Source organism: Bicyclus anynana, chromosome Z, assembly GCF_947172395.1.
Source record: "Bicyclus anynana chromosome Z, ilBicAnyn1.1, whole genome shotgun sequence".
Taxonomy (NCBI): domain Eukaryota; kingdom Metazoa; phylum Arthropoda; class Insecta; order Lepidoptera; family Nymphalidae; genus Bicyclus; species Bicyclus anynana.
This window is the reverse complement of record NC_069110.1, coordinates 19792894-19864982: the sequence shown is the minus strand read 5'-3', so window position 1 is coordinate 19864982 and position 72089 is coordinate 19792894. Positions and strand designations below refer to the sequence as shown.

General features: G+C 37.3%; 3 protein-coding genes across 4 annotated transcripts in view; all 3 read right to left on the bottom strand.

Moving 5' to 3' along the window:
• The window catches only part of LOC112048660 (gamma-aminobutyric acid receptor subunit beta), a 211616-nt gene extending 207495 nt beyond the window's left edge, over nt 1-4121 (bottom strand). The window contains exon 1 of the mRNA XM_024086296.2: nt 3993-4121. Coding sequence (XP_023942064.1) covers nt 3993-4108 — 116 coding nt within the window. The 5' untranslated portion in view covers nt 4109-4121. The remainder of the gene's footprint in view (nt 1-3992) is intronic.
• A 17793-nt stretch (nt 4122-21914) lies between these two features.
• LOC112048664 (sodium-dependent noradrenaline transporter-like) lies at nt 21915-63095 on the bottom strand. The gene is made up of 12 exons (XM_024086301.2): nt 63036-63095; nt 61505-61625; nt 60818-60990; nt 58195-58376; nt 56599-56713; nt 55598-55723; nt 54478-54801; nt 51577-51696; nt 35410-35604; nt 24146-24280; nt 23940-24068; nt 21915-22089 (listed from the first exon to the last, which is right to left on the bottom strand). The coding sequence occupies exons 1-12, from the start codon at nt 63093-63095 to the stop codon at nt 21934-21936; spliced, it is 1836 nt and encodes a 611-aa protein (XP_023942069.2). The 3' UTR covers nt 21915-21933.
• A 5059-nt stretch (nt 63096-68154) lies between these two features.
• LOC112048656 (probable cytochrome P450 305a1) overlaps nt 68155-72089 on the bottom strand; it is a 19280-nt gene continuing 15345 nt past the window's right edge. For both annotated transcript variants that reach the window (XM_052890694.1, XM_024086289.2), the window contains exons 7-8: nt 69490-69749; nt 68155-68381 (exon numbers count right to left, since the gene is read on the bottom strand). In XM_052890694.1, the coding sequence (XP_052746654.1) occupies nt 68203-68381; nt 69490-69749 (439 nt within the window). In that variant the 3' untranslated portion in view covers nt 68155-68202. The remainder of the gene's footprint in view (nt 68382-69489; nt 69750-72089) is intronic.

Below are 72089 nucleotides of genomic sequence, written 5' to 3'. Positions count from 1 at the left end.
TTTTCCTTAGAAAATGGCAGAAAATTTTGTTCGTGAATTTGGGTACGATACTAGTCCTTATGTAGTCTGAGTTAAAGTTGTGATTGACGAATGTCTTCAATTTAGCTGGGGCTAGCAGGCGCCACGCGTTATTTTCCTGGGAAGACGCAAATTCAACAAACGCATTCCCAAGTATATGTTCACGCGTCAGCGTTTTTAAAACGCTTTTTTTTCGAGCAGTGTTTCACTTTCAATTTTGGGCGTTGGAAATAGAACTTAATTTAACTTACTTATATTTGAACGCTTTTTTAACATCAGTTAAAAAACTCTCATGCGAATGGGCACGTTTGGAGAGGGATAACAGTCACGTTTCGAATCGTCACGCCTCACTAGCGGACGTATGTAGGCAGGTAGCTACATGTGGATGAAACCGGATAGGGTCTGTTAGTTATATAAACTAGGTATGACAAGTAACATAATAAATTATTATCCTGAAAGAAAGGGTAGATACTACTCGTATCTATCCAACATCCCGTTGAGTAAAGGCAGAATGAGCTTAAATAATGGTCGTAATCTAGAATTAACATTAACCGACCAATCATTTCTAAATGGAAAATTAATATTTACCATTTTATATAGCGGTTGAATGCCCCTGCTGTTCATTCAATGTCAATTATAGATAATTTGTGAAGAATTGCGGGTAAATTTTACGTAAGCGCTTTCAATATACGGTCATTCATTTGGCTAATATAATGTATGAGAAATTTTTACCAATTATTATCAGAAAGATAAATAAATAAATCTCTTTCTAAATAACAAATATCTTTCTGTCTGTCTGTCTTTCTGTTTGTTTGGGCTCATCTCTGGAACTGAACCGATTTGACTTTAACTGAAAGATAGAAGAGGCTATGGAGCAACATATAGTCATATAGTACAAACCTACTAAAGTAAGATTATACTACTTATTATACCAAAAAAATACATGGTTCCCGCGAGATAAGTAAAAACAGATTTTGACGCGTACGAAGTCGCGGGCATCCGCTAGTGTGTATACATATAAATATGAAATGTGTATTCGTGTGCTTGTTTATTTTTGTGTAATTAATAGGCTTTAGATCGTGAGTTCGAGTCCAGCCGGAGTTAATGTGTTAAGATCATCCTTGTTAATGACCAATATTATAAACTAACTAGCTGACGCCGCGCGGTTTCAGCCGCGTGGTTCCTGTTCCCGTAAGAATACGGGGATAAAATATAGCATATAACCTTCCTCGATAAATGGGCTATCTAACAATGATTTTCTTTTTCAAATCGAACCAGTAGTTCCTGAGATTAACGCGTTGAAACATACAAAAAAACTCTTCAGCTTTATAATATTAGTATAAAAACAGGAGCCGATAAAAGTTGTTTTCTCCAAGTACCTATACTTGGAGAAAACAACTTTTATCGGCTCCTGTAGAAGTATGAGTACCTGTCCTGTATATTACAAATTTTACCTGTCGTCGGTACGTTCACACATAATGTACCACAATGCCATATCTTCGCAAAATTCTAACAAAGGGTACCCAAGTTTCCGCTCCAATTAATAATATATAATATAAGATTCATCTTTCATGGAAATGATATCGGCAAAAAATCTAAAGCTGCCGACATAGCTAAAAATGATAGCAAAGTATGGAGCATAATATTCCGGAGAATGGACTTGACGTTTTTTTTTTAATGGTCTTAAATTGTCCATTATCGTTCTACTAGATTATAAAAAATTATCAATTTTTGAGACGTGATTACATGAAAATTTTGGTGATGGTCTATATTTCGACTGTTTCATGACGTCACTTTAACTAATCCTTTACAAACGGAGCATTTGACAAAAATATTAGTTAACAATTATTTTGACGTTTAACACATCAAGTAACATTGTGACGTCATGGACAACGTTTGGCGTTTGGAAAATTTGAAAAAATACATGATTTTTAAATTAAGTTTTATACGAAATCCTTAACTTTTATTAATTAATAGCGATATATTTCAGACTCTTATTCCATGTAATACACGAAATTAATATTGTTTATATTAAATTTGATATAACTACTACTACTACCCTTCCCTATTTCGTATATGTCAACTAATATACGTCACCTTAATCCTTAATAGATACCCTACTTTATTTTAATCTAACAGATAACATGGAAAAAGTGTGCACTTCAAAAATCTGAAGATTTTCATTTTATTAAATGTATATTAAAAGTATCCTACTAGTAGAGCAATTTTGTAGAAGTAATGTATCTGCGATTATTACTTTCGGAGATAGAGAGAGAGAGACGTCTTTGCGGCGTTGTCGTGGATCGATCAAAACCGCCCCTTACACGCCCCATACTAAATAATGGTTTTAGCAACGTCACACCAAAGAAAAATCTTTAACATAGAATTTAACGATTTTTCGACGTTCCACGGCTCTACCGTGACCATTCTGTATTTCCATCTGATATATTTTCTTGTTTCTTTCTTTTTAGACCCCTTTTTACGTAGTCAGGCTAGAGTTTTTAACCTTTTTTATAATACTTTTTCGCTTCCCAATCACAATGATTTCAACAATAAGATATATAATATATATATCTATAATTAAACTGAGATAATTATCTCTGTTTAATTTTTTTCGAGGTTAGAATCTGAGGTATAAATTCCGTCATACAAAATTTTCAAAAAAAATATAAACTGCATGTTACCCGAGCTACTATAACAAATATTTTGGCACCTCATAGAGCAAAATCGGTTCACCAGTTTAGGCGCTACGATGAAACATACACGCATACATACAAACACTGCCAACATTCGGGTCGGGTAAAAAGGAAACATCATGTATTCATTTGAGTTATTTTAATATTCAGTCACAAACAGCGTGAAGTGTTTTAAGTATTACACTTTAAGTATTTTACGTGATATCACTTAATACAATTCGAGGAAAGGCATAAGCGAAAAAATTTCAATGTGCCATTTACATCAAGGCACGCTCTAGCTTCATTGATCTGTTCTTAAATTTAAGCACAGTCACAAACCTCAGAGCGTACAGAAATGGGATGAACAGGGATGGACATAAGTTTTTCAAAATAAAAAATATCTTCTTTTTATTATTTTATTTATTATTTTAATTTCTAAAATATTAACACACTTGGTATAAACGCTCGTTTTATTTTATAATTTAATTTTTATTTAATAATTGGGATGAACAGGGATGGACATTAGTTTTTCAAAATAAAAAATATCTTCTTTTTATTATTTTTATTTCTAAAATATTAACACACTTGGTATAAACACTCGTTTTATTTAATAATTTAATTTTATAATAATAATCAAATAAAATAATAATCGCTAAACCGTCGTAAATTTAATATACACAACAAAATATAAAATATCACCACACTTTCTTAAAATATTCAATTTCATTAGATACTAAATAAACTTTTATAGAAAACCATGTAAAAGTTTTTATTTTTTCACAAAAACACCGCAAATTTATCGAACGCACAATTTCGAAGTATTAAAAAAGTTCGAATCTTAAAAACAATTCACTGCAATTTTATTTATTAACGTAAAATAATAATCACCAACAATAATTCCCTAGTTATCCGTAATTTTGTTATAAAAAACCTTTAAAATTGACTAATAATGTATCAAAATACCAAAACTAAGTTTTAGCAAAACTTTCGAAAACACATCACTCTCAAAATAATATTTAATTTACGATAAACCATCGTAAATAAATTTATGAGAGTCAACGCGGATTGTACGAATTCAAAAAGCCCGCACATTTGTAGCGGGAATCTCACCAATAGTCGAGCGTCATGATACCATACCGACGAGGAACTTGTAAACAAAAAAAGTTTTAAAAGTACCGCAAAAGCGTATAAAATAAATATAGTAATTCATAATAATAATTTTCATGAATTATTAGTTCAGTTGTAACTTGTTTTTGCCGCATAAACAGGAGTTTTCGTAAAAAAAGTTGTTGTACTCACGCGGCGTGGTCCGGATGTGGCAACCAGGCAAGCGCGAGAACGATCGAAGTGCAAACGCTTACAACCGCGCGCGTTTGTAAGCTCTCCATGACAAAACCGAGCGGGTTCAAGTACATCCAACCCCCAGTGTGCCAGATGGCGCACTGTTTTGGAGTTTATCGGCAAGTATCAGCAGCAAACTCACACTTGCGCATTTGTACCTCTCGACCGCAAACCAGATATACTTTCGTAAACTATCGTTTTACGACCTGAAACTCAAAGATTATCAAGTTACAAACACTCACAAAAAATTCTTCATCTAATCAGCTATTTTTTGACGTTTTTAGTTTATTAAAATCGAAAGCAGCAACGTCACACGAAAGCTTGTAAGTTGGAGCGTGAGAAAAAACATTCGAATCCTGGCGCCGGCAGAGACCGGAAATCGTGTGAATCGGCAGTTCTCATACGACCAAGGTGGGGCTATGTCGCGTCCCGGTGCATCCGACGGCTGCAACGACGTAAAACTAATAATTTTACAACCCATAACATTAAATAATAACTAATATTTATATTTATTTGTACTCTTATGAATTCTTTACTATTTAATTGAACATTATAAAAACTTTCCTCAATTTTTCTGCGAGTTATTTGTATTGAAACAATAAAACTTTTTAATTTTATTTTCGTGGCACACAGCGTTTTGTAAAATTGAGGCATCGTTCCTACGACTTGTAGTTGTTTAGAGTCGTCTCATATGCGGGCGAAGCAATGCTTATATCCTAAGATCCCAAAATCCCAGAGGCGCAAATACGAAAACCTGAATCGTAATTTTGGTTTTAGTACCTTTTTGTAGCGAGACACTGGGGCTGTATGGAACGGGATTATTGTTCATGTGGAAGGAATTTCAAAAATAGTTATCCAGTCTACTGGTGACAAAAGGATTGGCAGCTACATTAGTCAACGAATTAGTTTGGCCATACAATTACGTTGTCAGTATCTTGGGCACTATGCCTCGCTGCGATAGAGTCGAGGAGGAGCTACAGCGTAATTTCCATTCCAGTGGGAAGACAGGGATACAGAATAGCTTGTATTACTCGTTGAAGACGTACCTTTCTAACAGTGAAAAAAGTTTTAAAATTGGTTATCAGGTATATTGCTTTTTCATTAAAAAGATAAACTATAGAAGTGATAACTTCTTATGGGAGGCTAAACCACTCCGTAGTGTAACGCGTTACGGTGCCACTCTTCTGTCTGGCTTTCCTTTCTCTCACGCATACGGCAACAGTTTTTAGTTATCACTTCTGTCAAGCGTCCCGAGACGCACATTCCCTTTTTTTGAAAGCATCTCACAAAATCTGTGATCAGACTATTATTAGGACCGAAAGGTAAAAAAGACAGACATACTAATTCATTTTAGGAAGGCTAAAAGTTTGGCAACATTTTAATTGAAATTACGTTCTAAAAATTGTCAGCCACTGTTCGTACCACAGGTAAGTAGGTACTAAGTACGATAGGCGATTATAGTTGGACTGTGGCTTTGTAATATCAGATTTTAAGAGTCTAGACCCGCAACCTGATATCTTCTAGAGAATTTAATATTTTCTACAGGGTTTGATATTATCTATCATGAGAAATCTTCGACAAACACCGTTAATTTTTTTAAATATAATGTCCCAAACGGTGAAGGAAAACATTGTGAGGAAACCTGCATATTAGAGAATTTTCTCAATTTTCTGCGTGTGTGAAGTCTGCCATCCGCATTGGGCCATCGTGGTGGACTACCCGTATTGGTCTAACCCCTCTCATTCTAAGAGGAGACTCGAGCTGAGTAGTGAGCCAAATATGGGTTGATAATAATGATGATAATATAGGTCGCTAGCGAAGAGTTGGCTAACAGTATAACGACTAGATACATGATTCCTCGTTATATACTATATAAAATATCAATTTCCTACAAGATTTCAGGAATCTTGGAAAATTATTTAGAGTAAGAACACGGGCTGCTAAACTATCAGCCTTCCTAAAATGAGGTATTTTTTTTAACGTATCAACGCAAAAACTACTGGACCGATTCAAGAAATTCATTCACCATTAGGAATCTACATTGTCAGGGAGTAACATAGGCCATATTTTATTCCCCTACTCCCACGAGTATACTGTACATACACGGGTATAACTTCGAGGTTCTGCTACATTCATACATACATTCGAGTCAAAAGTTGATACAAGGCGCAAAACGCGGGTCATTCTGTCAGATTTTCGACTTATTCGTAGTTATGCAAATTGCACGTGGATGAACCCTGTCACATAAATTATTCGGCTGTGATGGGAGTTCCTGGTACAAGTCCTGTAGCCGAGCGGCCCTACCCGTAATGCATAATGAATCTGCTCGTTATGCCCGATCTCCGTCGATCGATAAGTAATAAAGGAATCTATCTACCTACTCTAGAGCTAAGTAAAGAATTTCAAAGTAGCTATCTTTTTCTGTTCCTCATGAGTGAGGATCGTAATCACCACTCATTATAATTTATATATCAGTCTATTTGTAACGATCCTCTACAGGGCCAGGTCTGCCTTTAGGCACTTTTTTAGGCAGAAATTAGCGGACGCCCGCGACTTCGCTTAAAATTTATCGAAAATTATAAATCCACGACCCTTTCGGTTTGTGCTCGACATAATGCGGCAACGCTAAATCGCTTGGTGGTACGTCTTTGTCGGTAGAGTGACCTGGAACCTCCCAACAGCCAATTAAGAAACCTCAATCGACGCAGCCGGGGGTTGAAACCAAGACCTCCTTCAAGTAAATCCGCCGCTAATACCACTACGCCATCCACGGAGGCCGTTAAAATGCAAATTTGCTGAGCTGTACGAGTACATTTTTTTTTATTCTTTACAAGTTAGCCCTTAACTACAATCTCACCTGATGGTAAGTGATGATGCATTCTAAGCGCGCTAACTTGTTAGGATGAGGATGAAACTCCACACTCCTTTCGGTGTCTACACGGCTTTGTACTGGAACGCTAAATCGCTTGGCGGTACGTCTTTCCCGGTAGGGTGGTAACTAGCCACGGCCAAAGCCTCCCTTCGATGTGATGCTGTTATTAGAGTAAAGTACTGTAACTTTTAGATTTGGATAAATCTATTTTCATTCTTTCTTCTTTTACACAACTGGGCCGACGAGACAATTATCTACTATATAAAAATAAGTCGGGTTTTCCTTCCTGACGCTATAAATCCAGAACGCACGAACCGATTTCCACGGTTTTGTATTCGTTGGAAAGGTCTCGGAATCCGTGAGGTTTAAAGCAAAGAAAATTCAGGAAAAAATTCAACAGAAAAGCGAGACTATAACTCGAGATCAACCGGACCGATTTGGCTCAAAATTGTTGAAAAGGTAGCTGAAAACCAGGAAAAGGACTAGGATACTTAGGGTAGGGGTAAGGTTGAGTAGGGATATGATAGGGCAGGTGTAAGATGGGAATATAGTAGGGTAGGATAGGGTAGTGGTAGGGTAGGAGTAGGGAAGGGTAGGGTGAGAGTAGAATAGGATAGGGGTAGGTAATGATTCAAAGCGAAGCTTGACCGGGTCCGCTAGTCTTTTTATAGAACAGAAGATTATATCTAGATAGATTTAGTATGTTGCACCATTAGAATTTAGCGGCAGCTTCATTACACTAGCAGTTATCGAGCCACTCCAACGAATTCATAGTTTAATTTAACTTCAGCTTCCACATATTCACAGTCAAATACGAAATGAACATGTATTGGCTAAAGTGAGTGAAATATTGGTCAGCTTATGGCAATCAATGTCGATTGCTAAATTCAATTGTACAATTCTGCTCACCATTGAATTTGAAGCCGGTAATTATAATCTCACTGTTCGCCATAATTATAGTGCAAATCTCCAGAACGGCTAAACCGATTTCGTTTATTCTTTTTTTAGAATACTTCTTGAAGTACGAGGATGGTTTTTACGAAGAGTTTTTTAGGGTATGTTAGATTAGGGGTAGGACAGGAGTAGGTTTTTTTTTTCTTTACAAGTTAGCCCTTGATAACAATCTCACCTGATGGTAAGTGATGATGCAATCTAAGATGGAAGCGGACTAATTTGGTAGGAGAAGGATGAAAATCCACACCCCTTTCGGTTTCTACACGACATCGTACCGAACGCCAAATCGCTTGGCGGTACGTTTTTGTCGGTAGGGTGGTATCTAGCCACGGCCGAAGCCTTCCAATTAAGAGAACTTCAATCGGCCCAGCCGGAGATCGAACTCAGGACCTCCGTCTTGTAAGTCCACCACCACTGCGCCACAGAGGTCTTCAAACGATAGAGATAAAGGTAAGGAAGAAGTGCACAAAAGTCAAAGCGAAGCTTGACCGGCTCACGCCCAGACACTGACATCCATATTCATTGCTCATAACACAAATATTTTCCAGTTATGGGAACCTGGCCGTGGATGCAGAGAACAGGGTCACTACCCACTATACCATATGGATAAAAGATAGATCTTCTAAACGTTTACTTCTTCTACAGGCTGATAATGACGATGAATTAAAAAAGAGAGCCCTGGCTATTAAAAAAATATGATGATGACATAGGAAATTTTGACGGCCTCCGTGGCGCAGTGGTATGCGCGGTGGATTTACAAAACGGAGGTCCTGGGTTCGATCCCCGGCTGGGCAGATTGAGATTTTCTTAATTGGTTCAGGTCTGGCTGGTGGGAGGCTTCGGCCGTGGCTAGTTACCACCCTACCGGCAAAGACGTGTAGAAACCAAAGGAGTGTGGATTTTAATCCTCCTCCTAACAAGTTAGCCCGCTTCCATCTTAGACTGCATCATCACTTACCATCAGGTGAGATTGTAGTCAAGGGCTAACTTGCCAAGAATAAAAATAAAAAAAAATAGGAGAAGGAGAACACCCCCTATATGAGGTTAAAGTATTGTATAGCTAAACACCGGATATCTAGCGCCCTACAGTTGTATAGGTAGTTCCGGTACGCAGTGAATCATATCCTGTAAAATGTTTCGTTGCCAAAAATGCGCGAAATAACCGTTTGAACAAAAAAAGTCCGACATGCAACGGCATATTGGAACATTTATTGGCATTTATGAAACATCCGTAGATACTACGGCCAGTGGAGTTAATATATTTGTGCATGTTGCTCACTTGTAGGGTTTTATAATACTAACAAAACTGTACAAACTTTAATTAAATTTTGTCTAAATAATGGTTCTGTAGATTAATAAAATGTTTGAGGTTCAATTTCTATGACCTTTATATAAGTACACTACTCCAAAAGGTAAAGTTGTTAATAACAATAATAATAAAGCCGTTATTTCTAATAATATAAAAGTAATTTCAAAAACATTATTAATCATAAATCTAATATTATTCTCTTAAACAAACATGTCAATTCTAAATGAAATTTTTATATATGTTTTATGTCAGAAAAATTCTTCGTCATTGTTAGTAAGTATTTGTTTAGTCCAATTTAGTCAAAGAAAATTAGTTCTATAAGTTTACGTCACTGCTTGCTGTCAATTAATTATTATTGGAACGCCCATTTTTGGGCATAGGCCTCCTCCATCCTTCTCCATTTATCTCTGTCTCTCGCCAACCTTGTCCAGGTAGTCCCCGCTGCGTCTACGATGTCGTCGCGCCAGCGTCGTCGCGGCCGGCCTCTCGACCGGCGCTCGTCACGTGGGTACCAATGAAGTACCTTCTCTGTCCACCGCCCGTCTGTTGTTCTGGCTATGTGTCAAAGGTAAAGTTGTTATTGGGAGGTAAATACAAGCGTCAAGTTTCGACTAAAAGTGTCCTCGGGTGTATCGCAAGCAACAATTAAACTAGCAATTACTCGAAATCACAACGAAAACCATTGGCTGTAGCAATATTTATTAGAATGCTTAAAATCACCGTCTCACAGACAATTGCGTTGGCGGGTTAAAGAAAAATCCTAAAGAAATGTTATTTTCCTTAACACTAAGAGGATTACGTAAACCATAAAGAGCTTAGAAGTTTCTTGAGCTAAGAATTGCTGTAAGTAACCTTATTTTCTATAATATTACAAAGAGGAAAAAGTTTGAGGTATTGTAAGTCTGTTGTCTTTTTTTTTCTACCTGTTTTTAATATTACTTTTTACTTAAACACTAACCAATGCCCCGCGGTTTCATCCGCGTAGTTTCTATTCAGTTCAAAGCACGTGGTTAAAAGCCTATGACACTCACAAATAACGTGGCATTCTAGTGGCAAAATATTTTTTGGGTTCAATAGATCCAGAGATTACGCCATACAATACAAACATACCAATTAAATTGAGAACCTCCTCCTTCTTAAAATCGGCTAAAGACTGTGATGGACCTGACAATGCATAGCTTTAAGCAATGTGTTAAAAAACATTTACTTAGTCGAGGGTACTACAACATTGATGAGTTCCTTAATGATAAACATGCTTAGAGGCCGTTGGATCAGGTTCCACCTTCACACAGGAAGTAAAACTATAAGAAATGTAAACAGTAATTGTTACCAATTGTAAATTATAATACTGTATGACTTTTTCAAAAGAGTAACTGTTGAGTTTCTTGCCAGTATCTTCTCAGCAGAACCTGCCTTCCGAACCGGTGGTAGAATCTTTACAAATAGTCAACTGACGTGTTAAAAGTGCTTATAAACTGAGCCTACTTGAAATAAATGATTTTTGATTTTGATTTTGATTTCGGTTAAAATATAAGTAGTCATAATCACGCTAATATTAAAAAGGCATAAGTTTGTGTGTGTAAGTGTGTAAGTATGTTTGTTCCTCTTTTACGCTGCGACTACTGAAGCGATTTGGCTGAAATTTGGAATATAAATATATTGTACTTTGGACTAACACATAGGCTGCTTTTCATCCCGGAAAAATCTATGGTTCCCGCGAGATTTGTGAAAAACTGAATTCCACGCAGATGAAGTCGCAGGCGTCCGCTAGTATTTAAATAAATGAGAGTAATAAACAGCACGCAGCATAGCTGGTAGGAATGCATCTCGGGATCCGGTAAAAATCGAGTGATACGCCTATCACCACCTCAGTGACGCATTGCGGTAGACTGCTATCAACCAGATTAAATAATACTCGTAGTATAAATTATTATATTTGACTGAACTTAAGCTGCACGTATTCAGAGCTATTTTATTTATTACTCTACTGCAGTGTAAGGGCTCCCTCGTTATAGAAGAGGATTTTCTTTTTTTAATTCTTTCAAGTAAGCCCTTGAGTACAATCTCACCTGATGGTAAGTGATGACCGACATCGTACCGGAGCGCTAAATCGCTTGACGGTACGTCTTTGTCGGTAGGGTGGTAACTAACTACGGCCGAAGCTTCCCACCAGCCAAACTTGGACCAATTAAAAAAACCTCAATCTAGCTCGAAAGGGGATCGAACCCAGGACCTCCGTCTTGTAAATTCAACGCGTAAACCATTGCGCCATGGAGGCCGTCAAATAGGTGGATAGAGCTTAGACCCACTACGCTGCGCCAATGCGAGTATGAATTAAAAAAATATATATTTGGACCACCCTTATAATTTAGGGATATGAAAAATAAATTTTGGCCGATTCTCGGTCCAGCCGTTTCAAAGGAGTTCCATAACAAACACCGCGACACGAGAAAAATAGGTATTTATTGGATTTAGAAATAAATCAACATAAATCTTGAAGCGTATTTTACAGGGCATAATTTAAGAAAATTAAAGACCTATACCACCTTTTCATCCTCAGCGAGTCGCGAAGCTGAAGTAGCAATGGGCAGGCTACGTAGTTCGAAGAGCCGATGGATGTTGGGCCCCAAGGTGCTGGAATGGCGACCCCGCACCGGAAAGCGCAGTGTTGGTCGACCCTCCACTAGGTGGACCGAGGACATCAAGCGGGTTGCAGGGAGCCGCTGGATGCTGGCGGCTCAAGACCGTTTTGTTTGGAAGTCCATGCAAGAGGCCTATGTCTAGCAGTGGACGTCCATCGGCCGATAATGATGATGACCACCTCCTGTCTCATAATTATTATCAATGGTAGATGAGCGCAAAGTCCTTGTTTCTTGATATATTGGTTCAAAAGTTGGCAATGATCACCAAACCTAGCAGACACTCGAAATAAAATAGAAAATTAAAATGGCAGGCGTCTGCTAGTACTGCCTATGTAGCCAAGTGGCAGGTCGATTCTCTTTCTACGATCGCTATCGACATTTGCTATCGATAAGTCACGTGATCAAGATTCCCATACATTTTTCTAGTTTTCGAAGCGTTTGCGTTCTTAGAAAGAGAATGTGCCTTTTTTCTATTACGTTGAACAAGTTTACTCGACCTTTTGTTCAGGATCAAGGCTTGACTCGTAACCTTCACGTTAATTCACAAAGCAATTTCAAAGTATGAAGAGTGCAGCTAAGCATTCTTTTTGTTTTCAAAAAAGAAAAGAAATTTCTCTGTTTTATTCCAGGGGACGCGGTTTTTCATTTCGCTGACTTTAAAACGCTTAAAAGTAAACCACACACTGCACATAATCTAAATTTAATATTAGAAAAAAGTCTAGTTTCTGACTAAGTACTAAATTAATAAATTATTTATTAAGCTAAAAACATTTTTCATACAAAATATACATTGAAACGAAAATTGCGCTAAAATTTAAAAAAAAAAATTGTGTTACAACTACCAGATCTCTTCACGAACAAAGAATACAATATTTTAATCTTTAATACAATTAAAAACTTAGTATTAAATTATTTTTTTTAATTTATACTAGTTCATTTTAATTCTAAATCGATTTTGCATATTAATTTATCAATAGAAAGCTACTACTTCGCTGAGTAACAAATGTTCTCTCTGTATTCCGACGGGAACGGGAAATCCGCGAGATGCTAGTTTTTTTTTTTTTTTTTTTATTACTTACAAGTTAGCCCTTGACTACAATCTCACCTGATGGTAAGTGATGATGCAGTCTAAGGTAGAAGCGGACTAACTTGTTAGGAGGAGGATGAAAATCCACCCCTTTCGGTTTCTACACGGCATCGTACCGGAACGCTAAATCGCTTGGCGGTACGTCTTTGCCGGTAGGGTGGTAACTAGCCACGGCCGAAGCCTCCCACCAGCCAGACCTGGACAAATTAAGAAAATCTCAATCTGCCCAGCCGGGGATCGAACCCAGGACCTCCGTCTTGTAAATTCACCGCGCATACCACTGCGCCGCGGAGGCCGTAAACAAATAAAAAAAATATAAGTGGTTTTCTGGAGTATACCAAGTAAAGCTTTATTGTCATACTCGAAACAAAAATCCTTTTTGTCGCAGACAATGTTCAGGATAAAAGCCGAATAGTGCCACTTTCAAAAGTGCTCTATTGTTAAAATATACTAATTGTTCAGTTCAGTTTCAGTACAATACAGGATGTAAAGGAGATCATTCACGCTCCATACATTTCTGGGCTCTTTATTGAAAGTGCCGGCCAACAAAAAAAAATGGCACGACTCGTTAGAATTAGCCATTTGGAGCAATAGCTAATATGGCATAAAAGTTGTAGGAGGGCTCTGAACCAAGTTATACAGGTTCGACGATTCGTTATTTCCATACATTTTGACGATTTTCAAAAGATGCCCACCAAGAAAAAAACTGATACGTATCGTTAGAACTGCCCATTTGGAGCAATTGTTAGTACTGCACAAAGATTGTGATATTTATAGTTTTTTTTCGTAGAGGGCACTTTTAAAAGTTGACAAAATGTATGGACATAACGAATCATCGAACCTGTATAATTTGGTTCAGAGCCACCTGACAACTTTTATGCCATATTAGCTATTACTTCAAATGATTAGTTCTAACGATTCATGCCATTTTTTTTCGTTGGCCGGCACTTTCAAAAAGGGCCCAAAATGAATGATCTCCTTTCATAGATCTTTTGTATATATGATACAATTAGAAATATAGAGCTTTCATTCTTTTAAAAATTATCTGTATAAATTCGCTGGCCATGAGTTGGTGGTATTACACCCGCAATGGCGTGCACAGGGTTCTTAACTACGGTAGGCACTGTGCGTTCAAATAGTATAAAATAGAAAATTCCTCCTCCAATACTGGTTCGTGATAAATTCTCAGGGTATGACACCCCCCATGCCTCTGACAGCACGTTAAACCGTCGATACGGGTCGTTATGATTGACATCTGATAGTGCTTGTTGAAAAATAACATTATCAACCTGCACTGGAGCAGCGTGGTGGGTCAAAGCTCCATATCCCCTCCACTATAAGGAGGGAGGCCTGGAACTGTAGTGGAGTGTTAAAATAGGCTGTTATTGATGGTGGAAATGATGATTATATGCATTTATTCATTCGTTAGACTGCGACCTAGAAATAACTAGACCCTTACTCGGAATAACAGCGCGGAAAATCAAACGAACTCGCAATTGCAGTTACTAGAAACCCTTTACAAGCAAATAATTACTTTCCTTTGAGTCGTTTGAGTCGTTCACGGTCGCGGAATATAGTTTATACACAGTAGCGACCTTCGCAAGCTTTACAGGAGTTCTTGTTGGAAACAACTTGAACTTCAATCTTCGTAGTCATAATAATGAAGGTAGCTCCGCGGCAGGTTCTCAGATTAAAAGAAACATAGACGTTACAAGTTTTAAAGATCAAATTCAAATTATTTTTTTCAAGTAGGCTTGTTTAAATATCAAAATTGACTTGGCTTGTATAAAAAAGCCTAGTAAAATTTTTAGGCAGGCTTTTATAAAAGTCAAGTGACCGATTCTGTCAAAAACAGTAAGATAATTAGATGTTGTCAGTTTGTGCATAAAAAAAGAGCCAATTGTTTTCGTTAAATCTATCTATGTCATTAGTATATATTTGATCATTATACCTACAGCAGGAGTTAAGCAAATCCTCCCAGACTCTCTCTCCCTAGAGTCTGGGAGGATTTGTAGGATTAATATTATATTATTACGGAAATTATTATGCAAAGCAGCGTGAACAAAACCCGACAACGTTCGAGCCACGATGTACTAACACCACCAACGTACTAACTCCAAGGTACTGAGAATAGCTATACATTATAGTTTAAACACCAAATTATGTTTGTATCTGCATTCACATTAAAGGTTTGTTCTTACTACTTTAGCAATTTAGTCGAGTAGCATAAAATTTAGCTGCTAAACGTGTCTGAACACCAGAAATATAGTCGAGTAGTTTAGTCAATCCATTTTATTCTATTTTAACAGGCGAGTAGCGCCTCCCACTACGCGTCTCTCTCACTAGTTGATCGGCTAAACAATTTCGAACCTGGCGAATTAGTCGAGTTCATTCGTTGCTCCTTAAATCATAAAACGACGTTTCGCTGGAGCGAAGAAACAATTTGTCGTTCATTTTCGTACCCACAGCTTCTTTTTATTAATCACACAAATTTCCCCATCCTCTTCTTCTATTATAGCCATTGTGACTAGCTTAATCAGTTTATTTACTTTATTGCGTTGTAGGTTGTTCATTTTGAAAACCACCACTCACTTGTGAACTGTACTCGAACAAAGTGCGAACTATTTTTGGGCAGGAGCAAGTAGTTTGAGTACTCTACTCGACTAAAATGCTAAAGAAGTCCGAACCAGGCCTAATTCTAAAAATGAGCCTGCTGAGTAGTATATGAAGGAATCGCCTTGTTTTGTGCCTTTGCAACCCGTCTATCTATATTTATCAATCTTTGTTCTCGTGTTTCTTTGAAGTAATTATAATAAAGTTTAATACAATTTTCAGGTTCCATATTTATTATGTTATAGCAGAATATAATTACTGGTTCTGTTTATTCGTTGTGTACCCAACCTGCGTACCTGTATCAAGTTATCTAATGGTCGAGTTAATATATTTTTCCGTCGAAGTCATCATCACCATCATCATTATCAACCCATATCCGGCTCACTGCTGAGTTTGAGTCTCCTCTCAGAATGAGAGGGGTTAGGCCAATAGTTTACCACGTGATTGAGTCGGCAGTATTTTCGCGATCAAAGTCAGGCTAGAGTAATATCGCCTTAAACTCGAAGACCGGCTCTCTTGATCCTCATCTGAATGCATCGACTTATAGGGAGCTGAGTTAAATACCAATTGCAGTAACACGAGGAAATAATTGTCATCCCTAATTTTATTTTTATTATTCTTTACAAGTTAGCCCTTGACTACAATCTCACCTGATGGTAAGTGATGATACAATCTAAGATGGAAGTGGGCTAACTTGTTAGGAGTAGGATGAAAAGCCACACCTATTTCGGTTTCTACACGACACCGACGTACCGGAACGCTACATCGCTTGGCGGTACGTCTTTGCCGGTACGGTGGTAACAAACTACGGCCGAAGCCTGCCAGCCAGACCTGGACCAATAAAAAAAACCTCAATCGTCTCAGCCGAGATTCGAACCCAGGACCTCCGTCTTGTAAATACACCGCACATACCACTGCGCTACGATGGCCTTCAATAAGGGTACGTATTCGTAGCTGTCTTGCATTCCATAAAAATAATATAATGTAGGACGAATGTCTATATCTAGGAGACATATGAATGCTACCGTTCCTGTGATGGAATGAAAACACGCGGTATTTCATATGCTAGTTATTTCAATAGAATGGAAAAATGTAATTTTGTCCTATTTTATTCTGACGTATTCGCAATGTCGAGCATGAGTGGGATGAATGATTGCGTTTTGCGTGGGTGTGTTAAGGAAAAAGATATGCCGGGAACTAACGTATTATTGACATTGAGAACAAAAATAATAATGAATGAGTAGGAAAAAGATGAAAATAAATAAATGTATCCTTAAACAACCGTTTAGCTGGTAAGGGGTCACTAATTGACTGTGACTCTAACATCATTTGGCACTTTAATAATCTTACATACGGATCCCTGAATGGAAATTTGAGACAAAAACGTAAAAAAACATCACCAAGTGGTACAGTGATAATGTAGGTAAAAAAAACCGGACAAGTGCGAGTCGAAACTCGCGTGACGAGGGTTTCGAACGTTGTTAATCTATCATGTTTTTGAAAACTGACCTGAAATTGTTAATAATTATACATATTTTTTTTCGTTTCTTCTGGACTTGTTTGTTTCGTTAAATATTTATCTAAACCTTAAATTATTATAATAGTATAGTAGTATTTAACAAATTAACAAAACTTAACATTAGGTTTAATAATAATATGCAAATTGGTAAGCACAACATTGAATGATTTACCACGTTAGTTAAAAAAGATGTGAAAAAATTTAAATGTTTCAAAGTTTTCCAGAAATTTTCAAGTAGAAAGCTAACTTCTGTATTTTTTTTTTTAAATTTTAGGTTTGGTAGTTACGGGAAAAAGGGGGGAGAATGGTCTATTTTCTTGAATAACTAGAAAACCTAAAAAAAATATATATTTGCAATTCTCTTAACAAGTTCGTTTGTTCGATGTACCAGACGATGCAGTTTAAGCAAGTTTTTTTTTTAATTTCCATGTTGCCCTTCAGAATTGACCTTTACATCCAAAAATAAAATATAAAATTCTTTCAGTATTAGATAGCCCATTAAACGAGGAGTGCTGTAGGCTATATTATCCCCGTATTCCTACGGCAACAAGAACCACACGGGCGAAACTGCGCGGCGTCTAGTATAATATATACTTTTATTTAAAATATATAAAGCTATAAATAAAGTATTATAAGAATGATCAGGTTTATTGTTCTAAATAATCGAACGAAAACACGTAGCAATTATCCTACAAAACATGCTCGTGTCAAGGTAATATATCAATTCACTCGACGCTCGTTAAAATGGGTCTATTTATAAAATGTTCGCCAATACGTGTTTACGTGAAACGTGGCCCTGGCATTGGGCTCGCTTTACGTGAATTAAACTGAGAGATCGATCGTCCTGTACTATCGGAGCACCACGCAGTCTGCTACGATCTCTCCAATAATAATAGGAAATTCTATACTCGTAGTTCGTAGCGGCGTTCGCTTTTAGAACGGCGTGGTTGAACCTTCGCAGCTTTGAATTACTATCTACTTTGGCTTTGGCCCTGGCTTTGCTTACAATGTTTTACGTTAAAATTCACTTTTTTTTATTCTTTACAAGTTAGGGGTCAACTACAATCTCACCTGATGGTAAGTGATGATGCAATCTAAGATGGAAGCGGGCTAACTTGTTAGGAGAAGAATGAAATCCACACTCCTTTCGGTTTCTACACGAAATCGTACCGGAACGCTAAATCGCTTGGCGGTACATCTTTGTCAGTAGGGTGGTAACTAGTCACGGCCGAAAATCCCACCAGCCAAAATCGCCGATGATTACTTGCACTAAGTCATCTTCGGCGTTGTCAGCCTACTTTTAAAGGCCCACGCAGGCATCTATCCATAAAGGATATAATATTATAGGATAGGAGGTAATATTGTGCTTATAGTCTAAGAGCCCGTGAACACCAGACCTTGCTCCTACTACAAGTATTTTAGCCAACTATAGAAATTGGATCGTGGTGGCTACCTTGGAAGGTAGCAGGTTTAAAGTATCCATACCTTCAACTTATTATGCAAAAAGAGTAATTTTTTTATATTTTCATTCTGAGAGGAGACTCGAGCTCAGCAGTGAGCCGGATATGGGTTGATAACGAACACAAATATTATAAAAAGTAAAAATTTGCACTATTCACACACGTATAGTTAGTCCATAACAAATAAACTCAAAACCGATTTTAAAATTCATTCACCAATAGAAAGCTACGTTATTATATCTGGAATGCGAACTACGCAGATAAAACCGCGAGGTTCTTCTCGGGTTTTGAATTAAATTTGGATAAACAGTAACCAATATAGGCTACTTTCTCAATACCTTAATCTCCTTGGACTCTAGGAGATTAAGGTATTGATAAAGTGTCATTAAATCATTTCAAAATATTAGCAAAACAATCGGAAAAATTCACGAAAATAAAAAAAAATCTACTAATATTATAAACGAGAAAGTTTGTATGTTTGGATGTTTGTTAGGTACTCTTTAACGCCGCAACTACTAAACCGATTTAGCTGAAATTTGGAATGGAAATGTATTTTACTCTGGATTAACACATAAGCTACTCTTTGTACCGAAGAAATGTATGGTTTCTCGAGAATTAAAAAAAACTGACGAGTTTAATGGGATGAATGTTTGTTACTCTTTCACGCCGCGACTTTGAAGTAGAGATAGATTATATATTGGCTAATTTTTATTCCGGAAAAATTTATGGTTCCCGAGAGATTTGTGAAAAGCTAAATTCCACGCGGACAAAATCACGGGCATCCGCTAGTAAAAACTATGTTTGAGTGTCATCGTAAATAAAGTTATTTTAAAATCACAGATAGACACATCAATTTGATGTATGGGCGTGTATTTATACGATAAATTCCCGTTTCAATAACAATATTGGATAAGATAGATCTATTCCCGAGCACGCTCGCCGCGCCGGCACTGTATTAGTTGTCCCGTTAGCACGCCGGCTAAATTAAACCTACACCGCACCAGTAGTTCCGATATATGTTCATTATAAATTTAAGCTTTCCCGTTCAACGAACATATCGACATCGTATCGACACGTTGACAAAATATGACAACGTTACCGATAGCTAAATTAATATTCGTCGTTATCAACCCATATTCGGCTCACTGCTGAACTCGAGTCTCCACTTAGAATGATAGGGGTAGGGCCAATAGTCCACCATGCTGGCCCAATGCGGATTGGCAGACTTCACACACGCAGAGAATTAAGAAAATTCTCTGGTATGCAGGTTTCCTCGCGATGTTTTCATTCACCGTTTGAGACACGTGATATTTAATTTCTTAAAATGCACACAACTGAAAAGTTGGAGGTACATGCCCTGGACCGGATTAGAACCCACACCCTCCGGGATATCAGGCCTTCAATTAATATCATCACTAGCTAAGAATTGTGCTACTTGTATCACATCACACTAATATTAAAAAATGAATTTAATTTCTTAAAATGCACACAGCTGAAAAGTTGGCGGTGCATGCCCCGAACCAGATTCGAACCCACACCCTCTGGAATCGAAGGTAGAAGTCATAGCCATGGGCTATCAAGTAGCCTATGCTAGGTTTAATTTTACTCTAATACATTTCATCTACGTCGGATCAGCGGCTTAGCCGACAAACAGACAGACAAACTTTTTTCACATTTACAATATTAGTAAAGATAGTTATATTATGAGGACCTACCTTTCATACTTACATATTTCATACCTTTCATACCGCAAAACACGAGTAAATTCAGGGACAGTTCCATAAAATAAAACACAATAATTAAAAATATAACAGAGTGGAAATCAGATTCTGACATGAAAGCTTCCGAAAACAGAAAGGGGTAGGGGCTATTTACTAATGTAAAAAGGGATCCAATTCGCAAAAAGCTTTTCTGACAGGAAAGCCATAGAGTGTCGCATCTCAGAGTAGATATACAATGCGGGCTACAGAACTTCAATTTGAACTGTATATTTTTTATATAATCAAAATTTTAAATCATGACAAAAAACTGTACACTGCCTACACTCAGTCCATTTAACTGAACAGTTCGAGTGTACAGTGCAGCAGGTATATGCAGGTCTGTAGCCCGCATTATACATATTTTTTTATGGATCTGCTTCGCCGTTCCAGTGATTAATTTATATGGTTTCTAGTCAAAAGTTTCTAACTTCGAGTTCTGATTCAGTCTGGGTACTGTGAAGCTTTTATTGCTTCCACCAATTTTTCCATAGTTAGAAATAGTAGAAAGTTACGAAAATTGGCTATCACAGGCTCAATAATATTTAGACGTTTTATAAAACATCCGACCCGTCTATTCAAATAGTCCGCCGCGTCTATTTGTCTATTCGCGATATACTCGAAAACTATTCAACAGGTTTTTATGCAATTCCACCAATAAATGTCATGAGAATGGCTTAGATATATAAATTTCTCAAGATATTCTGTACATTGATTACAATTTGACGATGATGGCTGGGAAAACAAAGTCTCGAAGCCGCCGCCTCGAAACTTTCATAGAATATTTAAAAAACAAATGCAATCGACTTCAAAAGCATAATACGTACCGACTATACTAATAAGCGACAAATAACATCGTATTACGTTCTACCTGCTGACTTTGAAGGCGATGGCTAAACCGTTGATGCATTAATTCGAGCCATGTAAGAATATCATAAGGTTTTTCAGACAGTGTTCTTTCATATAGCTCTTTTAGAAACGACTTAAATTAAATAATCTAGTTGGAAAGTTCTCATGAATACCAGTTCATCAAGCCCAATCACAAGGTAGCTACTGTACACCGTTGCGAAGTTCCATTAAGTGTATTTCGTCTTCATCACCAGACCCCTAATGACAATAACAAACCATCCAGGGGGAAAGATCTGGTCGACAAAAATTAATCAAACCCAAAGTTATACAAGGTATATAATACTGTAAACCGTTAAAGAGTTCGTGTGTATAAAAAATTGAACTGTTCCTGTAAAATATTGAACGCCATAGCTGCCCTTACGATTTTTAAATCCCCATCATCAGATTCTGACATAATGACAATGGGACCAAACAAAAAAAGAAGTATTCATATCGGTCCAGGTGTCTTCGAGTAATCGAGTAACATACAATCAAAAATAAAATGAAAAACAAAACATAGACTCGAATTGACAACAGCCTCCTTTTTTGAAGTCGGTTAAAAACGCTACCTAATCCCTTCGAGGTTAATAAATCTACAGTGGAAAAAAGATGCTATCGCAGCACATATCTTTCAAGAATAACTAACTATACTTAATTTCTTCTCTCTTTCTTTCATCATCATTCATCTTTTAAAAGAAAGATCATGCCCAAAGACATTTTAAATCGGTTTTTTCGTAGACGAAGTCGCGTCGCGTCCTCTTCATAATAAGATATTTAAACTTTATTAATCACCATTTATTAACTCATGTGTAAAATACATGCATCCATAACACTCGAAGGTCGTTTCTTCGACGGGCCCGCGTCGTATATGTTGGTCAAAGACGAAGGAGATGACGGCTCAGATGTGGTTTTCTCCTTGAACATCAACGGCAAATGGTTACACTCGAACTTCCCCTGAAAAAGAGAGAAAATATTGTAAATTTATAATATTATATATTGGCGAAGCCAAATAAACAGCACGAGTGCCACAATGGCTAATTACGTTCAGTGTCAATACAATTTTCTACGACCATGTTAAAAGAAATAACACTTGGAAATAATATATAATAGGCGTTGGTCATGGCTTCCTCGATTTAGTATCGGTGTATCCACCTAGATTATTCGTAAAATCATTGTAGTACAGTTTACCCGTGTGGTAATGAACATTACCAAACGACCTGTAGGAATTAATAGCTTTGCGATATGGTTTGAGGTTTAATATTGAGTAGATTACGAAATGGGAGTAGAACAATATGTTTTCACCCCTAACGAACCTTCGTGGTTAAGTATTGCCCAGATTGCCTCGTCTGTCTAGCGGTTAGTCTATGTAGCTACGCTCTTAGGTCGACTTCTGAGTCTGTCGATTTAGTCTTACAGACGACTTCCAAGACGAGGAGGTTCAAAATTCGGCTAAATGTATACTTTTTTACGTATGTCCATCGACATTTCTGTCAGATTTTATTTGAAAATATGTACATTAGGGTGGTCCCATTGTTATCATGTCAGAAGCTGATAATGGGATCCTGGATAAGTCGGAAGCAAATATAAAAAAGTTAGTCCTTGACTCATCATTAAAAAAAATAGCTAGTAGCAAAATGCATTGACCTACTAAAATGTCACAAGTTTCACAGGTCGTTGATCTTTGTTACACGAACGAATCGTAGAGCAGCCCGTTTTCATATAATATTCTACATCTCGTAGCACTTCTACAGTTAGTTATACGGCGCCACTGCAATGCTACGTCGCTCCCACTACGTGTACATTATCTTTTGCAATTAATAGAGACTGGTTTATATCGTACTACTAGACGCCTCGTGGTTTCATTCGCTTGACCGTGAGAATACGGGGATAAATATAGTCTATGTTAATAGCTGATAACCTAACTTTTAATTGGTGAAAGCTAGCTGATGAAGAATTTGTATAAAGGATTTAGTGGTTTAGGCTTAAAAACATAACAAATAAACAAACGGCCTCCGTGGCGCAGTGGTATGCGCGGTCGATTTACAAGACGGAGGTCCTGGGTTCGATCCCCGGCTGGGCAGATTGAGATTTTCTTAATTTGTCCAGGTCTGGCTGGTGGGAGGCTTCGGCCGTGGCTAGTTACCACCCTACTGGCAAAGACGTACCGCCAAGAGATTTAGCGTTCCGGTACGATGCCGTGTAGAAACCGAAAGGGGTGTGGTTTTCATCCTCCTCCTAACAAGTTAGCCCGCTTCCATCTTAGACTGCATCATCACTTACCATCAGGTGAGATTGTAGTCAAGGGCTAACTTGTAAAGAATAAAAAAAAAACAATTCACATTTATTATGTAAATATGGATATTTATTATGTTATAAAACTCTAATAATATTATAAGGTCTGAATGTTTCAACTAGGTATTTGATATATTATTTAATATTTAATTAAATATTCTTTGACGTTTATTAATGACGTAATTTTCATTTGGAATTCCGTGGAACTACCGTAGACGTTTTTTTTATTCGGAATTTACATTGACGCAAGGGCTCGCTTTCGTTACGTATCGCGGAATTTGTTCCGTTCGGAAAAAGTATACATGTGCATCATTTAAAGCCACAACACATAAGTGTAAACATTGTCATACAAAATGTATGATACCGATTTTGTTCTGATGCATTATGACACGACACGTCAGACAAATATAATTCCTGTTTATACATTAATTTTACATTACTGTAAGTCGATCGGTAGGTATTGAGCAATTAATAAGCCATAGAAAATATTAAAATTATTAAAAAATCCTTACATCTATGATGAGGCATTCGTGTCGACATTGCTTACTGTTAAATAACTCGTTAAAGTTTCTTCTCCTTATACGATCTTCTAACTCCGGAGGGCCATATTTAGGATTACTTTTTAAAATCCCAGCCAAATTCTGTAAAAAAATCATTACCATAATCATTAACAATACAACGTTTCCTAAAAACTAATATTTTAATAATACAAACTTACATTTTTCAAAATATATTTCGCTATAATTTTTACGTGAAAAATTAATACAAAGCACACTGTTATGAATATCCATGCGATTGATGCGTGGAAGTCCTCTAAGTATAACATTTTTACTATTTTGTTGATCAATATTACCTGAAATATAAAACTGTATGAAGATCAAAAAATATGACATTAATTTTTTTTTTCTTATATTTATTTATTTATTTGTCCTTTTGTTAATTTTAACAATGTTATTAATACAAAATTTAATACAAAATACTATTAAAAAATTATAAATAAAAAAATCAATCAATACTGATACAGATATTTATAAAAAAAAAATATAAATTAAATATTGTTCTGTGATGATAATTCATCATAGAACAGAAAACGCTAAAACTAACGCTTTAGCAATAGAAGTAGAAAAGAGGCGTAGCCCGCGGACTCTGGTTTTAGCTTATTTGTTTTTATTATAATAAAAAAATACAACCGGCTTCAAAATTATAAAAATGTCTTTTTTACTAAACTAAGAAGCGTAATATCGTATGTGCTACCTTCTCAGCTTGCACAGTGCGATCAGTGTGAAGGCAAACCAAGGCAGTGCTGTGTTAATTAAAGCCGTTTTTGAAAGAACTCCCTAAAAATCTTAAATCTTCAAACAGCTTGAATTAATACACAACTAACTTGGTAAACTGAGAAGGTAGCACATACGATATTATTTTTCGCTTTTTAGTATAGTAAAGACATTTTTATAATTTTGAAGTCGGTTGTATTTTTTTATTATAATAAAAACAAATAAGCTAAAACCAGAGTCCGCGGGCCCTGCCTTCTTTCTACTATATATCATCTACTGTATATCATCATCATCATCATTCAGTTAGTCTAGTACTTCTTTAAATTAGGAAAGAAAAGAATATAAATTGCTTTAAAAAGAAATTTATATAAATACCTAACTCAACAGGCATTCTACAGTGTAAATGAGTATTTAAGTTGATATTATTGTTATTTTCATACATATTTTAATTGTAAAGATGTAAATTTTAAATGGTGAAATTGTCATTCGAATCATTAAATACTTAACAAATAATTTGCATGCCTGCAAGATACATTTACCATCTACATCTACCGACTATCTGTATAAATAATGCATGTATCTGCAAAGAAATAAATTGATTGATTGATTGATTAAGATTTTGTGTGTGGCATTATGTGTCTAACGGTTTTTGGTAAATAAATCAACGTTCAAAAGATTGATTAAAGCTTAAGCGATTTTTGTGACGATTTACCCCATTCTTCTTTAAGCAGCATAAAAGAACTTCGTTCTAGTTAAAAACAAAGACGTGTGAGCCTCGGTACGCTTGACAGAAGTGATAACTTAAACCTGTTGCCGTATGCAAGAGAAAAAGGGAAGCCAGACAGAGTGTCACCGGAACGCGTTAAGTTACGAAGCGGCTTTTTACATGAGAAATTATCACTTCAAAAAAAAATATTGTTCAAAATAAATGTATTGGTTTCTATAATGTTGCCAAGGATTTTTGTATTTCTTTTAAAAGGTTGTCGTCATAAGTACTGTTACATGAGGCTTAACATCTGTGTTTCAGGACGGGCGCAGAGAACCGTGGCAAACGACAGGTTGTAACTAGCGTTCCTGATTTGCGAAGTAAGGCTGCCTGTCCATTAAAGCGGTGCGAGGCAGTGGAGCGGAGAAATGTACTAATGCGGAGCATAGTTGCGTACTGTGACTGTCCACCGGAGTGGAGCGAGGCTGCGGAGCGGAGTGGGAAAGTACTACAAAGCCGAGTTGCAGACGACACTCCGCTTCGGTGGACTGGCAGCCTCTTTCCATTACTGGTGACGGTATTACTAAAGTCCGGTCGCTCAGAAATTGCGTTAATGACAGGTCGTGATCGAGTAGGCGATGTAACTTCGAACTGGCGTACAAGGTTGTTGAACTGCGCTGTTTCAAGGTTATGCCAACTCTTTGTAATTGTAGTGATAAGACAAAATAGCGAGGCAATTGTAATTGAATATGTTTGTACCATTCGATCACGACCTGTCAGAAACGCAATCTGTGACCGGTCGGACTATAGCGTGCCTGCTTTGCGATCTAATGCTCTTTCCATTACTGGTGACGGTTATACTACTTAGCATCAGGTGGACCATGTGCTCATTCCGTCAATAACACTGCGATGGGCAAAAATAAACCTATTTGAGGTCAAGAAATACTTTAGTATTAAAAGATATATGAGGTAGACGTGGTATAGGTAGAATTTTATACCAAACTAGTAGTAGAAATATTTTAGACTAGCGGACCCGGTCAAGCTTCGCTTTGACTTATGTGCACTTCTTCCCTATCTCTACTCTACCCCTGCAATACCCCTCTCTACCCCTACCCTACCCCTACCCCTTGACTCTTAAACGTTTGTATGGGAAATAGAAAACGGTTGTTTTTATGGTTTTCCCGGCGATTATTCTGATTTTTCTCACCTTTTAAACCTTCTCGAACATTTCAAGACAAAGATAAGATAAATCCGCTGAGCCGTTCTCGAGTTTTAGCGAGACTAACGAACAGCAATTAATTTTTATATATATAGATAGATAGGACGTACTGTTTGTGACACTAAAAATGAATAAACTTATTTTCTTTCTTTCTTTCATCTTCTTTCTTATACATTTAATTACAATTAAAAAGGTCCGGCTGGGCCGATTTAGGTTTTCTTAATTGGTCCAGTTCTGGCTGGTGGGAGACTTCAGCCGTGGCTAGTTACCACCCTACCGACAAAGACGTACCGCCAAGCGATTTAGCGTTCGTGGTACAATGTCGTGTAGAAACTGAAAGGGGTGTGGATTTTCATCCTCCTCCTAACAAGTCAGCCCGCTTCCATCTTAGATTGCATCATCACTTACCTTCAGGTGAGAGATAAAGAATAAAAAAAAAACGTAAACCCTAAGGTGGAGAGTCTAACTCACAGAAGTCCGTTTTTTTAAAAAAACAAACACATATTCACAAAATACAATGTAGCAATGTAAATATGGCATGTAAATTAACTGATACCAATATCGAGCTGTATAGGCCAATTTACTTTGGAAATTTGTTGAAGCTCAGCGCAAACAGTGGGAGAGTATTGTTTGACGTAGTGAGTGCACTCAAATCTGCTATTGAAGGTCATGGGGCAATGTTAAAATCCCTAAATATTATTCAGTTACACGTGTGTTAGTAGAGCCTCAGACTAATAATAGTAATTTTGGAATTTAAGCTATCGTGAGTTATCCATAATCCTACCCTATAAATTTTGATTCCCTCGAATGTGTCGAAATATACGTTTGTGTATTATTTTTACGTTAACTTAGAAGTTTGATTATTTTAAGTCTTATTTTCAACTCGTTACCTCTACGCGTTTCTGAAATAATACCACCATAACCACTTGTTTCAACGTGGGAATTATATTGTTTAATGCATATATTGTGCTATACTTAGGTATTCTGTTCTACTCCTTTATGAGTCATGGTCGTTAATTCAGAGTTTTGTCAATTAAGAATTCAAAGTTTTGTCCATTCGAGTTCTTAATAGTATGCCAATTTAGTGTTCAGTATAAACAAAGAAATATAATGGTAGACAGTATTTAATATTAAGTTAAAATTTAGTTATACTTCCTCTTACGGAGGTGGGCATGGGGCAAAAATAAAAAAAAAATTCCATTTGGTTGGTTGGCGACCGGCAGTACGTTTTGGACCCACGGGCTCTCGTCACAACGACTGAGATACCGGGACATTAGAGCCTTTGAATTCGGTCTAAGTAACCCATACCTTCTTTCCTCCGTGGGACGAGGTAAAAGATCACTTGCTTGAAGTGTATGTAATCTATCTTAGTTTCTTGTAATTTAAGAAATAACTGAATAATAAAGAAATTTATGTACGTTCAGTGTGAGTCGTTATTTATTTAATTCAAATAGTTTCTTCACAGTCTCAATTAGAATGGATTATTAGTTAATAATAGCGTACGGTGACCAGGTGGACTGGAACCCAGGACCTCCGGAACTGAACGCAAAAGATGCGTTACGACACATTTATTTACCCGCCTGGTCGCGGTTGTAATTAAAGTGCTATTGCCTAAAAGATGTCTATACTCTCTTGCCCTGAAGGTGCCAAAATTGATAACTGAAAACGTATCCACATTGCTGTCTATGTTGCTAAATTACTCTGTGCGTCGTGTGTACAGTGAACGTTGAATAGTTGATTGATCCGGCGCTATGTTTTGATGAAGTGGTCCATCAGTGTAAGAGCTTGATTGAAAATCACCGACTGGGCCATCATCCACTGCATGTGATAGAGCGAATATTTTAAAGCTAAGCTAAGCTAAGGCGCTCTTACAAACGATTCGTTGTTTTTGGCCAAGGCTAATTACCACCCCACTGACAAAGACGTATCGCGAAGCGATTTAGCGTTTCGGTACGATGTCGTGTAGAAACCGATAGGGGTGTGGATTTTCATCCTCCTCTTAACAAGTTAACCCAATTTTATTTAACGTTGCATCATCACTAACCATCAGGTGAGATTGTAGTCAAGGGCTAACGTCTTGTAATAAATAAAAAAAATCATAAATCATGAAAAAAATCCTATTAAAATCCAAGACAAATAGCGGTAACAATCTCGTATTATTATCATAATCATTGACAACCTATATTAGGCACACTGTTAATCACAAGTCTCCTCTCGCAATGAAAGGGGTTAGGCTAGTAGTCCACCACGCTGGCCCAATGCGGATTGGCAGCACTAACGTAGAGAATTAAGAAAACTTTCAGGTATGCAGGTTTCCTCATGATGTTTTTCCTTCACCGTTTGAGACGCGTGATATACAATTTCTTAAAATACACATACTTAAAAGTTGGAGGTGCGTGCCTGGACTGGATTCGAACTAACGCCCTTCGACTCAATAGCAGAGGTCAAATTCACTGGGCTATCACGGCTGGTGACATATACACTTCCGAAATTCAAGATTATAGTTTGTCTACTTTTCGAAGCCGGGTTTTGACTTTAAATGTAGTGGTGCAAAGAGTGTATGCCGTGATAGCCCAGTGGATATGACCACTGCCTCCGATTCCGGAGGGTGTGGGTTCGAATCCAGTCCGGGGTATGCACCTCCAACTTTTCAGTTGTGTGCATTTTAAGAAATTAAATATCACGTGTCTGAATCGGTGAAGGAAAACATCGTGAGGAAACCTGCACACCAGAGAATTTCTTAATTCTCTGCGTGTGTGAAGTCTGCCAATCCGCATTGGGCCAGCGTGGTGGACTATTGGCCTAACCCCTCTCATTCTGAGAGGAGACTCGAGCTCAGCAGTGAGCCGAATATGGGTTGATGACGACGAAAGAGTGTATCAATCCGTTCTACAATTATTATAAATGTAACTATAGGGTAATTAGCTGACTGAGTAACCCGTGCTGCAGACGTGCAGTAACTGCACTATTTTAATTAAACAGTCGAACTGTACAGTTAAATCGTATTCCCTCATTCGCACGAGTGTTCGAAACAAAGCGTCGTGCTTTAAAAACGCTGTCGTGTGAACAGGGAACCTGGGAATGCATTTGTTGTATTTGAACGCTTTAACGTCCGTTAAAAAAGCTCTCGTGCGAATGAGAGCTAAGTGTGTAGTGTCAGTTTTAACTCTTTTTTTTGTAACGATTTTGATTGAATTAGATGAAACTGAAAGTAAAGTTTTAAAAACGGAATTCAACTGTAGCTACGAGAGATAAAAATTTACAGCCGTGCAAATAACAAGTTTAATCTCACTACAGCGAGAAAACTGCTATAAACAAGCAATGTAATTACAGTATTACGTACCTTTTCTATGGACTCTGTAGGTCTGTAGGTGTTAAATTCATAACTTCACTTTTTGTGGAGTAACATTATTATCTATACTTAATATATATACTAATATTATAAAAAAAAGATTTGTATTTCTGTATGTAAGAAATAAATTCAAAAATCTACTGGACCGGTTTTAAAGATTTGTTTACCAATAGAAAAGTACATTATAAACAAAGTTGAAAAAATTAAAAAAAATCCTGAATGTCATGAAATTATTAATTACAATCTCAATCAAGCCATCAATATTCTCTTTCAGTGCTTCAGTATATTTGCAGACATTCGGTTATTCTTCCCCACTTTCATATCAAACAACATATAAAACTCTCAGCCGATTTTCATCAAACATATCTAAGAACATTCGCACCTTTAATACAAAAAAAAACTAAATTGAAATCGCTTCATCCGTTCGGGAGCTGTGGAGTTACAGACAGACTTACACGTTAAACTTAGGTATAATACCCCTCATTTTGCGTACGGTTGTAACGTACCCACGGGAATGGGAACCAAGCGGGTGAAACGGCGAGATTCTGCTAGGATTACATAAAGAGGTAATGTCTGTGAGTTTGTGAGATATGGCGTAATCAAGAGGAGCGTGAATCTAGAGCGTAAGTAGCGTTAAAAATACTTGTATCAATAGAAAAATACGTGCTCGTGATAAAGATGCTTGGAGGCCATTAGAACAGCTTCCTCCTCCATACAGCAAGTAGAAGTAAAAGAAATTGCATTGAATTTAACAACTGTAATGATATATGATTTTTGTCAGTTTTTCTCAGCAGAGCCTGCACAAAACCGGAGTTAGCATCTTAACAAATAATTAATCTTGACGTAACTAAGCGTACTTTGTACAAAAAGTAACTTTGTAAAATATTTAATAAGTAGAAAATCGCGTAGATTTTAAAGCGATAAGATAAACCTGTGGATGTGTGCCCTAAAATATTTGTAACGTTGAATTTCGACATTGGCCATGAAAACCGATCGATGAGATCGGGTGGCTTTTGAAGGCCGCCGTCCGTGTATGACCTATGCCGTTGTTGATGTACTGCAATCAATTAACGGCTTTCAATAGTAGTCCATTTAAATGCACGTTGTGTAATCCATCTTCTCTAATTTGAAAATGGATGCGTTAAATGCTAACAGTTGTTCTAGTTAAACTCAACAACGTTTTGAACGTTTTTTATATTTCATTGACTGATTGTTTCTTTTATAAACAATCTTTCTCTCTCTATTTTACGGTAGTATTAGAGCCGTGATAGCCCAGTGGCCTCTGCCTCCGATTCAGGAGGGTGTGGGTTCGAATCCGATCCGGGGCATGCACCTCCAACTTTTCAGTCGTGTACATTTTAAGAAATTAAATATCACGTGTCTCAAACGGTGAAGGAAAAATCATCGTGAGGGAACCTGCACACCAGAGAAATTTCTTAATTCTCTGCTTGTCTGTCAATCAATTGAAGTCTGCCAATTCGCATTGGCCTAACCCCTCTCATCCTGAGAGGAGACTCGAGCTCAGTGATCCGAATATGGATTGATAATGATGATGATGATGGTCGGATTTACAATTTTACATTAACTAAAACAACCATGGTCCAACAACACTTTGCAAGATTTTTTATTTTATTTATTTATTACCAATATTAGTCACACACAAAACTAATAAGGAAAACAGTGGACAAGGAAATATTTATCTCTATACGAGATCTCTGCCAGTGACCCTTGGCAGTGGGAGAGGTTGTAAACAAAAGAAATAGATAGGTACAACAAGAAAAGTGGGGAAACATATTATAAACTAGCGGACGCCCGCGACTTCGTCCGCGTGAAATTTAGTTTTTTACAAATATCTCGAGAAACATGGATTTTCCGAGATAAAAAGCCTATTTATCAATCTAGACTATAATCTATCTCTACTTCAAATTTCAGGTAATTCGGTTCAGTAACCGAGGCGTGAAAGAGTAACAAACATTCATATCATCAAAATCATCAGGTTTTCGCAAATCTCGGGAATCCATAGATATTTTCGGGATAAAAAGTAGCCTATATGTTTATCCAAAAATCTATTTCCATTCCAAATTTCAGCCAAATCGCTTCAGTAGTAGCGGCGTAGAGCAACAAACATCCAAACTTTTTCGAGCCTCAATAGCTCAACGGTAAGAGCGGTCGGACTCATCACCGAGGGGTGGTGGTTCTATCCCCGCGTTGGTCTATTGTCGTACCCACTCTTAATACAATCTTTTCCAATTAGTTGGAGGGGAATGGGAATATTGATTATATTTGAAATCGTCGTTATCAACCCATATTCGGCTCACTGCTGAGCTCGAGTATCCTCTCAAAACAAGAGGGGAAATATAGGCAAATATTCTTTTAAAAAAAGACAAACATACATCTATTCAGACTTTCGCGTTTATAATTTGGTAGGATAGTACGTTAATTTATTTAGGTTTAGTGGGCTACGATTATTATTATGGTATAATAGCTTTTCTTACTTCCAAAAAGCTCTCAACAAAAGCCTGAAGATACATACTTGAGGATTATATCGCCGTGCCTCGGAGAGCATCTTAAACAACCGTTTTCTGTAATTATCATGGTCCGAGAAGAGCCCAAAACAAACTCAGCAAGGGTTTAAATATTGTTACCACCATTTCAATATTATATGATAAATTAAGTACTCAATTTTCGAGTGCAATTTATTTCTAAGGTATTTTGACGTCTATGTAATCATTTTACTATTTTAAAACACCCTAAAATTCGTTTTCATGAATATAATTTTAAAATAATCATATTAAATATCTGTTATAACCACAGAACGCTTTTATATCTGTGGTTATAACATATCTATAGTATAAAATATCTTTGCTTGAAATAACTGAGCATTCAACATTCATCTCTCATATTTCAAGGCATCTACGGGCTACGGCTGCAGAGTTTGCGGGAAACCTGAATATTGTATTGCTACTGTCTCGTTCGCGCTTACGAGCGGTATGGTGAAGTGGGAACGAGCGCGAAACACTTTCGATTGTGACCGTGACCCGGGAATCATGTCAGGGCAACGTAAAGGGCGCCTCCTGGATATAGAGCATCCGCTCACTTACAATAAGGTAAATGAGTCATATCAAATTTAATATAAACAATATTAATTCCGTGTTTCGTGAATAAGAGCAGCAGATGCGTCAAAATTAGATAATTATTTATTAAATTATAAAAAAATACAAAAACCAATAATAATTATTTAAATGTTTAATATATGTATTAAGAGCCGTAATATATCGATATTAATTAATAAAAGTTGAGAATTTCTTATACCTAAAACTGTTAATTGATTATGAAATACGGCTAAAACTCACATGATATTATTACGATCCAAGCTGAGTTTGGATCGTGCCGCGATGCAAGAACCAGCTCATGACTAAGGGCCCCGTATGGGTTCGTAACTAGTCGGGCATACTCCGACCTAATATCACGTGAGTTTTAGCCGTGTTTCATAATCAATTAATATGAATAACACTCACGATAGTTTAAATTCTAAAATACCTAAAACTAAATTAAAAAATCATATTGTATTGTTTTCAAACGTCAATATGCTGTCGACTATGTTGTGACGTCACAATGTCAATCGTCAGACTAATTGGTAACTAACAGTTTCGTCAAACGCTCCGTTTGTAAAGGATTTGTTAACGTGACGACATGAAACAGTTGAAATATAGATCATCATAGCTGACAGGCGTTTTAGCTTGTATTGTCAAAAACCGGACATGTTATAGAAAACTGACCTGAAATTGTAACTAATTAATAATTATATAATTTTATTCGTTTCTATTGGGCTTATTTGCTTCGTTAAATATTTATCTAAACCTTAAATTATTATAATAGTACAGTAGTAATAGTATTTAACAAAACTTAACATTACTTTTGAATTTGATCAATAGGTTCATTATATGCAAGTTGATACAGGTACAATACTGAATGATTTACCAGGTTAGTTAAAAAGATATAAAAAAAAATTAAGTTTGAAAGTTCTAAAGAAATCTTCAAGTGCAAAGCTAACGTCCCCGCCTGCAGCACCACAAAGAATTTAGGCAGAATTGTACTAGTATATCGATATTGTGATACTTGTTTTCCTCTTTTGAGTTCATTACGCTTAGTCAGTCGGGTTTTTGGTTTTTATAATAATATTTTTTGTTTTGATCTTTTTAGTTTCTTCAACACAAACCTCTTATTTTAAATTTATGTAAGTACAGACAATGCCATTCCTGAATTGAACACATTATAGTTAGTAAATTTTACTTCGATGGTCCCAATATAATTGGTAAGCGTTTTTGATAATTTGTGTTAAAACAGTAATATGTACATATTATAATATTTATATTTTTGAAATGGTCTTTTGACGACCTTTCATATGATAGCCATATTATTAGGATATGATAAAAAAAGCTTACCTACCTCCTACCTTTTTTTCATTTACGAGCGCCATTTTGAAAATGTGTATAGCCTATGTCACTAGCACAATTCATACCAACACAATGACACCTCTCAAGTCCAAATCCGTCAAGCCGTTTGGGCTGTAGGGTGTGCCAAAGAAATGGACATACATACACACATACCCACATACATACACTCGAAATACATTACCCTCCTTCTGACGCAGTCGGGTAAAAAAAGCAGTTTGATTGAAACTTACCTTTAAAATTTTGAACAACAACAAATTCCAATATAAATTATGTTAATGTATTCGCTGTAACAGAAATTCAACGTCCCAATACATTCACGAAACAGCCCCGGGAAATATTACATTATTACGAAATATAATAAAGCCCGGCGTAAATATACTGTTGTCGGAAGAGGATTATATTGCAGAGCCTTTATCAGGTTCAAGGTCTATCGATATTCATAATGAAATGCAAAACATTTTCCCGGAACACATAAAATAATATCTGCAGTTATCCATCATGAAAATGTCGGAAATATTTATTAGTTTTGGATTTCCATTATATAATTGTAAGGTACTTTTATTAAGCTGTTGCATAGCTTTTATCAAGCCGTGAAAGCCCAATGAATATGACCTCCGCCTCCGATTCCGGAGAGTGTGAGTTCGAATCCGAGGCATGCACCTTCAACTTTTTGTTTATTTGGAAATATGCCAATTCTTATTCATTGTTTGTGCTTTATTTTATAATAAAAAAAAATTACTAAATAATCACACTTCACACACGTTGAGAATTAAGAAAATTCTCAAGTATGCAGGTTTCCTCACGATGTTTTTTTGCTTCGCCGTTTGAGACAAGTGATGTTTAACTTCTTAAAATGCACATAACTGAAAAGTTAGAGGTGCATACCGATTCGAACTCGCGCCATCCGAGCGGCCATAAATCCACTGGGCTATCGCGGCTTACTAAAAAAAGTAACTAAAATAAGTAGAACTTACCAATATCAAAACAGGGAACGTTGCCCATAGAAACACCCAGAACCTTGTTGGTTTAAAACCAAGCCAGAACTGCACATCATTACTAAACCTCTTAACTCCATACACCCACATAACAATGGCGACCTTGCAACCGCCTAGGTATAGTGTGCAAATGTTGAGCCCGTATAATACGCCTAGTCTTCTTTTTGTTGTAAACTGCAAAGAAAAATAGTTTACAGACGATATAATAAATATTATTTTTTTATTGAGTCGTGATAGCCCAGTGGATATGACCTCTGCCTCCAATTCTGGAGAGTGTGGGTTCGAAACCGGTCCAGGGCTTGCACCTCAAATTTTTCAGTTGTGTGCATTTTAAGAAATTAAATATCACGTGTCTCAAACGGTGAAGGAAAACATCGTGAGGAAAACTGCATACCACAGAATTTTCGTCATTCTTTGCGTGTGAAGTCTGCCAATCCGCATTGGGCCCCCTCAGAACCCCCTCTCATTCTGAGAGGTGACTCGAAGTCAGCTGTGAGCCGAATATGGGTTGATAATGATGAATGATGATTTTATTATTCAATGACAAGTAGACCCTAGAATGATGATTTTTTTATTCAATGACAAGAAGACCCTTCGTAAACCAGAAAGATGTATGGTAATGAAATTTGCTATCGACAGGTCAAGTGATCCAGATCTGTCACTCCCATACATCTTTCTACTTTTCGTAGCGTTAGTGATCGTAGAAAGAGAATCGACGTGTCACTTGGTTAAGGCGGCTGGTAAGGTTGCCAAAACTAATAAAAGATTGATGACCCCATACTAAAGTAATCAGTCCTGATTTAGTAAAGGATTAGTGCGTTCTGTGTCCGACCCCTGATCAAAAACCCAAGCTTTTCATTATATCAGTGCATTAAGCGTTACGCTTTATGTCAATAAAGTCAATATTCATTTATTTCAATTAGGCTTACATACCTACATTATATAATGGTGATAATAATTTGTCAAAAACTTAAAATTAAATTTGCGAGGGTTCCAAACGCGCCTTAGCCATGGGAACAATAAAGATTGCGAACAGCAACATTCAACATTCCAAATGGCGGAAATTTTGTGAAGTATTCAAGTATTTTGATATTTTTCTGAAGGAATTCTTGTTATTAAAAGTTACACAGCAATTCTAACAAAACTACGACTACTTTTGCTAATTAGTGCAACTGACAACCACAAATATTTACTCAAAAGCTGAAAGCGCATTCTTTTTTAAACTCTCGATAAACAAGTGACTCTGCAATGGACAATTTTTAATCAACATTTCCAGATATTTAAGATAAAGATAGTTGATTGAAATGTTTATTATAATTATTTGTATGGTTAAAATTGTAATAAACATTTCAGTAAATAATTATTAATTATATATTAAGGTTTACAATATTTACAATTCTAATCAAATCTACAAATTAGACTCATTATCCTGAGCTATCTTATTAGATAGATAGATGAGTCTAATTATTAGAGATCTCTAATATTTTTTTATAAATTGACCATATCTAATAAACTTAAGTAAATTAAATAGTTAAATATAGCATAAATCTATTGTAATTTGTTTCTCACTCTGTATTTCTAGTCACCGCGGTCGCTATTTTAATAACTTTAGTCAAAAATATAACAAAAAAAAAAGATGGACAAAAACAAAAGGAAGAATATAAAATGCGCGATTAACTTTAAAAGCAGTTTGCCAAGCACGCTTGCCAACTTTTTCACAAAGCAGTGAAAATTATTCTAAATAATTATTATAGGAAGACAATTAAAATAACATAATTAAGAGAAACTCTGCAATTTACTTGTTTTAAGGAAATATAATTTTAATGAGTAATGAGTACTCGTAGTACTTTGGAACTTTTTTACGAAATACGCATTTAGCTAAGTTAATGTGCAATGTACTGTATACATTATATGTGTAATTTAATTACACATCAAATTTTCGGTGTACACCGGTTCAGCCGTTATAGCCCAGTGGATATGACCTCTGTCTTCGATTCGGAAGGCGTAGAAGTTCCAATGAGAGCCGTGACAGCCCAGTGGATAAGACCTCTACCTCTGATTCCGGAAGGTGTAGGTTCGAAGCCGGCCCGGGGCGTGCACCTCCAACTTTTCAGTTGTGTGCATTTTAAGAAATTAAATATCACGTGTCTCTAACGGTAAAGGAAAACATCGTGAGGAAACCTGCAAACCAGAGAATATTCTTAATTCTCCGCGTGTATGCAGTCTGCTAATCCGCATTGGGCCAGCGTGGTGGACTATATTCTGAGAGGAGACTCGAGCTCAGCAGTGAGCCGAATATGGGTTGATAACGAACGAACGAGAAGTTCCAATTCGGTCCAGGGCATGCACCTCCAAGTATTCAGTTATTTATGTAAACCTTTGTAAAGTATGTAGGTACATACACTAATGGTAATGAGGCCATAGTTACATAAGTACGTACGAGTACCTACGAGTACCTACGAGTACAAAGGTGAACTGCTACACGTGATTATAATAATATTTCGTCATTGTTAAGTTGAAATTTCGTTGCCGCTGCTTCAAAACTTGTTGTTGTTAGTAACCTTGGAACAACAAACTATAATTGTATAAGGGCTTCAGAAATTGGCTCGACACTCGTAACCACAGATTGAAGCGTAGTATTCTATAATTGACGTATATCGTTGAGTTCGTCGACGAACACTTAAACGTACCTATTTACTATCATTTTGGGCAAGTCCAGACAAAGTCTATCCGGTTCTTAGTATAGATAAAGCTTTTATAAGTTCGTATATAATTAACTAGCGAACGCCCGCGACTTCGTCCGCGTGGAGTTTAGTTGTTATAAATCCCGCGGGAACCGTGGATTTTTCCGGGATGAAAAGTAGCCTATGTGTTAATCCAGAGTAAAATCTATTTCCATGCCAAATTTCAGCCAAATCGCTTCAGTAGCCGAAGCGTAAAAGCGGAACAAACATACTTACACACTTACACACAAACTTTCACCTTTATAATGTTATAGTAGGATTATTATTATTTCGCAAATTTCAATAAATGCACGGCACAGGGGCCAGATTCATCACCAAGAGGTCTCGGTTATTGTCGTATCCAGTATCCTCCTAACACAGACTTTACTGACTAATTGGTGGGAAACAGGAATATTGGCTACATTTAGTTGATATGGAAAATGTTATTTAAAAAAATATTCATAATAATGTAGCGCGAAAGTGACGGGATAAAGCATATAATCTCTACCTTTGATTCGGGGGGCGTAGGTTCGAATACGGTCTGGTGCATACACCTCAAACTTTTCGGTTTAGTTGTAAGAAATTAAATATCCCATGTCTCAAATGCTGAAGGAAAACCATCGTGAGGAAACCTAGCATACCTGAGATGTTTTTTAATTCTTTACGTGTGTGAAGTCTGCCAATCCGCATTTGGCCAGCGTGGTGGACTAAGGCCTAAGAGAGACTCGTGCTCAACAATGTTGCTTAAGATGATTCATAATAAAAACGTATAACGATGAAAGAAGAAGTGAGGAAATTTAAATGATTAAGTTAAATTAATTTTATTATTCTAGAATGAATGAACCTGCGACCTTTCAAAGCCAGTTTCAAACAACATTTAATAATTACAAAATATGGTAGGTGAATAGTGTGACAAACTTTTATGTATATTATGGATACCATGACGTTGGAAGCGGGCCTCGCTTTTCGTCGTTAGCGTTCGTCGTTGTTAATTTTGCAGCAACAGAATAGTATAGCTGACAAAGACGGTAAATTGGATTTGTGTAAACTCGTTTGATTCAAAGCCTTTTGTTTGAGCTGAACACATTAACAAGAAGTCAGTTAGCCGACTTCAAATTAAGGTTAGCTTTTAATCTGATATATCAGAGAATATGAGAATAAAATTACCTTTGACAATCGTAAATGTGGCTTACTAGTGGTAAAAGAAATCAGTAGTTTCAGTTGATGCAGAGATAACCCCCTACAACATCACAAACTTTACCTCTTTATATTATTAGTATAGATATAAACGAAAGTCGGTCTATTTTTTACCTTTTCTCTTTTTTTTTATTTTCTATAAGTTAGCCCTTGACTACAATCTCACCTGATGGTAAGTGATGATGCAATCTAAGATGGAGGCGGGCGAACTTGTTACGAGTAGGATTAAATCCACACTCCTTTCGACTTTTACACGACATCGTACTGGAACGCCAAATCGCTTGGCAGTACGTCTTTGTCGGTAGGGTGGTAACAGGCCACGGCCATAGCCTCCCACCAGCCAGACCTGGACCAATTAAGAAAACCTCAATCGGCCCAGCCGGGGATTAAACTCAGGACGTCTTGTAAATCCACCTGGTAAACTAAACTGATATAGATGAATTTTGGAGACTATGGAGTATACATACGCGATGTATGTGAAAAACAGATTGTTTTATGGACGGAGTCGCCTGCTTTCGTTATAATCAAAAATAGTTATTGAAAGTTTCGTAGAGATCTGCCGCAAATATGCTGATACGACAAAAAGCTTATTAAACGCGAAAAGTCACAGATGTTAAAAATTATTCATATTAAAAAAGTAGCGTAATGATAAATATACTTTTGCACGTATTTTTCTTTTATAGGCATTGTTAAGGAATAAAAATAAAAGTCAAAGTACAAATTAAACATGAGAGAGCAAATAATAATATAAAAACAATGCTTGAAAAAATACACCGGTAACTTTAAAAAGCTCAGTGCAAAAATATTCAACGTGAATATAACCAAAGTATTACCATTGAGCACACATTTTCCCGACCAACATTCCGTTTTTCATCGGGAATTTTCCAAGAAATTCATAACGTTGCAGGGGCAGTCGATTTTTGTACATTTTTCTCTAAACCGCTCTGCCTGTGCATTGCACGGTAAACGATTAAGCTTTAGCCGTGGAATCATGTTGCGGTTATTTTATTGCATGAATTTTACGTAAACTTTTATAAAAACCACTATTTTATTAAACTGTCACCGTGTTTTTTATTTCGCCGACCAACATTCGTAATGAAAACGTTCCAAAAATAAATGTGACCGGATATTTATCATATTGGTAGGTGTATCGTACCATTCAGACGTGAAATAAAGCAATTTACGAACGTAAAAGTGTAATATTGGTAGGACGATCGAAACATTTTAAAAATAAATAGTCGTCTTTATTAATACACTACCGCGACTTCGTCCGCGTGAAACCCTACTACTACTCCTACCCCTACCCTAGCCTACCCCAACCTTACACCTACCATACCCCTATTCTACCCCTACTCTACCCCTACCCTATCTTTACCCTACCACTAACCTACCCCTACCCTACCACGCGACGGCGACGGAAGCTTAAAAACGCGTTTTCTCAACATTTCCCTTCACTGCTCTGCTCCTATTGATCGTAGCGTGCTAAAAAGTATATCTTAACCTGCCCAGGAATATGAAAAATAATTGTACAAAGTTTTGTTAAAATTCGTCGAGTAGTTTTTGTGTCTATAACGAACATACCACGCGGCAGAAGCTTAAAAAATTGAGTAACATCTCCCGTTTTCCCAACATTTCCCTTCACTGCTCTGCTCCTATTGATCGTAGCGTGATGAAAAGTATACTATAACCTGCCCAGGAGTAAGTAGAATAATTGTACCAAGTTTTGTTAAAATCCGTCGAGTAGTTTTTGTTTCAAAGACAGACAGACATACAAAAATTTTACTGATTGCATTTTTGGCATCAGTATCGACCACTAATCACCCCCCCTGATAGTTATTTTGGTAATATTTTTCATGTACAAAATTGACCTCTCTACAGATTTATTATAAGTATAAATAATAATTTATAAATGTCTGTCTGTGATCAAAATCTGGGTTTTCCCTTCCACAAACAGCTAAAAACTTAAAATGATGGCGTTAGACTGGATTTAACACTAAGGAGAGTTATAGTATTTACTCTGGTTATTGAGTGCAAGCTAGTAAGAGCGTGATCGCAGATATTCACATGTTGCTAGTAGCGAATAGTTAAAAATCACAATGAAATAGATTAATCCATCAACAAAGCTTTCAAAAATATTTTGACCTCATAGATATCAAGATACCTGTAGTACGACCCAGCTTCGGCTCTTGAAAATTACAATTCATTGCTCTACTAGTTATAATATAAATAGATATAAATAGATACACGAGTATCGTAGTCAGTTGATCCGATAAACGAGTACTTCTCGATAAGCGCGCCTTGCAATAAATATTCAAGTTAATTTTCCACATGACGACAATCTGGTGAAAGCTGAAAAGGAAAAAGTATCATTTCACCCGCGTGGTTCCCGTTCCCGTAAGAATACGGGGATAATATAGCCTATAGCCTTTCTGGATAAATGGGCTATCTAACACTGAAAGAATTTTTTTAAATCGGACCAGTAGTTCCTGAGATTAACGCGTTCAAATAAACAAATAAACAAACTCTTCAGCTTTATAATATTAGTATAGATTACCGTCATGTAAAGAATAAGCGTATTATTATATATGACCCTTTTTATATAAGAAAACTAGCGGTGAAATTTGATGTTAACTTTCAACTACCCCTACGCTACCCCTACCCTACCCCTAACTTACCCTACCCTACCCTACGCCTACACTACCCTTACCCTACCCCGACCCTACGCCTACCCTACCCTACCCTACCCCTACCCCTGTTTCCAATTTTCTATCAAAAGTACCTTCTCCTAACAATAACAAACACATCAAAAAAAAAAAGTGAAATCGGTCCAGTTGTTCACGCGTGAAGGTGTGACCAAGGGATAAATTGATTCATTTTTATATATATTTGATGGTTTATAAGTTAATAAGAAAATGTTATAGTGAAAAATAAGAGTTAGAGATAGAGATAATGAGCAGAAAATTGGCTTTCGGGAATGGTAAACGGTGTTGTGTACGCAATTCTGAGTAACTACCGAATGGACTCTTCGTAGAATTCCTATCAGGAACCAAACAAATTTCGCAGAAATTCCCAAACACATGCGTTACTCGGCTAGCAGTATCTCAATTTCACACGTGGGCCACGTGTGAAATTACAGAGATAAAAGACCAATTAGTTGGAAAAGACTGTATTAGAAGTGGGTACGACAATAATAATCAGATAATTAAATTCATAAAATTATTAAATTACATATAAATGCTAATGTTAGTAATGTATTAATGTATTAATGTTAGTAATGTATAATGAAGTTTCAACCACGTTTTAGGAAAAGAAAAATAAACAAACATGAATATTATTTACAGTAAGCCCTTGACTGCTTTCTCATCCGATGTTTAGTGACAATACAGTCTAAGATGAAAGCGGGCTTACTTAGAAGAGGTACAAGATTATTCTCTGACCGTTTTCATGCGGTATCATACCGGGGCGCTTGGCGGTACTGCCACGGCTAATGCCTTCCTCCAGACCAGATCTGAACTAGGTCGCGGACGTCCGCTAGTACTTGTAATAAATCTGTAGAGAGGTCAATTCTGTACATGAAATAAATTTCCAAAATAACTATCAGGGGGTCATTAGTGATCGATACTGATGCCAAAAAAGGAAGCGGTAATTTTTTTGTCTGTCTGTCTGTCTAAACTACTCAACGCATTTTGATGAAACTTAGTACAATTATGCTTCATACTCCTGGGCAGGTTATAGTATACTTTTCATCACGCTACGATCAATAGGAGCAGAGCAGTGAAGGGAAATGTTGGGAAAACAGCGATACTACTAAAGAGGTCTAAGGGCGAAGTCAAAATCAAAAAAAATCAAAAATCATTTATTTCAAGTAGGCTCAGTTTACAAGCACTTTTGACACGTCAGTTGACTATTTGTAAAGATTCTACCACCGGTTCGGAAGGCAGGTTCTGCTGAGAAGATACCGGCAAGAAACTCAACAGTTGCTCTTTTGAAAAAGTCATACAGTATTATAATTTACAATTGAAAAAAGTCGTGGGCGCTAGTGATGTATAAGATGATATAAGTAAGTAGGGGCAAACACTACATATCACAGAGCTGGCGTTAATATTGAACCAGGGTGAGCCAAGTTTACGTGAAGCTTCTATAAATTCTAGTTATTACACGGAGATTAGCTTACACGAGCGTAAATAACCTTGATGTTAACTAAGCGCTAATGCTTCCTAAGATTACCTATACCACACTCAGAGCAAACAGTAGTTAGAGATAATACTCGTAACATGAACTTTCCAATACACGCTGTACGGAGAATTCATAATTGGCACACCCACCTAATAGCTTAACTTTACTTTGTAAGTTCATAGGTGCATATGAACCAAGGTTAAAACTTAGTATGACTCGTGTAAGTGATGTTTCACATAGAACGTGTGAAAGATGTAACCTTTTCAAAGTAGAAATTGAGCTCTTTTTATTATTTGATAGCGGGTAACGTACAGTGTAGCGACGGGAGCGACGGAGAGGCAAAGCCTCGGGAGGTAAACAAAGGGAAAGCGCCACGATTTTGTCAATTGAAAATAAAAGAAAATAGCCGGCCTTTGTTGCCGGCCGCCACAAGTGGATTGTGTTTCAATAAAATGAATCCCCAATGTATTGCTAAGCACAAAACACGCAAACCGATTAATCTAATATTTTCTTTTTTCATAGTTTCGTTCAAGCCTTATAGAAAATATAAGAAAATAACGAAGGGACAGAGATGAAAGACGAAATATCTTAGCATTCCATAGATACCATGATGGTGCCGAGTTCATTGTGTGGCAAAGAGAAAAACTCCGAGCAGATTCCCGAACTTGTGACCAATAGGTGTAGGGTTAAGGACGTTCTTGACAGTTAACTAACATTTACATAATAATATTTATTCACTTTTATAATGTGGTCCTTCGGAATGTTCGTCTCTCACGGCACAGTAATCTCTATAAGTACTGTATGCTTAGTTTGCTTAGCTATGTGAGTAAAAACCCCTACCTATTGGTTGGATGTAAACCAACGAGTACAACAACATTGCTGTACCTATTGCCACGCCAAAAACAAAGCACAGTATAGCAAGATTTTTCAGTGTCTTTCCTCCATCATATTAAGTTACTCTTGTCTAGAAGAGTCATTTTAAAGGCATTAAGATAGAATTTTAATAAGCCAGGAGACCAGTCATATAGAGCCACTTTAGCGCTTCAGGAAAGAACTCACGAATATATATTTCACGAAAAATCACTCATTTTGGATTTATAAGTTCTTTGCATACTCTTTGTAGCTGTCACTTTCATTTTAATGTAAAAATTATTTTATTGTGTCTTGGTCTCCCTTATTTTTACTTGCACCCAACCCAACCTTTTCAGTCTATTACATTAAAGCTATTCACCTGCGCACCTGCCATAAATTATTTATGGAATTGAAGCCTTGAATTTAATTAATTGGACAGTAATACTTTTTATGTTGGAAAGGGTATATTTCGAAGTTGGATTTAAATTTGAAAATAAAATCCAACCTTAAAAAGGTAGGAAAAACAGGGATGTTATTTCTTTTTAATTGGAAAGGGTATAACCCCTAAAGTGAATTTTGTATGAATATAATTTTTTCTTACACTTCAGTCGTTTTATTTGATAAGTTTCTAAAAGAACCACGTGAGAGAACACTGCCCGAGAAACCAAAATCCTTTGATATACCCTGAATTAATACATCATCGACTTATAACTGCCTCCAATCATGTTTTTGGAGTTAGAGAGAGATGAATAAAAAAAAGTTAGTCGTATTGAAAAAAAATATATTATCTTTTTACAGAAGAAAGGATAAAAGATGTTATATTAGAAAGGATATGAGATAAGAGATTAATGTCGTAAAACTGTTAAAGCTTCAATCAGGTTTATGTGAATAGACACTATTTTAACTTCACCGTTAAAGGATGAAACACGGGCACAGAGTTGGTGTTGTAGGGTATTAGTTTACATTTTATGAAGCACTTTAATTATATTGCAGTCGAATAAATGTCGTTAATACAGCTTTTATTACAACATAGACTTTAATTTATTATGGTTACGGTTTTACCTAGTTTAAGGGCCAGGATAACTTTGTAATCAATTATAAATTATTACAATAAATATTTCTTATTTCTATTTATATTAGTATATGTATTAGTTATATATCCATGGAAATGGGAACTACGCAGATAAAACCATTAAGAATTTTCTAGTGGCTAATAAAAATAAATGACAAATACTTAAATAGATCCGGAGAATACCCCCCTACAACCACACAAACTTTCTTTATAATCTGAATATATAAATGCGAAAGGTACTTCAAAGATGAAAGTTGGTAGGGAAGTAGTTTACAGTTAGTAGATGTCTGTTAAAAATGTAATGAATGTGTGTGTAAGCCGTGATAGCCCAGTGGATATGACCTCTGCCTCCGATTCCGGAGGGTGTGGGTTCGAATCCGGTCCGGGGCATGCACCTCCAACTTTTCAGTTGTGTGCATTTTTAAGAAATTAAATATCACGTGTCTCAATCGGTGAAGGAAAACATCGTGAGGAAACCTGCATACCAGAGAATTATCTTAATTCTCTGCGTGTGTGAAGTCTGCCAATCCGCATTGGGCCAGCGTGGTGGACTATTGGCCTAACCCCTCTCATTCTGAGAGGAGACTCGAGCTCAGCAGTGAGCCGGATATGGGTTGATGACGACGAGATGTCTGTTAAGAACGGATTTAGCAAGACGGTCGGTATAAGGAGGTGTAAGAGCGGACGAAGTCGCGGGCGTTTGCGTATTAGTATAGATAAAGAAATACGAGTGCACCTGTTGACTGAATTGCGAAATTACGTGCTAAAACGCTTAAGTGAGCCAATCATCAGGTGACGTAATCGAACGCTATGGGGGGCTATTTTATCTACCACCCGTTGCGAAGGGGAAATCTTTTCCATGTTGAAATTATAGAGCTAAATTGAATGGATTGTAATTAGGGTACAATTTACGTGTTTACGATGAAAACGCTTCAAGTAAATATGCGCGTTAGTAAATAAACGTAATTGCGTTATTACTTCACTTCTATGTGTTATTGCTATTTATCGAACATTAGGCGTTTAAGTCATTATATTGAGGACTAGCAAGTGCCTTCGACATTGTTCGCGTGAAATTCGGTTTTTCACAAATCTTGTGGCAAACATAGTTTTTTCCGGGGAAAAATAGCCTTTTTTATGTTGTTCAACAACCTAATACCCAAAATCCTTTGTCACCATCCTAGATGAAAGGAACTGTAAGCGATATTTCCAAAACGCTTAGGCAAATGCATTTTAATGTTTAGTCATTCGTTTTATAACGCAACGGTTATTCGTTATGAGACGAATGTCCGCTAAGCATGTAATTAACTTTAACTCTGTACTTCGAGAATTTAGGTATTTCATCCAAAGTAAAGTAAAAAATCCTTGGCAGTGGCACGCGACATCGCCCTCAACTTATCGAGCCGAAATAACTATTATTAACCATTCTATCTATACTAATATTATAAAGAGTAAGTAAGTTTAAGTGTAAGTTTGTAAGTTTGTAAGTTTGTAAGTTTGTAACAATTTTTTGAAATTGGGTAATCTTCGGAACTACTGCACCGATTTTAAAAATTCTTTCACCAGTAGAATGCTACGTTATCGGGGAGTGCTATAGGCTATATTTTATATTTCTATCATATATAACTACTGAGATATCGCGGGTTTTCTCTTACAGGTCAGACCGAAAAACTTACTTATTCGCATGCGCTGCCTCAACCATTGCGTATAACTGAAATAAATGTATGGAGGCTTTTTGAACCTTTAATAGTTCTACAAAAAAGTCCGCGACACCATATATCTATCTTTTATATTTTAGCAGATATAGTACCTTTAGTACTTTAATAAATTATTTAAATTTTAAATTAAGGTTTACGTCATTATTTACACAACTAAACTTAAATCCTTATCAAAATAAATTATTTAATAATCACAAGTATATTATAGAGATAAGATTTGCCCTTTACAGTATGTTAATTAGTTATATAGTTTCGGAGATAATACAAAATTTCTGAAAGTCGCAGAAATGCCGCTATATGACGCCCCGCGGTTTCAATTACGTGGTTCCCGTTCCCGTATGAATATGACGACCAAACATAGCTTATGACACTCGCAAATAATGTAGCTTTCTATTGGTAAAAGAATTTTCCAAATCGGTCCAGTAGATCCAGAGATTACCCCCGACAACCACACAAACTATACCTCTTTATAGTATTAGCATAGAAGTCGCTTGGGAAATTATAGTCTTTTGGTCATTGCACCACGCACAAAAGGCTGGACCAATTTTGCTGAGGGTGGGGATAGGATAGAGGTAGGGAAGGGGTAGGATAGAGGTAGGGTAGGGGTAATTTAGGGAAAGTGTAGGGTAGGGTAGGGTAGGGTACGGATAAGGTAGGAGTAGTGTAGGATAGGGGCAAGGTAGAGGTAGGGGAAGGCTAGGAACGTATAGGGTAGGGGAGGAGTAGGATAGGGGTAGGGTAGGGTAGGGGTAGGGTTCGGGTAGGGTAGGGTTAGGGTAGGGATAAGGTAGGTGTAGGGAAGGGTTAGGGGTAGCGGTAGGGTAGGAGTAAGGTAGGGTTAGGGTAGGGGTAGATTAGGAGTAGGGTAGGATAGGATATGGATAGGTTACGGGTAGGGTTAGGGTAGGGTAAGGTGGGGGGAGGGAAGGGTTAGCGTTAGCGGTAGGGTAGGAGTAAGGTAGGGGTAGGATAGGGTAGGGTAGGGTAGGGTTGGGTAGGTTTACGAGCAGGCTAAGGTAGAGGTAGAGAAGTTTACATCAATTTTTACGCGGACGAAGTCGCGGGCGTCCGCTAGTAGTCTATATATATAGCTGATGAAGACTAAGCTTCTCTCTTCAAATATTCTATCCAGTCAGTCTGTTACCGCTAAAAAGAAATACACAGCCACGTACCGATATACATTTATTATTTTAATGAAAACATTCTCTCAGATATTTATAAGAATAAAGTGGGACGATCCAATGAAATTGTATAACGTCCCGCGGAACGGTAAATAACCCACGCTATATTGCGACTTAACGTGATTGGCATTTGCAATTGCTAATTGCTACCTACTGCATTAATATGTCTTCTATTATATGAAAATTGTCCATTTTAATAAACGGAGGTATAAATCAAAATAGAAATAAAGCCTGGGGCGTTTCTAAAGATACAAACCTAAGGTTTCTGAGTGAAAGATGGTAAACGTTCGATAAGAGCGATGATGATCACAGAGCGATGTTCGTACTTTTATCTTTTTAGAGTACCGAGATAAATCTTAAGTTTTGCTGGAAAATCTCAATATTTACCGAATCCAGGGGTTTTATACCAATTTGGATCAGTAGCTATAGTCTGACAAGTTCTTTAATGACACTCCCATGATATGCGGGCGTCGGGGGGAAAGAGTGCGCGGGTGTGAAATCGTGCGTGAAATGTTTAATTATTTATTTTGTTTGTTTACTATTAATCATTAAAAAAGTATAATAAAATATTAAATTTCTAATACAAGCTACAAAGTATGCCATAAAAACGTAATTTAAAAATAGTACAACGCTAGGCAGCGAAAAAGGGAAATAAAAAGAATTGGAATACACCATAAATAACGACAACCGGCGCTACATAAAGTATACAGATGTTAGCAAAAAATTCATCGTCCTCGACGGAGGCAGCATCCGTAACACATGCTAGTAGACTGTGAGCCTGCGGTAGGCAGACTTACCTCATTTTACAAAGTTCGTAGTTCGTTGCAGAAAGTTCGTAGGTCATTGTCGTATCTTAGGTAAGTGGAGTGGAGTTTAGATCGTGATGCCTTTGAAAGATAGCAGGTTTCAGTTCTCTAGATGTTCTAGTACGAATACGATGTCCTGTAGAAACCGAATGGTGGACTTTCATCCTCCCAACAAGTTACTTGTAGTTCTCTAACCTCTTTTAAAAACTTAACAAGTTTACTTAATGATTAAGGATTAGTTCAGTGATTTTTGCATTTATATTTTTGTCTCTTAGAGTGTTGTCGTTTAAGTGCTGTTTATGATAATTTATTATTAGAAATGATGTGGTCACACCAAGAAGGTGCAATCGTACTTATTACGTTTTATGTATGTTATTTAATATTGTAACATGATTGCAACCAGTTTTGTGACCCAAATAATAAAAAACGTGCATCATCATTTGCCATCATGTGGGGTTGTAGTCAAGTTAGCTAGCACTTGACTACTTGTAAAAAAATAAAATAAAATAGATGCTCAGTTGTTATAAATATGTGACAGGCGACGTAGGGACATGACTTTTCATATTATTCTGAGGAAAGCGACATCATTATTATCATCATCATATCCAGCCGATGGACGTCCACTGCAGGACATAGGCCTTTTGTAGGGACTTCCAAACATCACGGTACTGAACCGCCTGCATCCAGTTAATCCTTGCGATTCGCTTGATGTCAGTCCACCTGCTGGGCGGGTCGACCAACACTGCACTTTCTAGTGCGGCGTCGCCATTCCAGCACTTTGGGATCCCAACGTCCATCGACTTTTCGAACTACGTACTCGTTAAGCTATGTCGTTGAGGAAAGTCTGGACCCTTTAACCCGCTACCTTCCAAAGCAACCGCAGTCCAAAGTCCTTAACGTGCTTACTTATAGTAGGAGCATGGACTGACAAACCCTCTGCGTTCATAACATGAAGTATGTCTGACTGCCATAGGTTCTCGGTCCACAGCGAGGATATCTTGGAAATGAAACAGTGTAAGGGTTACTTCTTTATTTATACCATACAAGTGTTTATGCTTTTCTTTCCGTGCGCGCTGCTTTCATTATTAGCTACTTCTGGCAAATTACAATCTCACAGTTTTTTTTAGGGTTCCGTAAATTCTAATGGAAAAAATTAACCCATCAGGATCACTTCATTTTCCGTCAGAGCGGAGGCGCATGATGCGTTGCGGTGCCGCATCGTAAAGATTTGAAGAAAGAGCAACATGCCAACCAAGCTGAAGACTAAGGTCATGAATTCTTGCCTGATACCATGCCTGACCTATGCTTTTAACAAAGACATCATAAATAAAATTATAACGTGCCTACGAAGAATGGAGCGCAGTATGCTAAACATAAAAAGAATAAATAAAATAAGACATAGGTAATAAAATACGCAACATCACCAAAGCAACAGACGGCTTAGCTTAAGCTCTAGCATTAAAATGGAAGTGGGCCGGACACATATCCCGTCTGCATGATCAAAGATGGACAAAAAGAGTGACAGAGTGGAGGGAGCTAGTGGGCAAAAGAAAGAGAGGGAGACCTTGCAACAGATGAGAGGATGAAATAAAACGCGCAACGGGTCCAAACTGGATACAAATAGCGCAATCCAGAGAAAACTGGCACAATTTGGAGGAGGCCTTTACCCGCAGAGGGGTTTCTTCAGAATAGTTGCAATATAATATTAACTTACTTAACTAAAACTACTTGAATAAAACTAAAAACACTAACTACTAAATAATAATCATCTACTTTTTTATACTAACACAACTAAACTAAACTTAACTTTGTAAACTTGTACTTTTGTAAGAATTCATTGGTTTTTTTATTTTATTTTATTCATCATTCATTTTATTCATTTTCATATAAAATCTGTTCATCACAACTTAATAGGATCATCTAGGTGTTAATAACGTAGCGAGGAAAACATGACGTAAATTATTTTAAAGTTAGAAATAATATTACACAACGCTAAAAGTTCTGAATATTTTATGAATAAATGTTATATCGGAGTTTTGAACACAAAATTGGTCGTGTATTTGAAACTGGCTGATATTTCGACTTGTTTTGAAAACATTGGCGCCAGGGTCGGAAAGGAACTTTCATCTTTGATCATTATTATTGAATTTTGTATACCTACTCGTACATCATAATTACCTATATTGTTTTGTTAATGTAATCGTGTAACATAAACGAATGAATGAATGATCGTTTTTTTACCAGACGACAAAATGTAAACTTTTTTTTGCTAATTCCATTCACGGATAATAGCCATGCCGTATACTAAAGTTTTATTTTGGTAAAAAAATCATACGATTTAATTCATTGTTTCAATGTATGAAAGCAAATTTAAAACGACGTCGTCAAAACATTTTATTTTACGAAGGAAAACCATTTACTTACGATACTGAGAGGCAGCGACAAAGTGAATCCCAGAAAACACAGCAAGCCGACAATGTAAATATTTTTCACAGAACGAAATTCACTGTGCAATAGTCTTGATATTGTTGAAGTAAACATTGCCTGGAAGATAGAAGAATAGAGTATTGACCCATGACTATCATGTAATGTAGCACGAGTGATTTTTGTCCAACGAGACGAAGCTGCAATGGCTTATTGTTAGTAACTAGCGGACGCCGGCGACTTCGTCCGCCCTAGACTCCTTTAATCCAGCCCTATCGCAAAATCCGTTCTTAGTGGATACCTCTTCATTATTAACCCATATTCAACTCACTGCTGAGCTCGAGTCTCCTCTGAGAATGAGAGGGGTTAGGCCAGTAGTCCACCACGCTGGCCTTATGCGGATTGGCAGACTTCACACACGCAGAGAAAAATCTTTGGCATGCAGGTTCCTTACGATGTTTTTCCTTTACCGTTTGAGACACGTGATATTTTTTTTTGTTTAAATGCAGACAACTGAAAAGTTGGAGGTGCATGCCCCGGACCTGATTCGAACCCACCGCCTTTGGAATCGGAGGCAGAGGTCATATCCACTGGGCTATAGTTAGCAGGTATCCACTGAGTCGTGATGTCTCAGTGGATACCTGCTAACTATAAACTACCTCCCTGAATATTTTCAGCTTTGAACATCAAGCGGATTTCGAGATTTCGTGATGAATGACCTTACGCATTTATATAGATCCAAGATGATAAAAAGAATTACCAAAACTTGGTAAGTAATATTATTTGGCGTTGAGCAATGGGCTCCTGGATTTTGTATTTTTGGATTTAACTAAAAACCATCCCAATCACATTAACATTCAAACAAAAAAAACGCATTACACTTACCTATACATCAAACTTACATAGTATAATCCTTTTTTACGTCCGTCCGTATACAAGTAGATGAATAAAAAAGAATTACCATTGAAGGCAAAAATAAGCATACCTAATAAAAAGCTGAATTATTAGCAACATTTCATTAAATGAAGCGCCATTTCTCATTTATCTCATTAGAAAATGAGCCTTTGCATCTCGCAATACGAAACTTATAAATGAATGCGGAAATTTTATGCTTTTCATATACAAATGAACCTTGTGAAAATAGGAAGCCAGTAAAAAGTAAACTTTTTAATTCATCAGAGAGTACGGCTGGAAGTTCATTATGGCTAATTTACAACATCGTCGGCCACGATGTACCTAATATAAGGCACTTTTATTTTTCTTTACAAATTAGCCCTTGACTACAATCTCACCTGATGGTAAGTGATGCAGTCTAAGATGGAAGCGGGCTAACTTGTTAGGAGGAGAATGAGAATCCACACCCTTTTTGGTTTCTACACGACATCGTACCGATACGCTAAATCGCTTGGCGGTACGTCTTTGTCGGTAGGGTGGTAACTAACCGCGGCCGAAGCCTCCCACCAGCTAGACCTGGACTAATTAAGAAAATCTCAATCAGCCCAGTCAGGGATCGAACTCAGGGCCTCCGTTTTGTAAATCCGATTCGATTCCGGAGGGTGTGGGTTTGAATCCGGTGCAGGGCATGTACCTCCAACTTTTCAGTTGTGTGCATTTTAAGAAATTACATATCACGTGTCTCAAACGGTGAAGAAAAAACATCGTGAGGAAACCTGCATACCAGCGAATTTTCTTAATTCTCTGCATGTGTGAAATCTGCCAATCCACATTGGGCCAGCGTGGTGGACTATTAGCCTAACCCCTCTCATTCTGAGAGGAGACTCGAGCTCAACAGTGAGCCGTAAATGAGTTCGTAACGACGACGAATGATGAAGCGATCATGAACATGTAAAGGGCATAATCACTTAAATTGCCTATAGTCTGTAACGATCGAGTATTATCGCTGCTGTATCGGTTTTTATATAAAGGTCAAACGAATTACGGTGAAAATGTGAAAGACGTAGGTACCTACTCGTACTATAGGGAACACGCTTGTGACTATATATTTGTTTGTATTCGTTCTCACAAATAATATCTTTTTAATTACCTAAGCAGTTTAAATTATGAAACATTTATAAAATCTACTAAAAATTCGTTGATGATAAGCTTTTTCTTGTTCCAATAGTCCCACAGGAACGGAAGCAGAACGGAATTAAATATTAAAAACACGGAAGTACGAGTATGTATTGATGAATAGAATGTATGGATGTTTGTTTACTCTTTTTTTTAAATTTTGTCTTTCTGTCTATTTATCAGGGTGAATATGAATTAAACAACCTCTTCCGTTGCCAAGGATCACTGACAGAGATCTCTAGTAGAGATGAGTGTTTCCTTGTCCACAAACAAACAAACAGTTGTATGATTTTTACGGCCTCCGTGGCGCAGTGGTATGCGCGGTGGATTTACAAGACGGAGGTCCTAGTTTCGATCCCCAGCTGGGCCGATTGAGGTTTTCTTAATTGGTCCAAGTCTGGCTGGTGGAAGGCTTCGGCCGTGGCTAGTTAGCAACCTACCGACAAAGACGTACCGCCAAGCGATTTAGCGTTCCGGTACGATGTCGTGTAGAAACCGAAAGGAGTGTGGATCTCATCCTACTCCTAACAAGTTAGCCCGCTTCCATCTTAGATTGCATTATCACTTACCATCAGGTGAGATTTACCATAGTGCAACACATACCACAGTTGGTTTTACTGTGCACTGATTATTATTACATAATACAATATTTAAGAACAAAAATAATTAACAAACAAAAGAGAAGAAAAACCATGAATAATCATTATCGGGTAGTTAAATAAATATCGTAAAAGTGTGAGTGAACCGATGCTGCGACGCTACACAGGCGTCCCAAAAAGTATTTCTTTAGTAGGTTCGTAAATAAATATAATAAAATAAAAGTATTCTCACCAAACAAGAAACCAGCGCAGTCAAGAGATAAGCGTAGATATATAACACAAACACTTTATGCGCGTCCAAGAACTCCGTACTCAGAGGCAAGATGGCGAACAACAAGTAGTGCGGGGTGTCCACGTACTTCACATTCACACAGTTAGTCAGTTTCATGTACAACACTCTCACGATTAGCGAACGAGCGAAGGCGACCGCTATGAAGACTATGGTGAAAATTATAACAGCATTGTCGGTCATAAGGAAAGGTGATATATGCCCAAAGTCATACGCTCCAATCAGACCTACACCGAACGGGTCTGTTACTAGATTGAAGCAATTAAGCTGTAAAGAAAAATACACATTGAATTTATATCCACACACATTCAAAGTATCGGCTGAAATTCAGCGCTGTATGTCCAATATTTGCTTGACACATACAATGTTAAACTGGATGTTTTTTCTAGGTTGTTTATTTTTTTATTCTTTACTATTTAGCCCTTGACTACAATCTCACTTGATGGTAAGTGATGATGCAATCTAAGATGAAAGCGGGATAACTTTTTAGGAGGACAATAGTGGTTTTTTAAACTATCGTGAGTGTTATTCATATTAAATGATTATGAAACACGGCTAAAACTCACGTGATATTACGTCGGAGTATGCCCGACTAGTTTCGAACCCATACGGGGCCCTTAGTCCGAACCGTCGGAGAGTGTAACGGAACCTTCACTCCCCACCACTCAACCTCTCTCCGCGCGCGCAATGCGTGCAGCAGCGCGTCGCGCAGCCGCTTCGCAGTTTGGATCGTGCCGCGATGCAAGAACCAGCTCATGACTAAGGGCCCCGTATGGGTTCGAAACTAGTCGGGCATACTCCGACGTAATATCACGTGAGTTTTAGCCGTGTTTCATAATCATTTAATATGACAATAGTGGTGTTCTGACGCCTAATTACATGTGGTATTTGACTTGCCTAAGTGGTCGAGGTATCAGGCACTACAATATGTGTGATTGTGTATGTGATTGTGGCACAATTTTTGTAAAATAAATGGTATTTTTTTATTTTAAATATTAAAAAAGAGGTCATTAATAGCAAAAATCTATTAAAAATTATTGAAATGAATTATACACATACTCACTTTGAAACCATCTTTTATATCCATAATATCATAAAAAGCTTTGGTGGTGTATTTTGAAGAACACATTAAAAATATTAATATGTATGCGGTCGAAAATAATCCAAATAGAAATGAGAATTTGAAAAGCTGAAAATATATTGCAAATGTTTATGAATATTTTTTCTGCTGTTAAATGAACACGCTATATTAATAAAAATAAGTGCTCGGGCTCTTTCATCGGAATTGTTACGCAAGGAAAACTTCCGAGGAATAAAGAATCTCGCGCTTGATGACGTCATACCACCTGGTGGGGGATTGACCAACGCTGCGTTTTCTAGTGCTGGGTTGCCATTCCAGCACCAACGTCCATCGGCTCGTCCGGCAAAAGTAGCCTATGTGTTAACCCAGGCTATAATCTATCTCAATTCCAAATTTCAGCTAATTCGGTTCAGTAGTCACGACTTGAAAGAGTAACAAACATAATATCATAACCATCAGTTTTTCGCAAATCTCGCAAATACCATGAATTTTGTGGAATAGCCTTTGTGTTAATCTTGGATATAATCTATCTACGTTCTAAATTTCAACCAAATAGATTCAGTATGTTGCGGCGTTATAGATTAACAAACATCCAACTATATATACAAACTTTCGGGGTTTATAATATTAGTAGAATGACATAGACAAAACTTATGGACCGAGCTCCTGCGATAGTGACATGTGAGTGTGACATTGTCATTTTATAGGAAGGCTGAAAGATTGCCCGTCTGTGATACTACCATAAGTAAGTGAGGTAGCCAAATGGTAGCTTTCGAAGGTAGCATTTTTCAAATATCCAGAGCCTAAGTTACGAAACGTAATTTTTTTTAACTATTTATTTTACAACTACCGTCTTGGCCGTCAGGCTGCGGCGAGCCGTAATGGCGGCGTCGCATAACTGTATCCAAGCCGTCATCTGGTTGTTAATGTGGCGATACATATAAATAAACTCATTTGAATGCACTAGTACAAACAGTACAAACCTTTAAAAGCGCTTCATCGGAAATGGTGGCTATAAAGAAGTTAGATATCCACACTATAGCTATAACAAATAGCCTCATCGATAAGCTATTTCGGTCGAAGCTCGTAAATTGCTTACTGGAAAATTAAAGACTGGTTTGCGGTCGTGCCTTATACCACTCTATTCTTATGATTTAATAGCAAAATAATCTGTTTACACTGTATGTCGTAAACGGTGGGGATGGAGTGCGCGGCGTTTTCAGTTTCAGGGTTGCCACTAACGTGTAAAATCAGTTTCAAGAAAATGTAAGAAAGTTCTGTCAAATTGGCTTAGTACTTGAACTTCTAGCGTGGTATTGCAACAAACATCCATCATCTGAACTTTAGATAATGGATGATAAATTTGACAAATACAAAAGTTTAGAGTCTAAACTTTTGTATTTGTCATATTGGTTTGATGTATTTTCATTTTCACCGCGATGCACAGAATTAAAATTAAAGCTCAATTCACATTGGCGTGGATTGAAGCGAAGAGTCGCGGACACGTAATTTATACGTTAAATACTAGTTGACTTGCAAATTCATCGACGTAGTATCCGTTGCCGTGGTAATACGCGGAGTAGATATAGTCGTGTTACTCGCTGTCAAAGTATTATATTAGAAAGAATATTTAAAATCGGTACTATGTTTTGACTGTCAAGAGGTAACGTACAACCAAACTCATATTTGCAATTATAATATTGGTTCGGATATACGAGTAAGTATGGATAGTACATTGAAACATTGATATACTAATAGTATGTGTGCCGAGTAACACGCATATTCCCTTGACTAATGACTAGGCTCATACGGACGCTGATAAAGGAGATGTGTGGGCAAACTTCCGGCTTCCTCACAAGTAAATGCACGGGTCCATCAAATGCCCCAACGGGGAAGAACGGGTGCTCGAAATACGGTGATTGCACCGCGAAACGAGAGCCTTCAAAGAGTCGGTTAGATCAGTAGGCAAATGACTTACTGTCAAAAGGTCGAGAGTTGACCTCGGTAGGTTGACCCTAGCTAGTGGGCTATATGCAGTATACGGGGAGCCGCGACAGTCTCACCCATACGGCTTACTCGAGCGTAAACAAGAGATGATCCGCAAATGCTAGGCTTGTAGGCCTAAGATCCATGCATCCATCACAAGATATCTCGTGAAGAGGAAAAGACAAATTATCGACCACTTACTGCCGAATCAAATGAAATATGATGTAAAACGAAGTAGTGGCTCATGTTCAATCGTAGGTACACCGGCAGAATCTATGCTTTTAATAAAATTGTAACAGGTCATTCTATACATCCTTCGACGAACTCGCCGGCGTCAGCTAGTTAATATACATACAGGTCTAAAATGGACAACGACGCGTGAGACGAATGGGATCACCAGAAAGCATATATCGAAGCGTGATAGACCACCCCCTTCCTGAAATGCACGTATACTGCGGTACCAGGAAAGAAAGGAGGAGAAAAGAAAGAAAAAAAAAATCTAAAATCAACAACAATCGCCGTTATAAAAATATTCCGCGGCGCTTCCCTGCGCCAATGTGATTAGAGCATTACGTCACAACCTCACGACTCACGTGTAACTGACGTGGGCGGAAGTGCTGCTGAAATCAATCATTATGTCATGCCGACAGTTCAATATCAATTCCTGGGAAGACAGGCACGACACATTCGACGCTCTTTGGCATTTCGTCCACGACGGCGATCGGTCCAGGCTGGCCATTAAAAATCTTAAGGAGTCCGCTAAATTGCATGCGTGCTGAAAAAAATATCCTCATTGTATTACTCTTTTTAAATTTAAAATTATAAATGCGTTTATTTCTATTAGGTCTAGTATAGAAGCCTTTCTAAATATAATTCTTTTTAACACTAGAAAGACGAACGGCAGTCTTTTGACCGATTTTGAAGTTTAGCGGTCGATAATACTTTTGTGCTACATTTTCTCGTGACTTTTAAGAAAATAGTTCATATATCAATATTCCATTAATGTTATTGTAATATCATTGTGTTATAATAAATAAACATAAGATTTACCTTGAAAGACGGCGCCCGGTCATTTGACCGTTACCCGTCTTTCTAAATAATAACATTTATCCGTCTTTTTTTTTATAAATATACTTAAACAATACACATCACTATCTAGCCCCAAAGTAAGCATACAGAGTAGCTTGTGTATAATATTATATACAATTATATACTACATATAAATACTTATATAGTCTATAAATACACACAGACACTGGAAAACACCCATGCTCATTACACAAATATTTTCCAGCTGTGGGAATCGAACCCACGGCCGTGGATGCAGAAAGTGGGGTCACTACCCACTGCGCCACGCGGCCGTCCGTCCTTTCTAGTATTAAAGAATATTTGTAAATATGACCAATATCGTCTAATTTCCTTCCTTGTTCGTCTCCAATTAGTGCAGCGGGCGGGGTTTGAACCACCACCCCTCGGGGATTAGTCCGGCCCCTTTAGCAGTCAAACCTCAAGAACTCAATGGGTTCTTGAGGTTTGACTGCTCGTATTTATGGACTCCTCAGTATTCCACGGTTATGGACTTAAAACTGAAATCTTAGACTATTAAATTACACTCGAGTCAAAAGCTTATTCTGTGTTAAGTAGGTTTATAATCTTTTATCAGACACATCGCAGTTTCATCCGAGTAGTTTTTTTTTCTCGGACAAAGGACGGAGATAAAGTACATATAATTTATGACAATGACAAATAACATGGCTTTTGATTATAAAGAGAATTTTCAAAACTGGTTCAGTAGATCTAGAGATTACCCCCTACAACTCCACAAACTTTACCTCTTTAGCATAGACTAGCGAACGCCTGCAACATGGTCCACATAAAATATTCCACAATATTCGCGGAAACCACGATTGTTATCTATAAAAAATTATAAATAAAAAGTAGCCTATATATATACCCACCTCTATTTTCCTGTGATAGTAAAATCTGTTCAACCGTTTCAAAGATTAACCCGGACACACAGGAAGACCGATAGACAAAAAATTAAAAAAAATATCGGTTGTCTGTAAAGTCAGTCTACTGACGATAGTTGAACGTGACAACATCATAAGAAAATACTGATGGAATGGTTACATTTTTCAAAAGAAAATATTTGTTTTTTCTAAAAACTGTTTAATAATCTTCATAGAATATTCATAAATCTATACTTTATTTCTATTAAAAAAAGTTGGCAACCCTAGAGCGAGGGAACGTCGCATGACGTCATCTTTTTTCGATTTTGGAGCTCCATCGAATTTTATGACGTTGTCACGTCAAAAAATCGTGTCTAACTTGAGAAGAAAGCATTATTAATGTTAAATCAAACACAGACATTTCAATCTTAGGTATATGTATTGATTATTTCAAAAGTTCGCAAAAAGTTGTTGAAATTTGCCAGAAATACGCTTGAAAATATCAAACAGATCCAAGAAAATACATTCAATGCACGTTTCACTTCAATGCCGGATATTTCTTAAGTTATTGACTCAACGACGTCCTAAGGCAATGTCAATGTCTGCCTTCCAAGCTTTTTGATTTAACTATGTTTATGTAGCTCATCAAAGAAGCCCGCAGAAAAGAGAGTTCCATTTAAAAATACAACCTGCTCGTACGATATGTATTACTTTAGATAAGTCCCAAAGGAAATTAGGTGATATTTCTCGTACCTATAAATAAAATTGAAATGTCTGTCTGTGATTTCAAAATAACTGTATTTTTTCAAATGCTTATAGCTAGTTATACGAAACTATAACATAAAGTTTTTCTCAATAATTTTGTCTGTCTGTCTGTCTTTCTGTTTGACCGGACTAATCTCTGGAACGGCTGAATCAACTTTAATGAGACTTTCACTGGAAGATAGAAGAGGTTATGGAGCAACATAAAGCAACATTTATCCCAAAAATACATGGGACGCGGCACCGAGCGGCCGTGTGCGTGTCGCGTTGCATGAACTAGCACATGACTAAGGACTCCGTGTGGGTTCGAAACTAGTCGGGCATACTCCGACGTTACATCACGTGAGTTTTAGTTGTGTTTTATAATAAATTAATTTTAATTTCTAAGAATAACCACCTTAGGCCATGCTCATATTTGGCTACCGCACTGTCCTATTATAGGAGCGTGGTCTGACAAACTTTAAAACTTTATATAATGAGGTAAGTATGACTACAGCAGGCTCACCATTAAAGTCCATACAGCAGTCTGCAGCAGAATGCCGAAAGAAACACCTCTCATCAAAGGATTCAATGTTTCGATCGTATCCAACCGTCTAGTATATTGTTTTATGAAGAAATCCATAAACATGTAGCTTATACCTATGAACATCGCGTATATTATATACTCTATTATGTGAGCTGAAAATAATACTGCAGTTTATTGTACTGGAAGAATGGCTTTTTCGTGGTTTGCTAAACAATAGTATATTTTGATTTGTTTCACCTACGCCAGGGTTTCTTAAACTTTCGGCTCCACGAACCCCTGTTAAAATTTCCAAGTGACAGCGAATCCCTTACTAACTAATGAATGAACCCCCGAAGTGGTACGAGGTCAATTGACCTCGTACCACATGATTCAATCCAAACTGATTGAAATGATCAGTTTGGATCGTGCCGCGATGCAAGAACCAGCTCATGACTAAGGGCCCCGTATGGGTTTGAAAGTAGTCGGGCATACTCCGACCTAATATCACGTGAGTTTTAGCCGTGTTTCATAATCAATTAATATGAATAACACTCACGATAGTTTAAATTCTAAAATGTTAATAATAGTACCTACTTTCCAAGACAAATGTTTCTTGAACTTTCTATAGAGCCGCAAACTGTGCAACCGCTAAGTTCACAAGTTAGATACAAAAGAAGCCATATTCACCGTTAACAACTAATACTTTGGAGAACAAGTCGAAGCTGAAACTTGTTGAAGAAAAGGCATGCGCTATATATAAAAATTGCTTGATACTTTTCCATCGAAAATGATCTCTTATATTTGTTTCCTGAAAATTTAAATCGATAAGTACATTCAAATTACATTTAAGTGTATGTCTGTTCTGGAACGGCTGTACCGATTTTGATTGGACTTTCACTAGAAGATAGAGGATGTTCTTGAGCAACATATAAACCTCTTTATCTCGGAAGAATGTCACCCGTGATTTGCAAAACACTTAGTTTCTAGAGAACGAAATCGACCGAAGTTTGCCCGTTATAAAAACAACTCTAATATTATAGCAATGATTTACGGTAATAAATTTTAAAGGTAGCCTACCACTAGGTAACGCAAACTTTACCCTTTGTTTATAAGGCTCTGTACCATAAAAAAAAAAACGGAAACCTTTTAATATACTGTGTTGTCCGTCTGTTTGTCTGTTCCCTTTATCTCTGGAATGCGTGGACTTAATTAAATACATATACTTAATCTACAGCCCCTCGAGGTGTGATAAAATCAAACTTCTATGTAAATGTACAAGGAGGATAGTTATGCCGTAAAAACGTTTATTCTCGCAATCTCACGGGTCTCATAATAATATTTCCTTTACCTAAATCAATGGAATTCGAAGTAATATTATCATATACAAGTACCTATAAGAAAAAGTATGAAAAACATACATTTCCAAATAAATCAAGGAAAAATTATTACCTTTATTTAAACGTAAAACCGTAAAAAAAAAGAAGAACCAAAGTCACCGACATAGCTGAACGAGTTGCAAAGCTGAAGTGGCAATGAGCGGGGCACTTAGTGCGAAGAGCCGATGGACGTTGGGGTCCCAAAGTGCTGGAATTAAGACCCCGCCAGGTGGACTGACGACATCAAGCGAGTCGCAGGGATTCGCTGGATGCAGATGGCTCAGTATCGTGATGTTTGGAAGTCCCTACAAAAGGCCTATGTCCTGCAGTGGACGTCCATCGGCTGATATGATGACTAGTAAGCGCAGTGTAGGTCGACCCCCCACCAGATGGACGGATGACATCATGCAGGTATTCGCTGGATGCAGGCGGCTCAGTATCGTGATGTTTGGAAGTCCCTACAAAAGGCCTATGTCCTGCAGTGGACGTCCATCGGCTGATATGATGATGATGATGATGAAGAAAGCACGTAATCAAACATTTAAGTAAAGCAAATATTTAGCTACAAGTACCGAATCCTCGGTGATCGCATTTATCTGGTTTACTTTTAAATTTTTATTTTCACACCAACATCACAGCTCTACCAGGAGTCTACTCTACTCTACTAAATAACCTCTCATAGCGAGAGAGTTATTTATTCCGTCCGTGTTAGAAAGCGGATTAAAAAACCGTAATTAGCACGGACTTTTCTTTGTAATCTTGTTTTATCGGCCGTCGCGGATTTTCCATTTAAGTGTAACTTTTCACAGATTATTTTGCATCAAAAGGGTATTAATGCTTACCGTTCTTTCACACGATGAAGAATTGTTTACTGAAGGTATATCGATATATCTCTGCCTCATTTTTACAGAATTTTTACAAGCTTTTGAATTCTTCTAAAAAATATCTGGAAAATTAGAAAATTTATACGATTCAACTTCGACAACCTCCGTGGCGCAGTGGTATGCGCGGTGTATTTAGACGGAGGTCCTGGGTTTGATCCCCGGTTAGGCCGATTGAGGTTTTCTTAAATGGTCCAGGTCTGGCTGGTGGGAGGGTTCAGCATGGCTAGCGATTTTGCGTTCCGGTATGACGGTGAGTATAAACCGAAAGGGGTGTGAATTTTCATCCTCCTCCTAACAAGTTAGCCCGCTTCCATCTTAGATTGCATCATCACTTACCATCAGGTGAGATTGTAGTCAAGGGCTAACTTGTAAAGAATAAAAAAAATTAGGTACTAAAAATACAGAATCAGAATGAAAAATGTATCCAATATGACCCCGACCCGGCCTGGCTGTAAGAGGATAGTGTTTATTTTCTATACGATACTGCAATCAATCATTCTTAGTGAATTTTTTAAAGCCATTTCATATTTGCGGTTCCAACATTCACTTTTTAAATAGAAGTTAAATATGATCTGAACCAGAGGATAGCAGAAACTGCCAAAATGGCAATTCCGATATTGTAAATATTACCAATTATGATTTTTTTTTTTACTTTTTGAATATTAGCGCGACACGAACAGTTTGAATCTTTCGTCGTTATCAACCCATATTCGGCTCACAGCCGAGCTCAAGTCTCCTCCTCTATAATGAGAGGGGTTAGGTCTTAGTCCAACACGCTGGCCCAATGCGGATTGAAAAATGTGTTTTGAGACACGTGATATTTAATTTTTTTAAATGCACACAACTGAAAAAGTTGGAGGTGCATGTCCCGGGCCGGATTCGAACCCACACCCTCCGGGATCAGAGGCAGAGGTCATATCCACAATCGGTTATAAGCTCTCAATTCGATCCCATAATAATTTTTTTTTTTATTAACAAGTTAGCTTTTGACTTCAATAAGTCATGATGCAATCTAACTTGTTAGGAGAAGGATGAAAATCCACACCCTATTCGGTTTCTACATGACATCGTACCGGAACGCTAAATTGCTATAGGAACTAGCCACGGCCGAAGCCTCCTACCTGCCAAAAAGGGCGGGAAGCCTGGTCCTGTAGTGGACTATTACAATAGTCCAATGATTGGCATTTAAATAACTCAATAACTAATTAACGAAAAATATCCCGTGATATGACGAAATCATAACTGTGTAATAAATTTTATACGACATAAATATTCAACACTCCGCAGATACGCTCTGAGTATCTACTTATAAAACGATAAGATGAAGTCATTAGTGGCTTATTGAGAATACTTATAGACATTAAATGGGTAAGCCTTCGCAAGCGCCTCAACTTTAGTTACCTCTTGTTCTTCCTTGAATTTCTCGCTGGATTTCATCGATTTAAATTCTTAACTTATAATTTTTAAAGAATATTTGCCATATGTTTTATATTATGATTACCATTCACCTCCAACTAGTCGGGAAAGACTAGGAGTGGGTACAACACTAGACCAACGGGGCGGGGATCGAACCACCACCCCTCGGTGATGAGTGCAACCGCTCTTACCGTTGAGCTATTGAGGCTCTAATTACCTACTTGTAAAACTGCTCAACGAACAGTTTCATTTTAAAACCTTTTAAAAGTTATTTTTATTTCTGATATCTGTTATCTTTATTAAATAGGTTACGCAGTGTGAACTTAAATTATGTTTCAGCTTAAATTAACTTGGTACACGAAACTAACTATGAAAATTCATTTAATCATCATCATCATTAATATAAACCCATATTTAGCTCACTGATGAGCACGGATGTCCTCACAGAATGAAAGGCTGTTAGGCTAATATTCCGCCTCGTTAGCCTAATGCGGATTGACGGACTTCACACACGTAGGGAACTTTTTACCTTGGCTGAGTTTGATGTGGGCTCTTCTTGGACCAAGGCGCATTTGGGACCCTCGTAACTTTAATTTTAAGTTTTCGACTATTATTACCACCATTAGATTAAATTAAATTATGACGTAATCCTGACTTTTCTAAAGTGCTTGTAAACTAAGTCTAATTGAAAACAAATTATTTTTTTGAACTAAGAAAGTTTTCAGGTATGCAGGTTAATTTCTTAAAATGCACATTACTGAAAAGTTGGAGGTGCATGCCCTGGACTGGATCTTACGAATGAACCTACCACTCATGCCCACTGGACTATCAAAACTCTTTATTCATTTAATAGTTTCGAATTTATATAAAATGTTCTGCTTACTTACAATTTAATAATAAAATGTACAACAATTATCTGTAAAACGAATAAAGCTTCAAATCTTGTTCAATTCATTTTCAAATAAATGTTTATATTTTTCTCGGATTAAATTATTTTCATTTTGATAGACTGAAAGGTCACCCTATGTCAAGTGTCAACGTCTCACACAAGTAAGTGACAGTGATAGCTAAGAAGAGACAAATTTCGTTTTATTTTTCTTTTTCTTTTTATGTCAAATCAGATTTTTACTTACAAGCGAATTTCTTCGACTTCACTTACCCACAATTTTTATTTTTCGATCAGTATATACCACAGGTACAAAGCGTTAGCTTTTAGCGATGTGTGTTCTTTTAAGGTCCAGTTGGCCAATCACAAAAGTTATGCTTCCAGAGATTAGTGATGTCATCTTTGAAAACAACTTACGTGCTTGGAAAACAACTATCAAGAAAATGTCAACCATGAATCGAGATAAGCCCATGGGCCTATTAAGACTAAATATATCTATACTAATATTATAAAGCTAAAGAGTTTGTGTGTTTGTTGCGCTAATCTCAGGAACTACTGGTCCGATTTGAAAAATTCTTTCAGTGTTAGATAGCCCATTTGTCGAGGAAGGCTATAGGCTATATTTTATCCCTGTAATCCTACGGGAACGGGAACCACGCGGGTGAAACCGCAGAGGCGTCTACTAGTTATATATAAATTACTTGTTATAGACGGACGAGTCTCAGACCAAACACAAGGCTAATTCTGAAGAATTAATTGGCAACAATAATTGGAGACATGAACTACCCTCCGCACACATCTTTCATCTTTGTCCAAGGCTTTTATCTATGGTAGCTATGGTTCAAGGACTTTTTATACTATCTTTCCAACCGGAACGCTACATCGCTTGGCGGTACGTCTTTGCCGTTAGGGTGGTAACTAGCTACGACCGAAGCCTCCCACCAGCCAGACCTGGACCAATTAAGAAAATCTCAATCTACCTAGCCGGGGATCGAACCCAGGACCTCCGTTTTGTAAATCCACCGCGCATACCACTGCGCCACGGAGGTCGTCAAAATTATATGGGATAAGGTAAGGGAGATGATGATGATGATGCTACATCATCTTAATACCGTGACTTTCTGTGTTTGTACTCCACACGCATAAAAGCGACTTTAGTATTAAAAACACAAAAACTGTAAACGGAATACGGAATACGGAATACGGAAAAACCCCAGTGCGAAGCCAGTTCAAAAAATAATACAAAAAACTCATGTTTTGTGTGTGTATTCAAAACAATTTCTGTTGGTAGCATTTTTCGACGCTCACTTGTTCAAGCTCATCAAAGTTTTAAAAGTCAAATCAACTTTGAAAGCCGCCGGAACATCGGGCTTTTTTACAAACAAAAAATACTTTGCGGTAACAAAGCGCAATCCGAAGTGAAATGAACTTTTAGCGATGTTGGCAACTTGATAAAGTGGAAAATTGGTTTGAAGTTAATAATTATTATCAAACTAGTAAATGCCGCGCGGTATCATCTGCGTGGTTTCCATTCCTGTAGGAATACAATATAGCCTATAGCCTTCCTCGATAAATGGGCTATCTAACACTGAAAGAATTTTTCAAATCGGACCAGTAGTTTGTAAGATTAGCACGTTCAACCAAACAAACAAACTCTTAAGCTTTATAATATTAGTATAGATATAAATAAAGTTATTAAGTACGCTTATAGTTATTAAGTAGCGGAAGCCCGTAACTTTGTACGCGAGAAATTCTGTTGTTCACAAATCACGTAGGAACCATCTATTTGTTCGCAATAAAAGTATCTATTTTCCAGCCTATTCTAACTATTTTCCAGTGTAAGTCCCATCGAAATCGGGTCATCCGTTCCAGAAATTAGCCCATACAAACAGAAAGACAGATAGACAGATAAAAATTTTAAAAAAACTTATTTATGTTTTAGTATCATTTAAATAGCTAGATTAGTAAATAAGGAGTGTTTGAAGCTTTTCAAATAAAGTATGAGTTATCACTACAGGTAAGCCCGCATAAAAAAACTTCGTTCCAAAAATATTATCATTTATGTTTGCAATATTTACGATTTTGAAGACCTCTCTAGCAGCAGTCTGGTCCTAGGTTCGATTCCCAGCCGGGATCAGTTTATGATTTTATATTTCCTAAATTGGTTCAGGTCTGGTCAGCTGATAGACATTAGCCGTACTAACCCTACCGAAAAAGTCGTGACACCAATCCGGAAAATAATACAACTTCGTTTAAGTTTCCGGATTCATCATTAGCAACCCATATTCGGCTAAGTGTTGAGCACGAGTCTCCTATTTTAGATTCTATATCTAAAATAGGAGACGCGGTCAGGCCAATTGTGAAATGAAATGAGGAGATCCGCAGAAGAACCAAACCGACATAGCTCAAAGAGTTGTGAAGCTGAAGTGGCATTGGGCGGGGCACATAGTTCAAAGATCCGATGGACATTGTGGTCCCAAAGTGCATACGACCTCCCACCAGAAAGCGCAGTGTTGGTCGACCCCCCACCAGGTGGACTGTCTACATCAAGCGAATCGCAGGGATTCGCTGGATACATTTAGGTCAGTATCGCGATGTTTGGAAGCCCCTACAAAAGGCCTATGTCCTGCAGTGGACGTCCATCGGCTGATATGATGATGATGATGATGATGCAAAGGATAGTAAAATAAATCAAACATTCACTATAAATCGCTATCGCTAATTAAAAAGAGTAGGATAATTTGAATCTTAGAGGAAATAATAAAACACATTGGCGAGTGTTCACGCTAAAGTATTTATCAGCTAATAATTATCTACAGGATATTACTGCCTCGGCACGAACTCAGCGGTAAAAGGTCTAGCGCTGGATATTAATCCGATTATCGGCTCCTCTGAAGGTAGAACACCGTTGCTGCACTGTACGCGGTAAGCCTGTATAAGCCCCACAAACACTATGAATATAAACGACTTGGCGAGAGCATCTCCGGGACATCGCCTACGACCTGTGAACAAAACACATGCTGAGAAATGACTATTAGATACAGTTATAGCCATACCTACCTCGTTTTTTGAAAGCTTTTAAACGCCCAGGGGAGCGCACACATATTAACCACTTGACTCTTACTCCGTATCCGTTACGTGAAATGTAAAAAAATATAAAGTAAACTAAGGGCAATAGGCGAGCACAGTATCATGCTCCGTGCGATAGAGGAATATAAAGATTTTTTAAATGGCTCACAACGGGTTCTTCAACGCAGACGGGCTTTTCGATAAAATACTCGCGGACAGCGAATGGTTAAGGAATAGAGGACGCCCGCGACTTCGTCCGCCCCAGTTTATCACAATTCCCGCGGAAACCATGGATTTTTCCGGAATAAAAAGTAGCATATGTGTTAATCCAGAGTATTATCCATTCACTTTAAACATTTCAGTCAAATATACACAAAAACTTTCGCCTTTCTAATATTAATGTGCTGTGCTAACGTCCGGCGGCTCAGAAATTGCATTTCTGACAGGTCGTGATCGAGTGGGCGGTGTAACTTCGACGTACAAGGTTGATGAACTGCGCTGTTACAAGGTCATGCCAACTGTTTGTCGCTGTATTGATGAGACAAAATAGCAAGGCAATTGTAATTGAATATGTTTGTCCCATTCGATCACGAAATCTCTACCATATTTCAACAACATGCATGGTCTGATCAACAATTGCCCAAGTATAAAATGCTTATTACAGTTATCGCTTTTTTTTAAATCGAGATTACATTCTTTACCTAAGTTATAAGCTAAATATTTCATTTCCCCATATACTTAAGTAACACAAACAGTTGAAAGTAACTCATACATAAAATAATCACACTTTGCTCCCGTAGGGGTAGGCTGAGATCGTGTCTTGCTTCGATCTATGCACATATCCTGTGCGTCTTCCATTCTCAACTAACTTAACTAAAAATCGAAAAATAACTTCATACTATGTTCTAACATATGACATATATTATGTTCTAACTGTTGATCAGTTTGAAGTCGGTGCTAAACCAGTGTTGTGTTAATTAAAGCGCGTCTGAAAAAAACACTGTCTGAAAAACCTTTTATACAAGTAAAAAACTAACTTACCTATTCCAAACGGATACATATGCTCTGTATTCTTAATATTCCCTTGATCGTCTATAAATCTCTCTGGTATGAACTTATTTGGGTTGTCCCATATATCTGGGTCAAAGTGCACATCACCGACTGCGATGAGGACAGTTGTGTCTTTGGGCAATAAGAAACCATCCATCTTAACATCTTCTAGCAGTCTTCTTGGTCCTGCTAGCGGGACGATAGTAAAGTATCTTTGTATTTCTAAAAGAAACGCCATTGTGTACACTAATCTGTAAATGAAGAGAAGTAATAATGTAAGTACAAATGTTTAAAAAAAATATACGCTGTCCAAAAAAAAACATGTGCGACAGAAGTGATAACTTAAACCTACCGTATGCGTTAGAGAAAGAGAAGCCAGACAGAGTGGCGCCGTAACGCGTTACATTACGAAGCTGCTTAGTGTTTATCTTTCTCATAGAAAGTTATAACTTCAAAAAAGAATTATCAAAATCACTCGTTGGAAAGTTACGCGTGTATCACACATAAAAATACATTTTATACGTTTAACTGAGAACCTCCTGTTTTTTCCTCGAATGAAAATAAAATAGCATTGCTCTACTGGGATCGAACGATTATTATGATTGACACGAGTATCATAACCAATACATCTGACATATTGCAATAGATTGGTGCAGAGGGCCGTGCAATAATTGTTATAGTCTAAGAGCCCGTGAACCCAGACCTTCGTCACTTTATAAAATCTGAAAGTTTGTCAGCTCATTCTCTTAAGTAGGTGCGTTAGCCAATTGTGGAGTTTGGCCCGTGCTGGCTTTGGGAGATAGCAGGTTTCAAGGATCCAGACCCTCAATCGCCTAAGTATTTTTGACGGCCTGCGTGGCGCAGTGGTATGCGCGTTAAAATTACGGAGGCCCTGCTAGGCTATTCTGTAACCAATTAAAAAAACCTCGAAACCAGCACGGCTATTCTCTAACGATGTTTTTTATAACTCGCAAGTGCGAGTTTCGAATTCACCTCTATCTCTCTCTGTTTAACACGATACTGTAGAATGAGAAAGATAGCGGTGAATTCGAAACTCGCACTTGCGAGTTATAGAAAACATCGTTAGAGAATAGCCGTGCTGGTTTCGAGGTTTTTTTAATTGGTTCGGGTCTGGCAGGTGTGAGGCTTCGGCCGTGGCTAGTTACCAAAGACAAAGACGCACCGCCATGCGATTTAGTGTTTCGCTACGATGTCGTGTAGAAACCGAAACGGGGCATGGATCATCCTGCTTGTAACAAATTAGCCCGCTTCCATCATCACTTACCATCAGGTGGGATTGAAGTCAAGGGCTAACTTGAAAAGAATAATAAAAAAAAAGTATAAAGTATGATTTTTTTATATTTTTATCGGCATGATATGAGAAATGATATCCTCATTCGCCAGACACTTGGCTTCCCGGCAACCCTTCGAAAAACACTATTTAATTTGAAACTTCAAGTATCTCAATAAATTTTTACTTAGGACCTACTACTATTACTATTACTATTGTTCCTATTGTCGTTTCAGTCAATAGTTTTATAGCGAAAGCTTTGATCAACACCTTAAGAAGCTGCCGCTTGGCTGTTGTAACAAGGGTTGAATACAGAAGACTGTAATCCTTGAGAAGACGCGTATTGTGAGGAGCCTCACTCTAAGGCCCCGATTACTGGTTTCTTGGACACTCAAAAGCTTTGCAATGGGAGGGGTATATTATTATTCAATAGTTTTGTTAAGCTTTTTATTAGATTTTATACATTTTAAGCATTGTTAAATCTTTAAAAATGTTTAGGTAAAAATGTAAAGATTAGTAATAACAAGTGACTGCAGCCTGACCTACAAAGCCAAGCAAAAAAATTTACGTTTTGAAGCTTTTAATAAATTGACAAAGACGACTACGAGTCTCAGGATGATAACGACTGACAATATTCAACGTGACGGCAATCTTTGAACTACGAGATCTATTTGAGCTACTAAACTAACTAACACTAACTTTTGCCGAAATCGGAAAAGAGGCTATATTTTTAACACCTCCATTATATGACACATTCAAATATTAAAATGGCACAAATTAATCTTTAAAAAAAGTTTTTTTTTCTAAACAAATTACTTTTTTACTAATCCTACAAGCGTACAGAAACAAAATCAAATTTTTGTATTGATATCAATTCAATATCGCTCAGTGTTCATTCAAACGAACTATTTGAATCTAAAAAAAGCAAAAGCTCCAAACTTTGCAATAGGTTTTCAAAGTAAACCGGTTTATAAAATATACGGATAAAAGTTAATAGTTTCCACGGTAAATAAAAAATATTTCCAATAGTTTTGTATCATAAAACATGGCTGAAACTGAGGATATACAACGTCGGAGTATAGCCGACTAGTTTCGAAGCTATATGGGGCTATTGATCATGAGCTGGTTCCTGCAACGCGGAGCGAAACTGCAAACTATACGCAGCACGAACAACACTCACGATAGTTTTTGGATAGTTTTAAAACCGTAAGAAGCTACCTGTCCTTTTCCTACGTCCAAAAATATCCTTAAGTATACCTATCTTCCGCTATACCTGTCTCACGTATGGAATTATGAAACA

Coding starts and splice junctions, on each gene's coding strand:
- LOC112048664 (XM_024086301.2), bottom strand. CDS start 63,095: ATGAGGCAGAGATATATCGATATACCTTCAGTAAACAATTCTTCATCG. Junction 56,714..58,194: donor TCCGCCCACGTCAGTTACAC/GTGAGTCGTGAG, acceptor TTAATTTTCCAG/TAAGCAATTTACGAGCTTCG. Junction 22,090..23,939: donor ACGAATGCCTCATCATAGAT/GTAAGGATTTTT, acceptor TCTCTTTTTCAG/GGGAAGTTCGAGTGTAACCA.